This window comes from Atractosteus spatula, chromosome 2 (genome assembly GCF_055471065.1).
Source record: "Atractosteus spatula isolate fAtrSpa1 chromosome 2, fAtrSpa1.hap1, whole genome shotgun sequence".
NCBI classification, from domain to species: domain Eukaryota; kingdom Metazoa; phylum Chordata; class Actinopteri; order Semionotiformes; family Lepisosteidae; genus Atractosteus; species Atractosteus spatula.
The window spans coordinates 19,100,845-19,172,933 of record NC_142707.1 but is presented as its reverse complement, the minus strand read 5'-3'; the positions used below and the strand labels follow the sequence as shown (position 1 = coordinate 19,172,933).

Sequence of the window (72,089 nt, the reverse complement as noted above, 5' to 3'; positions counted from 1 at the left end):
CACAGCTCGAGCTTCAACTACAGTTCAGGGCTTCCTAGAGATTATCTGGACCAACCCTATGAAAACATTGCTGAAGTGAAAGAAGCTGCTTCCAGACTCATAGAGTCTGATTGCCCATCACTTAACAGAACATTAATGGAGTCACATAGCCCATCACGTTCCTCCTTCTGGGAGGAGTCAGAAGACCCAGATTACCATACTGTTGAGGATCTGAGAGAATCCAATTGCCTCCCACCTCTTCAGGATTTAAATCAGATCACTGTGAATGTGATGTCTGATATAGAACTTGAAAAATTTCCTGAAGAGGGTGGCGAGAATCTTCATGCATTATATGCCACAGTCAGCAAAAAGAGTAAGGCACTGCCCAAGCAGGAGACCTCCACTGAAGAACCAGACTGCCCTCTTCCAGAGGAAGAAGAGCCTGCCCCTCCAGTGCCAGAAAAGAGGTTTGATATTTGACCCCGGTGGTAAATGGATTTTGTTTTCAACTGGCCAAACTTCTTTTTAGGCCAATCAGATGGCTTTACAAGGATCCTGAATCTCAGGGACAAGATGAATGTGGAGACTGAATATCTGAACCCATAAAAGCAGACATACAGATCTTACTGGTAAATTAGAAAATTAGAGCAGGAAATGTTCATGATCTGTGAAGATATGCAGTCTATGCTATTGTAAACTTATGAGTTTTCACTTGCTTTAAAAATTAACCAAACACTTCTTTATGTTATAAGTACATTTTACAAAAGAGCTGTATATTCAAGGACTTATTATTCATGAACTAACACATGTTCAGGAATGATATACAATAACAGAAGTTATAATCACGAATTCATGTTGCAGTGATAGAAAGAGTTGTTAAAGCACAGTCATATTAAATGGGTGAGAAAATGAATGATACACAGTTCAATTCTGGCTGCAGCACACTGATGATGTCAAAACAGTCACTCGTCTGTTGCATTGAGATTTTTTTCCCTCTGCATTGAGAGTAAGAAGAGAAATCCCTCTCTATCCAATGTAAAACAGCACACTACATCTTGTACTAAATGCTATTTGTTTTGTGTCCAACTTTCCTATAGAACTTAAGGGTTTTTGGTAGGACAAATTGAACTTTGCCTCAGAATAAAAACACTTTGACTCAGAATAATCACAAGGGGGATGACTTCTCTATTTATGTAGAACATAAGCTAGTGGAATAAGCTACTAGCAACAGTCCCCATACTCACACAAATAACTGCCCACTAACAGCGACTCCAACTACTTGCTAAAGTAGTCCATGGCCATAGGATGTATTGATTACCAAATTTAGAGCATTGTGAGGAGTCCAACTTGTCTGCCCCCTGACATTCCAAGCAGTTCCCACCTGGAACCACTGTAGTAAGGAATAAAGGGAATATTTCAGACATTCTTTAAATATTCTTGTGACTTGTCCTTCAAAGTGCTGTGGCAGAAGACCAGACAAAACTCATCTAGAAACCACCATCTTACAGGATTCAATCTTACAATTCTTTGTGTATTTGTGATTAAGAAAATGCAGAACTCGCTCACGTGCTTTCATATTTAATGTCATTATATATCCTACAGCAATTTTCAAAATTATTTTTAGAAGAATGGACCATGTCTCCTATTCATAGAGAATTTGTGGAAAGACCATCAAATTGGTATACTGCCCTCCATATCTATCACCCTCTGTATCACTCAGTTAAGTGACTGTTTTATCGATTGTACCTCTTTCAAGTCAAAGTGCTGCTTATGCCTTGCCTATTGCTTCTTTTACACTTTTTAATTTTTTTTTTCTGAATTATATATGGTATATATTTTATCAGGGATACTCAGCAGTGTTATTGTTCTGTAGTTCCTGCATTCTATCTTATCTCATGTCTGCTTTTATGAGTATGATTCCTTTGCCGCAGCCATCCAGGATCTCATTGCCATTTATCTTTTTAATCAGTCCATCCATGGTATTATCCTCAATACCATTACTGCTCCTCCTTTCAACATCTCTGTTGTTATTCCATCTGTACAGGTGTTTTATTCCTTCTCAGCTCCTTTATCTCTTGTTCTACTTCCTCTGTCAGAATACATTCTGTAATCCGTGAGCCATTTCTGATCAGTACTTCAATAGATTTTGAACAACTTTGATTTGGCACTTGTACAGCACCTTGAAGTGATCCTTCCATTGTGATGATGTGATGTACTGCAGGTTGTTACTGTAGGTGATGAATGTGCCTGTGAGACTGCGCACCTGATTCTGTCAATAATCTACAGTATATAAGAGGGTTTCTGCAGAAATGAGTTTTCCACTTTGCTTATCAGACTACATGATAAAATATGGAGAGATCACACAGAGAATGTAGTCATAAATTTTGTTGTTTTGTCTTGTGGTCTTTTAATTTATTTTTACACATAACCCTCTTACCCTCTTACCCTTACGCTAGTTATCATGCCATTGTACTGTAATACATAAGTGGTTGAGTGACATAGTTGCATGATGCCATCTGTAACCACATTAAGTCTTGTGCCCTGGCATCCTTTTCATTACAAATAAACCTCAGCCTTAATCTAACCTAAACACAGAGAGACAGCTATTTGCCCTCATGGGTACATTTTGCACAAAGGTAAACCCATATCATAGGAACTCCTCCTTATGTTATCTCTTCTGAAGAATTTTGTCCTTGGGCTCACTTCTTCAAAATCTGATACATAAGTCAGTGGTTTTATTTGATATGTGGCTAGTTGTTTCTATTGGTCCGCTTCATTAATTTACCTAATTTCTGTGCATGACTGTTACAAGTAGTTAATGACTGTTTTAATGCATGGTTTATTAATTAAGCACATATTCAGGTGTTAAAGATGTGTTAAATTAATACAGCTGTATTTATTTAAATTATTTCTATCTTTTAGTCACTAAATATTTCATTTGATAACCTTTTGTTTACTCCCCACCATGTGACCTGAGCTCAGTTGATTCTAGTTCATTATGTTTCCACAATTTGCAATCTGTACTGTAGTTGACAGTGGCTTTTGTTGCTCCAATGCTCTGGACCATTATCCCAAAGAAATAATAGATTCAGCCACATGGGATGCTTGTCTAACTTAAAAACTTACTTTTTCCAAACAGTTCTTTTCATGATTGCTTTGTGATTTCTATTTGCTTTGTTTTCTAGGACTTGTTGTGTTATTCAACTGTATTTAATTGTTCCATGTGCATTTTTTATATTTTAAAGTACATTAATATTATTAATTTATAAGGCACTATATAATTTAAGATAGATAAGACTTTATTAATCCCGTAGGGAAAATGATGTGTTACAGCAGTCCAGCCCAAGACAAACAAAAACAGACATCAGAATAGTTATAAAAACAGAAGACAACAAAATAAATATAAAATAAATCATATGATCATATTTAAGGATTATTATTAGAGGAGAGATGGGATATAAAATAAAAGAAATGGTAAAAGCAACTTACAAGCTACATCTTAAAAAGCAAACACAGAAATGGTGGGTAGCTGCGTCAGCATGCGTAGGCTGCAAAGGAACATGTAATAGGTTTATTCCATGCTGAAAAAAACAAGAAAGAAAACACAACGTTTCAGCCATGGAGCCTTCTTCAGGTGTGATGCCGTGGAACCTTCTTCACATCACACCTGAAGTAGGCTCCACGGCCGAAACGTTGTGTTTTCTTTCTTCTATTTTTCAGCATGGAATAAACCTATTACTTGTTCCTTTGCAAACACAGAAATGGCTGTCCTGGTGAACCTCTTTACAAACTGATGAAACCTGGAATTAAACAATAAAAAAGACCTAAGCATAAAATGTATTGTACATGGTAACAATGGTAATAAAAGTGCAACTCATGGGTGTGTAATTTCATTGTTTTGTAGATTCATTTCACAAGATTCATTGATTGATGACCAGAAAGCCACACATTCCAAGTTTCCTGGACAAAATAAATTATTTACAACATTGTGAAAATATAAAATATTTTATGATACGATGGTGCTGTTTTAAAAATTATACGGTTTTTATCCATGTCAGACCCTTTTTTTTTGTAGTCTAACATAAAAAGAAGAAAAGGGAAATTCTTTGCTGTGTCAAGACAAATCTCTTGGAAGAGTATCTCTACTCCGTTTCAGCTTCTACCACAACAAAGAGCAGTCATCTATTGGTCTGTGGGAGGCAAACCACCTAAAAACATCAGACCTCTGACCCTGGGGTCAGTTTTACCATGACCATGTGAGGGCATGTGACATTTCCTATTTAAGTCTCTTCAGAATCTGCCTTTTACACTGAATGTGTGCAGCATTAACATACTTCTAGCCTATTTCCCTCTAATTGAGAAGTATTTTATAAATGTACTTTGTACTGACATATTTCTGTGAAATTGTATATGGACATTAAAACCAAATAGAATAAAAACAGAAGCCGATAGCAAACAAATGAAATTATCTGGGTAGAAAACATATTTTTATGACACTCCACTGTTAATGTGTCATCAGGTAATTATCATAAGAGGCTAACCGTGAACATGTAGTTCAGTGCAAGCCCTTCATTTCTGTACTACCAAACTGAAAATTCAAGCTTTCAAACTAAATTTGTTAATGAGGCAAACTTAGCTCCCAATAATCAGAAAAAAAACATGTTCTCATATTACTTTCCTTCATAGCTAGCAGAGCTTGAGTTGAAGGTGTCATTCTCAGTATGGTACAACACCAAAATGTACCAATACTGTACTGTATATCTTCTGTAAATGCAATTCCTATTAAGAGACAATCACAAGTCACTTTCAGGCTTTCAGGTTGAGTGAACATACTGTGATTCTTAAGAAGGGGGTTGTCAAGTCTTCTGTTTGGTTTGGGCACCTGGATGAACTAGAATCATCTGGGTTAAAAAAAACATGCCCATGAAAGCTTGAATCATTTTAATGGAGATGCTTTGAACCTGCGTCATAGCTTAGGTACAAAGCAGTGCTTGGAAAAGCAAAAAATTTCCAGACAAACCCAGTTTCAGTACTGTATGAAAGAACAATGAGTTTGGAGGCTCCAGACTTCACTGAAAACAGAGAGAGAAAATGTGATGTGTTAGGAATACACTATTTACGCTGACAACCTTTTAGGGAATCTCCAGGTCCATAATTATTATCTCAGTAGTGCATGTTCAACAGCTGAACATGAACTTATTTAAAGTTTGACCACTTTCAGATGAAGTTCGTAAAGTTCTGTAGTAATGAACAAATAAATGAACAATAGTTTAAGAAACAAAGGCTTTCACTTCTAATTTTAAAATACTTCTTTAGGACCAAATGTAGGCATGTGGTGGGTATTAATTTGCCCCATTTGCTGTGAACTGAACCTTTTCTGTTCTAGTTGTTAAACTTTGGTTGTCAGGTGGCTAAAACAGTTATGGACAAAAACAAATATCTGTATTTACCATATGTTCTGTGATCCATACATACATTGATTCTTCCATACTCATATCTTTCTTTTGGTCCACACTTTGAATACTGCTCCAACATCTTTGCTCACACATTTTTACTAACCCTTACTAATATGTGCTTTATATTAACAAACCCACTACCTTTTACCCCACATCTATACTATGTCTGCTAGAAAATCTAATATTTAGTATCTTCTGGTGAAGTTGTATTTCATAAATTGACTGTTACGTTATACTACACACTACTGCAAATATCAAGGAAACTGTTGACCTCATGAAGTGAATAAAAGATTATAGTTTCATACTTCTTTCAGACTAAGAATGTCTTGCACTCCTCATAACTCACAAAACCTACTTGAAACTTTTAGGAAAATAATGTCAAATTCATGACTGACTGTGACACACTTGAGTGACTTTGACTGTTGTATTATTAGTAAATCAGAGAGAGTTCACTGGACATATTGTAGGTGATGAAGTAGTTAGATGTGTTGAATGTCAAGCTTGATGAAAATCAAGAATAAGAAAACAAAAATGAAGCCAATACGCTCCACTAACCAAGAGAATAAAACCTTTATGCCATTGGTATATTAGAAACATGTCACTGCATAGCCATCTAGGGTGTTCATAACCAAGCCATTTCCAACCTGGCAGTGTGTTACAACCAAACAGAGCTCATCAATTATAGGTAACAGTCAAGTCATGACAACCATAAGTGTGATGGTCTGAGCAGAACTCCACTTGCCTTGATGGAAATCAATTTACTGTGTGGCAGTGAAGAAGTTCTAAATTCCCAGTGGCTGCTCTTCCTGTTCTGTGGGCTTATTCTAACATGAAAACATTCCAGCAGGATAACATACATTATGATAATGCTAGTGTAAAGAGTTGTTTTCTTGCAAACTGAGAATATGACAGTTATGATGTGGATGCCCTCCTTTCCAGACTTAAGCTCCTCTGAACATTTATAGGATGAACTGAGGCAATGTGGGACATCAAGGGCTTGGTGACCAGAGAGACTATATGCTCGTCCAGGCTTTAAGAGAGGAATGCTTCCCATAGAATCCCATTGGACAGTCTCTCTACAATCTGGTGCAAAGCCTGCATCACAGATGTGCAGCTCGTATGGCTTCTAACAGTAGCCACACATACTACCAGTTGGTGACTTTTACTCTAAACCCCTTGTAGATGACAAATGTTAATCAGCATAGTTAATTTGCCTGTGCTATGTGATGTTTGATCAAATATTACTCCACCTGCTGCAAAACAGAAAATGGTAATTGCTTTGTGAATTTGTTGTAGATTTAAATTATAAGGTTTATTTGACAATAGCACAGAAAATATATTTACGGTAATTTGTGTTTTATGCATCATCAACACACACCTGTGTATGTTTTATTATATTGTAACGCATACGGCCTCCATTGCTTGTGAGAGCTGGCTTACCAGAGCGGTGACGTCACCGCCCTTCCCTGTGAATAGCAGGGACCGCAGCCGCTGAGCTGATGGGAGATTTCCCTTTGGCTCAAGAGCCTGGGTCCCTGTTGAGTGATGCCGGAGGCCCTAGTTTGAGTCCCCGACGGTGGGGGGACGACCCCAAAACTCTAGAATTTTAAGTACGTGACAAAGGTTATAAATACAAAGAGACCATTTGGCCTGTCTTACCTACTGTATCTGGTTGCTAGCAGCTTTGTGTCCAAAGAATCTCCTCCGGCTATTTCTTAATGGATACCAGGGAAACTACTTTAAACAGCATGATAAGACAATGTATTCCAAACCCCCACTATCCTTTATATAAAGAGGTGCTTGGAAACTTGAAAATGCCAGAACCTTAACTTACGTCTTTATGATATCTCTCTAGAAATGTTTCTCTCCTAAACAATTTCCTCAGGACATTTCAAACATAGGGATAACACAAACAGAATCGCTTATAGAAACATAGAACATGCTCTTAATGTACTTAATGGCTGCTTTTCTAAGTCAATGCAAATCCACAATTCACATCATGCCACTGTCTGACTGCGTCTGCTGGCCATGCTCACGACACGGCTTGCACTTTAAACAGAGTGAAAAAGTTGAGTTCGACAAGATTCTGGCTCAGTTTCGATTACCATGAGTGTGCCACTGTGAAAAAAAAGTTTTGAAGATCCTTATGGCCATCCTAGCTCAGCAAAACATTATTTAATTACTGTAAGTTATTGTAGTCCTGCTGTTGTATAAGACGACAGCCATTATGTTTTAAAAGTTGTACCAGAAACAAAGACTGCTGTTTTTCAAAGAATTATACTAGAATGGCTCTAAATCAAAATGTTTAATTGTCTACATTTCCATTGCATTTTATGGGAATACAAACACTTAAGTGTTCTAAATATAAGGTCAAGGTTTTTAAACGACTCTAAACAACTTAAAAATGTCAGTTACGGACTCTGTACATTTCTGGTTTATTCAGAACTACGATGGTATTGTAGGATTAGCTAAATGGATTTTCTCATTAGTGAAATAGACAGACAAGCTTTCCAATGGTGGAAAATGTAGTGAAAAGCCCCTGATATGAATTTGCATATTTTAAAAAGAATCCATTTAATCCTGAAATTGGAGCTCTGGAAAACTGCCCCTACTGTGAAAAATAATTAATTCTATAGGGAAATGTGCTTATTTGCTGCATCAAATGATGAAGCTAGATGTCTCTGTACATCATGAAATCTAAATGTGCAGTTCTTGAGGTATGCACAGTATAGTTCACACAAAGCCTTGAATTATTCCGTAATTTCATCATGTTATATATGGTTTCCAGTATATGACTATGGAGAACCCATGATGGTTATTGAATTGTGAAAGAAAAGTCCCTTGGGCTAAAATTATTATACTCTGGAAGTAAGGTGCTAGCTGCAGAAATTAACACACAGGACATGTTCTGAGTCACAGTTGGTAGCAATGTAAGGTTTCACTGAGATGTAAAAATGTAATTGGGAGGTGTTGGCACTAACGTGTGAAAGCAGGAAAAGGAATTCAGCTTTACATTATTATATTTACAGTATACACAAATGCAAGGCTGCAAAGTATAATTGTGAAGATGAAGCTTCCATTAACTGATTATGAAGACAAATTAGTCTTTCTGTAGAGAAAAGTAAAGTTTAAAGTTATCCTATGCTGGGAACTTGAATAATTATGTTAAAGACATCAGGCCTGGTTTCCATGTAAATGAAAAAATGTTGTTAAAAAGTATCCATATATGTGTAAATTAATATACTTAATGTAATAATATCCTACTGTACTGTGTATGTACGGATTTAAATTCTAGCTAGTATATTGTCATTAAAAGCAATTTTACCATTCTACAATAAGAATTACTTTAAATAATCAATTTAGGGCAGTTATGACTTATAGCTATATTCATAAGTATTTGTCTGCATTGTTTAATTTAATATTTATTAGGTTATATAAATATCTGTCTGTAAAAGTGTGCATATTTCAGCATTAATAGAACTAATCTAAATAAGCAGTTAGTAGCAGTTAACAAGCCACAGCCTGCCCACAATTAAGAAGTCAGTTTACTCAGCATAAACTAGACTCAAGGTGTATATGGACATGTTAAGTATCTCTCAGAAGCTACTGAGAGAAAATTAGAATTAATATAGTTTGAATGAGCCTGTGCTGTGAATTGCTAAAACCTGTTTGTTATGGCCACATTTCATATATAGTGCTTTTTGTGCACTGTTTTGTGGACACGACTTTACTTCTTTCTGCAATAAATTTGTTTTCCACAAAAACCCTCTCCTTCATTGTCCATCCAACAACAATAATATTAATGTTTTAATACTGTTTGCAGCTCTTATTCTTTTCAATGTCAAAATGTCAATGAATATTTGCAATTTAAAACATGACCAAGATCATGTTGAGAGAATTCTAATGTCACGTACAGATGATTTATTTAATAACATTTAATATTGAGTATTATTTCATCACTCAGTAATGTTTCTGTCTTGCTTGTCTTACTATTTTTAAAATTCAAGGCAACTCTTTCTGCTTGATTGTAAACTCCTTTAGTGGGATATCTGCCTTTTCTTTCTCTATTGCTATTCCACTTATGACTGCTTCATATGAGTTTTTTTTTGCAAAATTCTGTGCTTTCCCATGGTTCTTCCTACGCACAGAATCGTTCAGGAAACTATTGGTGGTTGGCAGATATTCAATTTTTAACAAAGTGCAAAGTATGGTAATTTCTTACTCCACTAGGCGTTGTGTGAAAAACTCTTCTGTTTTAGATTTTCTTTAAAGATGAACCAAGGATTTATATTCTATTCCTGCTTTCCAACACTTAAATCTATCAACTTCAACAAGAGAAACTGACAACGGAAAGTACAGTCCCTCATTAAAGTGAAATCATGTAGATGGCCTTGATATAATTAAGAAAAGAAGGCAAGCATAATTTGGGAGATAGATCAATGGTTCCACTCTTATACAGTACTTGATCAATTATTTTTCACACATCAACAGCAAAACAGCACCCATCTCCCTTGTGTTTCCTTGTCCTGCCTCCTCCCCCTCCTCAGTTGTACAGCAAAGTTTCACCTCTGGCAAGCTCCTTGTCTTCAAGGCTCAGCCCCCTTTCATCCATACTTTTAATCTTAAAGGCACCTTCCCTGTGGGAGAGAGGGAGAAATGGCTGTTTTCTGGTCTGGTGTCAGACACTGAGCTGACGTACAGTCACGGGCACAATTCACAAGGAAACAATCCTGTCCTCAATATCGATCTCATTATGCTGTTTTGTCAAGCTAAAGATCTGTTTTCAAGAATGAAATCCTGTGAGAAGGCAGTACAATCTGGCATGCAGAACAAGTGAAAAGGCCGCCACGAAGAGACATAAAGGTATTTAGTTTCTTCCACAACTGTCTCAGAACCCAGGAATGGACATTTTACAATGTAGAAGAGGAAACCTTGATGGCTGCCTGCCATCTAACACATGCCTAATTCCTCATCCAGCTCAGCTAACCACAATGAATGCAAGATCTACTGACTGTGCCAAAACATAAGCAGAATTAGAAAAGGTATTTATTCCACACCTAACTGGGTTAAAGAACTGCATGCATCTTGTTTAGAAAATACCAAATGCAGAACTGTGGTATTTTTTCACTTACAGTAAGTTGTTGACATTTTTTTTAAATTAGTAATGGAAGTGATTTTTCAAATCTAATTTTATTCTTGCAGGTAACTGCATACTGGTTATGTTACGGAGTTACCTATGTAACTCCCTAGAGTATAAAAGCACCATTTCTTAAACTAGGAAGAAGAAAAACTAGTTTTACAGTTATTGAATGTTCCCACCCCCAAAGTCCGACTGACCTGAACCTCACTGCTGTATTTATAACATAGATGGTCAAATACAGTGCTGAAGGGCTGCACTGGTTTTCTTGTCACTCTTATCTTATTTATTTAAATTATTTGGATAAGAATCTGAATAACCTATTTTCGAGGTCTTAATAAGCTTCATACTGAAATGTACCTTTGAAACGTGCAGGGTTCCAGTCTTTCTGAACTAGAATTGTGTGTCCCTACAGAGTGGGATTGTTTTACTAATATTAACACGTTGCATTTATATAGTACTTTTTGCCCCGAAGCACCGCCCACTCCTACACACACGTTTAAGGATCCTTCCAGTTTCCGTTGCGGTTGTGACGGACATATTTTTGGAACTCATTTTAACTTATTTTAAGCAAACCTCTTGCATTAAATGAATAAAGAAAGCCAGTATGCAGCTCATGACGCGAGTTATTATTTTGATTTCGCCAGCTCAGTGACGTGAGCTACCTTCGTGGCTGTGCTTGTGAGAGACGTGCTGCACGCGTCTCTTCCCTTCTGTCAGAGCACAGTCTGCACAGTGGGCGCCCATGTGTTCCAGGGCACGTACGCAGAGGCAATCCGCAACTAGAACAAGCGCAAATCGGCCAGGGAGAGGTCACTGTTAATTGCTTTGCCACGCCTTTGTAGCACAAATAATACTGTCCTATACAAGCCCATCAACCGGTTTGACCCAGTGCAGTGCTGCTATATGGCGTAGCCAGCAGTCACCATCCAGCCCCTTCGGTACTGTTCGAGCGCTAGTTAGTTGTGAGATTCGATAAGCTATGGACCCACTGTGAATGCTGAGCGCAGAATCGTCAAAATTACAGCAAATACTTGCATGTTGGGAATTTTAAAACGTTAACATATGAAATAGAAATAACATTTGCTGCAAGGAATGATCTTTTTTTAAATAACGATGAGCTAACCTGCGCTATTTAAAAATGTGAAAATGCATACAATAGAAACGAAATACTCGGTTTATATCAATAGATTATTTATCTATTCAGTTGCTTCTGAATGATATTTTACATTTCACTTAGCTATCTTCAGTAAACTACTGGGTGTCTTAAATTATTGCAGATGCGTAACCCGCTTTTTGCTGATCCTTTGTGCTCAAAGCAATAGACCACAGCTCAAGCAAAGTGTTATAAACAACTTGAGATTGTAGGGCGTGTGTCTTGGAAAACACGAGTAGGCCAATGGAGGCTAACATCCCTACCACATGGTAAGCTTGTTTACTACAAGAGCGAAAGAGTCTGGGGAGTAGGGTTTTTATAAAATGCGGCAACTGCATCTAATCTTCGTATTAACTAGAGATAGCTATATGGGTTAGTATAATAAAATATCTAGAAATAATTTGAATCAAAGTAAATAAAAATACACACAAAATAATACTGCTTTTTATCACAGAGCAGTATAATCAGTTGCGCATCAAAACCGCGGACTTCTCAGGTGCTAATCCAATCCATTCTGAAATCCAGTCCATGTTTGCTTTTAGCGCGTACAAGAGCCCTTCTGCTGGCTTTGAAAGCATCGACTTTAAGTTGCTGCCGGTCAGAGTCGAGGTTTAACCGAGGGGGTGTGTGCGGTATAAGAGAAGCGTAAGAGAAGGTATGTAAATGTTCATTGAAACTTATTTTGCAATATACGTTTTCAGTTAACGTGTTATTTCATGTTTTGATCCCGAGTTTGGATTGCACTAGGTTTATCGAATTTGTACTGCGTCGATCGCCTTTTTGGTGGTGTTTTGTAGAATTTTTGTAGAATAAAGGGCTGTTCTTAAAAGAAGAAAATCGATGCTATTTTACTGGAAGTCTCTTTTTAAAAAACGTTAAATCTCGTTATAGCCGAATTTTACTTTTTTATTACTTTTCACGAATAGTTTTATTTTTAAGTTTGCAATTCAATGATTATTTTTCAGAGACGGTTATGATTTTATGAAGCAGGTCGATTTGGTTTAGAACGGTTGTGCATCGTAAAAAAAGCTTACAGTAAAAAAAAAACCCTGTATTGATTTTAAAAAGAAAAAAATCAACAAGCTGTTCCATAAACAGTGGAGCCCCCCTCCTCTCAACTTGCAAACTTCTGATCCAGTTACGTGGACACTGGGGGGAGAAAGTTTTTTTTTTTAAAAAGAAAATAATTTTTGTTAGGATCACGACACTGAGTGTTTTAGCGCTAGAAATGGGATGGGTTTTGCAATTGCATTGCAATATGTGCGCTTGAGCTTCAGTGCATTCGGCAATAGGACGTGTTCATATTTGGAAGCAGCTTGTGAAAGATGCCGGGTGCAAAACCATGTTCCCGGCTACGCGGGTGAGGGTCTGTAGGGGGCGTTGAGAAGTGTTTCACCGGTTCTGTTGCATTGCAGCTGCGCTTCAGCACAGTCCCTTCGGCTAATAACCATGCAGCCAGCGAAGGCCGTTTGTAATATATTTTTTCTGTTTCTTTAAAGATGAGGCATAAAGTTAAACTAGACGTTTTTCAGCAGTTGTATCTGTCATGGAACTGAAATAAGTATTCACTCACTGATGCATACCATGACTGTTTTTTCATGAAGCCCGAAACTGCCATGTGTTATTCTGGGGTGGCTTGGAAATGTTTCAGTTTGTAAAAAGACAATATGATAGTTTTGTTTTTATGTAATAGGGATTTTACAAACAGGACCAGTATTACCATTGGTCAGCATGGCATTTTCTAATGATTCAGCACATATGGAAAGACTTCCACTGTATCCCATCACCAGAGTGTAGTTTTCTATGGTTTTACATTCTAATGGAAACTGAGCAAAAAATGAGCAAAAAATACAACAGTAATTAAGCATGACAAAGTATTTTTTTTGTTGCATTCCCCAACAAAACTCGGAAAAAATTCTCAGATTGTTGTATAGCAATTTAATTCATTTGTGGACAGCATGCTCTTATACTGATTAAATTGGGTCCATGAAATGACAAATGAGCTGTATTTGCCAGGTATGGCATGGGAATATAGGCTTGATTGAACTGAGACCTATTTTCATTACTTTCATTGAACATTTTAAGTTGGTCTCAGTGGTTGGACTTTCCATCACTAGGTTGCAGTAGATTAGAATGCGTAACAAACCGTTATTATAACAGACCATGAGAGACGTGCCATGTGGTCACACTTTGCTTCATGCAAAGTTAGAATTTACGTAACCAGAGATCTGTTGCAATGAAACCAGCATCATGACTTTGAGTCATACTGACGTAAACGATGAAAAAGAAAACAAAGCCAAATATGACTTAGTCTTAGTTTAATGAGTGCTTTTTGCTTTTTTTGATCCCAAAGAATTGAGAATATCATGTGTTCGAATGCCAAAAATGAGGTATCGCTTTCCTAGCTTTCCACAACTGACCATATCGTTTTAAACTAGCTAAAAGGGGAAATTGAAATATACTAATGATGATACTTTACATTTGTAACTAAGTACTTCATGGTGATACCCATTAAACAACATCATGAAATGTCTCCTAAGGGGAGCGATTACTTGATTTACTCTTGTTGGCACATGTTGGGGGTGTATAGTCTTTAGTGTTCTTTAGAGCTTTCTCTCATCTAACCCTTGGCAAATCTTTTTACTGTATTTCCCGATTAGCTGCCAGGTTGTGTGCTCATCACTTCAAAACTTAGTCATCTTGTCTTTTATTAATACATTTATCATTTTTTTAATTAACTCAGCTAAAGCAACATAAGAATCTTGAAAAGCCAGATACACTGTTCCATCTTGACCTGCACAGCTAAGATAAGACTACATATATGTTCAGGAAGATAAAAGGTAATAATAATAAACTTTATTTTATATAGCACCTTTAAAGGTGGCTTCTCAAAGTGCTTTACAGAATGACAACAACAATAAATAAAAAGAATGCACAAGATAAAACACAATTACAATATACAGAGGAGACCGTGGATGATGGTACTAAGAAAAGCAGAAGGGTGAAGAATGGAACCAGTTAAGTAAAGGCTCTTCTGAAGAAGAAAGTTCTGAGTCTGGATTTGAAGGAGTTTAGAGAAGGTGACTCTCTGATATCTTTGGGCAGAAAGTTCCAGGGTTTGGGGCATAACAGGAGAAGGCCCTGTCACCCATACAATGTAGACAGGCTTGGGGGACGGTTAGGAGACAAGAATTAGAAGAGCGAAGGTTGCGAGGTGGGGAGTAGGGCAATAATAGTTCAGACAGGTACTGAGGTGCCAAGCCATGCAGGGCCTTATAGGTGAGCATGAGGATTTTAAAGTCCACATGGAATTTGACAGGAAGCCAGTGCAAAGACTCCAGGATAGGAGTAATGTGATCACTTGCACTAGACCTGGTCAGGATTCTGGCTGCTGAATTTTGGACATACTGCAGTTTGTTCAAAGTAGATTTAGATACCCCAGTGAGTAGAGCATTACAGTAGTCAATTCGAGAGAACACAAATGTGTTGATCAGCTTTTCGGCCGCAGTTAGTGATAGCATAGGGCGTAGTCTAGCGATTATTTCTGAGGTGAAAAAAAGATTTTCACCCCAGAAATCTCAGAAAAACCTCAGAACCTCACAAAAAGTAATGCAAAAAGTTCAGTGGTACAAATTTAAAAGAGGTCTGGATAAAAACAAAACTTTCCCAACTGTTGGTCTCCAGTAAGAATCTGGAATTTGATGGCGGCTGTTAGTTATTCAGATGCTTCTTGCTTCTACTGTACAGAAAACCTGCCATTTGCAGTATGATGTTTTTGAGTGATTTGAACATTCACTTTAGTTCTGGATCCAACTAAGCTTTCCATTTCTTATTTTATTTATTTGAAATTAAAAATTAACACTTATCCCTTAAGGCTTCCCAGGATGGACATGATGTTGCTTCAATCACGTGCATGCTTTAAAATATCAGATGTGCAGTATCTTGAAAAGAATCTAAATTCTAAATTATTTCGAAATGAGCAGGTAGTAAAAATAAAAGGACTTAAATCCTCAAGCAGAAAGGTGAAAAAGGCACAAGTGCACATGAACTTGTTAAATTAAAGTTTGAATCCCAAAAGTTAAATCAAGTGTTTGTGTGTTGTCATCTTTCTCCTGGTAGAAGCTGACAGTACGTTATACCTTTGCTGTGGTTCGTCGATGGCGACGGTTGTGCCCAAACGCTTGGGGAAACGCTCCTTGCTGGGGACCTTGGTGTGCGCCCCATGTCCCTCTGGAGATGGCCTGCTTGTCCCAGGGCAGATTGAAGCTGTGCATTCGGAGCCTGGCGGAGCAGTGAGGTCGTGCACTGTAGCCCTGGAAGATGGGCAGCTGCAGGAATACTCTCAAGACAGCATTGTGGGGCCAGGTTTCCAAAGCCTCAGTCGCTTCAAGCTGTACCCAGGACAGAAGGTAAAGGCCGGTGTTCTTCAGAGGTACTTTAAGGAAATCCAAATCACAGCAGATTACTTTCAACAACTGCTTATCCAATTCAGGGTCATGGTGCCCTGGAGCCTATACCTGGAAGGACAAGACAGGATACACCCTGGAAGGGACACCAGTCCATTGCAGGGCACACACTGACACAGACACAAATGCACACACTCACTCCAGGACGAATTTTCCCAGAAGCCAACTAACATACCAGTATGTTTTTGTAATGTGGGAAGAAACTGGAGCACCTGAAAGAAACCCACACGAATGCGAGGAGAACCTACAGATAGACCCTAATAATTGAATCCAGGGCTTCAGTATTGCAAGGCAGCAATGCTAACCACTGCCTCACCAAGCTTCCCTTCAATGAAAGCAATGAAATCAAATGAATGAAATGAAATCAAATTCAAATTCAAAGGGTTTTATTGACATGATCGACGATTTCCATTGTTGACAAAGCAGATACAATTAACACAATATTTACAGTAAAACATATTATTAAGCATTTTGCATACATATATAATTGCATCTATTGTGAGATGGGTTTACTGTCTGTTCCTCAGAGTGTGACAGGAGATCACATACTGGGCTTCCAGCTCGACTGAGTTTCCATTCCATCCTCCCAGTTATAAGGGAGGCTTTTTTCATTCTGGCATTTGTGGAAATTCAGTTTTTTTTTATTTTAGGGAGGAATGTTATAGTAATTCCAGAGTATTTCTTGTCAGTGCGTTTTGCTTCTTCTTTCTGACTGGTTCTCTGGGTATCGTCTTTGAGATTAACCACTTCATAGTTCTGATTAGCATATCACTTGGGCTGGTGTCTCTTAGTTTGCAGCATTGCCAGAAATCACTCTTAAAAAGCAGCTTGCACCATAATAGTTTGACCTTCACTTAATTGCTTCATGGGAATTCATTAAAGCATGGTCATATATCAGCCATATTTATTACATTTCTTGTTGCATTTCGTATTCTGAAAACCCTGCGCAGATCTTCATTGAGAGGAAATGCTTTAGGCATTTATCAGTGTTGCAAGCACATGTGCTTACACAGTTCCTAAAAAATGTCACAGTACCCTGAGTTATAGTTCTGTTTCATTTCTCATTCAGAGACCGCCTCCAAACTCCTTAACTTGCAAGCATCAAGTTTGTTGACCTTATCTGTGGTCTTCACATAGACTCAAGCAGCTTCATCTCAGGAAAGAGTAGTTTAAATGAGATATCGGATCTTGGAGACATTTTGTGAGTGTAGGTTTGTGATATTGTAGCACTGGGTTATTCTATTTCTGTTTAAGAAACTGGATTGAGCACATTGTGTCAGGAAAATGTTTTGTGAATACAGTTTATTGTGGCCGTAGCACAAGCATGAAATACAACAGGTGATTTAAGTTCCTTTTTTACATACATGATCTAAAAAAGGTGCAGCACTTAAATCTGTTTGGATACTGCGCTCTGTGAACACTGGTCTGCATACAGTATCTGTTTTCATGAGTGAAAGCTGATATTTGTTCATCGGTTTTGGCTCTAAACCCACTTTGTAAGCTTGGGTCAAATCCAGCCCTCAACTATTAAAAAGAGTGAAAATGGAGGTAAGAAAACAGGGCTGCAACAAGACTTGCACATTGTCTTCCTCTGCTTTTTTTCCCAAGCATTCTGAACGTATGTGTTTCTTAGTTAATTTGTTACAATGGCTTAAAATGAGCTTCCTGGAAAAAGAGTGATGGTTTTTGTTAACCAAAGTTCACCTACTGTAATCTGCAGTGCAGTGTACACTGGAAGAACCCTAAAAAGTATGCGATGTGACATATCCAGCATTATTTTTAGCAGATCATTTAACTGGTATAATTTGAACTAGCAAGGTAACAAGGTTGGAATAGCCTCTGAGCAGTAGAATCCTGGATTTGATTCTGCCTTTGTTGTCTGTGTGCCTTTTACATGTCTACTGTGTATGTGGAATTTTAAGTGAACCCAGTTTTCCACTCACCTGCCAAAGACATACTGTGTAGGTTTAATTGACTATTCTATATTGTGCCTTTTTTGTAGTCCTGAGATGGAGTGACATCCCATCTGGGAATTAACAGTTTTGTATCTTCAGGTACCAAAGAATAGGATACCAGCTTGCTGCAAGTCTGATTAAGAAATAGCAGCTTTTTAATAATGTTAACATCCCATTTGCTTTTTATTTATGATGCTGTAATTACGTCACTAACCAGTATGATACGTAGTTCACTGGAATTTCTTACCGTTGGGGCAATGGGATAAAATCACAAAGATAAGTGGTTAATTGCAGAACAGTAAGATTAAGTGAAACATTATGCATTCTTATAGTTCTATATTACCAAAGTGGAAGGGAAGTTATGATGTAGGGAGTGAGGTTTGCAAACTCTCCAGCTGAGCTTCTCCCTCCTGTGTAACTGTTTGTAGGTGTTTGTGAACTGCTGTGGGCAAGAGTATGCTGGGGTGGTGGAACAGCACAATCATGTGGACAATGAGGTGTCTGTGTTCCTGCCTGAGCTGAACCAGCATACCCTCCGCAAGATCGAGGACGTGTGGCTAAGGCGCTCCATGGGAGAGACGCCCCTGCCCCACCCTGTTTCCTCCAGCATCGATGTGCCAAGAAGGTGAGTGATTTGACCAGTATGTGCTAAAACAAGCCAGGCATTGCTTTTTTTCTCTGTTCAGGGAAGCAGTGTAAAGATAGGTTAATGAGTTTGAAATATTCCCTATCTGTGACTCATAAAAATCTGAATTGGGCAAGATTTCTATTATGTTTATAAAAATATTAAGATGTTTTCTAAGTATGACAAGGTTTCTTGAGTTTTGACTGTATAGCTTCACCAAAATTTAAAAGTAAATCTCCTTGCCTGAACAATTTCTCATAATATATCATTCAGTTTAAGTAGTAAACGTATTTCCTTCATAAGTATATTGCCACATGTATTTAACTAGGTATAAATTCCATACTTTTCTGTCCTTATTCAAGTGTATACGTTATGTGTTAACAAGAAAGCATTAACAGTAAATGACTGGTGGTCATTTATTTTGGAGGTGGTTTCTTAATTCAGGTATTTGTGGATTCCTGACATTTTTCGTAAAAGGTGTCTGACACTTTTGTTTAATATTTATTGAGATGAAAGTGTGCTGCTATTTTTGAGTTTTTGGTTTATTTTTTTGTCATGATCCAGCTACAAAAGTCCTGAGTCTGTGGATATGGATGAAATCATGGCTGCCATGGTTCTCACAAGCCTGTCCTGCAGTCCAGCGGTACAGAGTCCTCCTAAGAAAGAAACTGTGTCTGGTGAGTAGCTATTGCTCGTTAGAATACTGTTATTGCTCATTAGAAAACTGTTTGGAATACTCTATGCATGTTATAAATGCTCATGTATTCATGACACATCTTGCATGTTGGTGATTGGTTCTTGGATCATTTTTGAAACCCTGTCAATGTGAGCTCTTACAATGGCAAAAACATGAGTTAAAATGTTTTTTATGTGTTTTTTATGAAAGCTTAGCATGTGTAAAACCTGAAGTTAATGGAAAAAAGTATATGGAGTATGAGCCTTCCTTCTTACCTTAGGATAGGGCAACCTGGCACACAGTCTGGGTCTCTTCCTGAATCAACTACAGTATTTCATGATAAAGTCAACCATGATTTCTGATTACAAATGAACAAGGATAGCTGTAAAGTTTCTAAAACTTTTGTTTTAAACATTGCACATGTGACAAGACTCCTGTAAACATTGTACATATTTGTAAATTACAGTGTATTTTTATTACATCTCTATAGGTTAATATTATATTCTCAAATATTAGTATTTGTTCGTTGTGGCAATATCTATAATTAGTTTAAATGATTGTTTTTTTTTAAACGTTTTGAGTTGAGAAATTAAATATTTTTGTGTACCAGTATATTACCAAATTCATGGTAAAGTCAAATAAAATCTGCCCTAAGAACATAAGAAAAATTACAAACAAGAGGAGGCCATTCAGCACATATAAACAGTTTGGTAGCTGGTAACTAATTCAGCTGAGGATTTCATCCAGTTGTTTTGTAAAAGATATTGGGATATCAGCTTCAATAACATGGCTGGGTAACTTATTCCATACTGTTGCATCTCTTGGTGTAGGGGTTTGTATTAAGAAATACCTCCTATTATCAGTTTTTAATGATCTTCCATGTAGTTTCAACTTTTGGCCTCTGTATTGTGTTTCTCCACCGATTCTGAACAAGCCTACCACGTTGACTTTTTCAGTGGTTTTAAGGATTCAGAATACTTGAATCAGGTTTTCTTATACTCTTCCACCTTCTGCTTTATTTCCTAAAGCAGGGTGCTTTATGGGTGCTAAGCCATGTCTGCTCTCTTTGTCTTGTGCAGGGGACTGTGGCATAGCTGTTGCTGGGGTGACGGAGTGTGGTGAGCTGTCTGATAGTGGCAGTAGTGGGTACTGGAGCTGGGACCTTGGAAACACAAGCCCCACCCCTTCACCTCCAATGGCTGAGGACGGCCCTCAGACCACACCCATTGACGAGGGACTGGACATGGAGCTAGACCATGTCCTGTTTGATGAGCCCACTCCAAGGAAACGAAAGGTAGCCAACTATTTCCAACTTACTCGCATAAATTGACTAAATCAATAAGGCTCCAAAATCTAAACATCATCAATCAGAATTGAATTAACCTTTAGTTTTTATTGGTGTGACTCAACATTTACAGTATAACAAATGAGTAAACATTTACATATGTGTATAATTGCATATATTATGAGACAGGCTTGCTGTCTGGTCCTCAGGGTGAGACAGGAGATCACATACTGGGCAGTCGGCTCTACTGAAATTCCTCTCCATTCCCCCAGTTGGATGAGATGCTGTTCTGATTCTGGCAGTTGTGGGAATTCTGGGTTTAATTGTGTTATTTTAGGGTAGAATGTTTGTATAATCCCAGAGTGCTTCTTACAGTGTAGCTGAATGTTTGAAGACAGTTTGAAGTTGTCATTAAAGGGGTTGAAGACATGTTGACACACTTTATAGCATGAAATAGGTATGAACAATGAACTGCAATTTAAGCGTTTTAACCTTTAGAACTAGGTACTGGTCACTTTGATATGATTTTCCAGTTATTCTATTTTTTGTGTTGGTTGATCTATAGAGTCTTTCTTTTCTTCACAGAACTCCATGAAAGTGGCTTACAAATGTCTCTGGCCAACCTGCGGCAAAATTCTAACTTCTGTGGTCGGTATCAAGCGGCACATTCGAACGCAGCATCTAGGGTAAGCACAAATTTGTTTATCCTCTTTTAAATGTGGGAAGAAATGTGAACTACGTATTTACCAATAGAATGATTCAACTTAGTATTGTTTGTAATTGACTTCACAGCTCTCAATTCAGATAGAAAAATTCAAAAAGAACGGAGTTATAAAGGGTTACTGTTGATCCAGGAGGTTCACACAGTTTAGATTCCTTTCGAATCTTTCAATATCCACCTTTTATTTTTTCCCATTTTAAACCCCTTGGACATGACAGTGAGCTGTCTTCTTTTAGGAATTCGGACCTTGGAATCTGGAATCTGGAAAATTATTAATGAGATAATTCCTAAATTGTCAAGTTTGCTAAAGTTTGTGTTAGTAAAATTATGTACAAATAGTGTTCAGAATTTTTGGTGCTTATTTTGTAATTGTATATCTCCATTTAAAATGCAATTAGCAATCATTGTATGTTCATTAGTTCCAATTTAGAAAAAATATATTCATTGCTCCTCTGGACCATGTAAATACCATGTCCTTATTAACAGTAACTATTTAAAATGTAGTTGGGATTTTTGTTGAAAAAATGTCAGATTCTCATTTAGTAAATAGTAAACGGTAAAAAGCAGGACTGAAATTATGTTGAATAGTCTCTGGTATTAATAATCAGCATCATCTTTAAACTCTCCTTGAGAGACTGATGAGGCAAAATTAGTGGCTGGGATATAGAAATTCAGTTTATCTTGTTCTGTAATCAGGAGAGTTTTGTGGTTTGTAACTGGAAATACACATAAGCCAAAGTAATTTAAAGGGATATCACATGATAAAGTTTTCAAGAATGTTTTTTGATGACAGATTTTTTTCTGCTGATTAGATGCAAAAAACAAATTTGAAGGTAATAATGTCTACTGTCTTCACGTAGTCTGAGCTGTTGTGCGCCAGTGCCTTCGTAATGGATAGATTGTGCAATTTGATCTCGTTTTCTGTTTAGACAAAGCAGTGACCTGGAGCGCTCCCGGAGAGAGGAGGATTTTTACTATACTGAGATCCGCAGAGAACAGGAGGCAGCCCCTCCCTGCTCCCCTCAGCTTTCCTGCGCTTCTCCTCCCCGCCCCACCCAGCAGGGCCCCATGGGGCCTGGGGCCTGCCTATCAGAGCAGCCAACCTCAGGGGCCCAGCAGCCCAGTCCCCTCAGCCAGTCAGCCCCCAGTGCCTTCTGGCAGGTGCGCTCCGAACATTCCTACCAGGTGAGAAAATACACTACAGACTGGCTTCAACTGTTGTTTGCAAGACTGGCAATGCCAGTGTGTCTATACTGTCAATTACTTATTCAGAAATTCCTTGCAGTAGTTTTTTTTTTCTCTGAGTGGTTTAAAAAAATATTTTTATTATTTATAGTTGTCATTGTTATCAGTGCTTCATAACAGGTTTTACTATATGGCCATTTCTATTTGGCCTGGTATTCCCCCAATTGAGATCTTTTTTTTTCACAGGCCAACCCTCCCGTCCGAGTAACTCTGTCTCCCGTGTCCCCCAGCACATTCTCCTGGACACCCTCTCCTCCAGTCCTTCAGAGCCAACAGGTAAGAGGGCAGAGAGTGGGTTTACAAGAGTCTCCCACACCCTAGCAGATTTCAAGCTCTGCAAAAAAGCATAATTGTTTTTTCGAATCATTGCCAAGTTAACTATTGGGTTAAGATTGGGAAATTGGCAATGACTCAAACAGAGATATCCTTTTCTCCCTTAGTTAACTTTGATAAAACCAGGTTAAAGCATAGCAAAGTGTCATAAAGCATTGTAAATCACAGAGGTAAGTTTTGGCATTTCATTTAGCCTCTTTATCCCATAGGACCTCAAAGTGCTATACATGGAGGAAGTGAGCACCTTTATTCACTGCTGAAGTGCAGCAGCCAACTTGGTGAAGAAGCAGATCAGGTGGAAAAGTGAAAAGAGATTTCAAATTATTAGAGCAATTTAGGCAAGACAGATTATTGAAGCAGAAAGTAGAATTTAGCCAGGATATAATACACCTACTCTTGTGATCAGTGCCGAGGTATCTTAAATGACCAAGTGTTCAGGACCTTGAATCAACACCTCATCCTAAGGGTGCCACCTTTCAGATCACAGTGGCCACAGTTACTGTAGTAGAACATAGGTTTGAAAGCTCTGGTTCAAAGGGTAGAGCCTCCCTCCTACTATTCCATCAACACTACTTGATTGCAACAACCTGATTTTTATTTGAGGTCTCCAATCCCAGTGCGAACCTGGACCATGCTGCTTAGTTTCTTTGTCAAGTACGATATACAAGACGAGGCCGCCAAAGAACGCGGTGGCTCGACGCCATCAAAACGGACGCTGGCTTAGGCATAGAACAGCTGAAAGGGAAAGTCCAAGACTGGAAAGCGTGGCGAGAGATGGCCTATAGAAATGCCGAGAGTCAGATCCGACTGACCGGATAACATCATCATCATGATATACAATGTAGAAAATCATGATCGTAATGCATAGTGTTGCCATGGAGAGTAAATAAGTGTAAGCTTCAGAATCAGAGTTTCCAGTGTACTGTGATAATTGTTTTACTCGCTCTCTTACATGACCATACTTAGCCTGTCCTGAATCTTGTAGCTTGGCACTACATGAAAGCAGAGTGATAACACATCAGTTAAGTTGGTTTAGTCAGTTAAAACCCTTTTCAGTCCAGCTAAAGGTACTGTAGTATCCAAAACTAATACTTGTACACAAAATATGCATTTGTTTCTGTCTTAATCTTAATTGTTACACAGTACTCAATATAGTCACATTGAAAGACTGTTGAAAACTGAATTTCTAAACAGTGATGGGTCGTTAGTACATTTTATTCTAATTCTTTGGTACAGTAGTTATATTCTTTCTCATGTTTATATATAAAACTTTTTTTTTTCATGTAATTGGAATATAATATAATCTGTAACAAAATATCTTGACCAGTTTGTCCTTTTTTTACACAACATTGCCATCCAATGGTCACTCTATGTAATTGCCCGTTTCTTTCAACCTAGAGGGAAGAAAAAATCCACACTAGTCTTTTCTCAGCAACTGCTTTTGTCTATTTTTATATACAGTGCCTTGCAGAACCATTCACTCCCTTCCAGTGAGGTCTCATTTTATTGAATTACAAATGATGCATATTATTTTTTAAAGTGAATACATTTAATCAAAACATGAATGCTCAAATAGAACACTTTTATGGATGACAGAACATAAATGCCAGTAAAAACTGTAAAAAAATCCTAAACTAAAATATGCTGAGCTAAAAATATATACATATCTGTAATTCCACAAAATTGGGTATCATTGGAAGGGGGTGAATATGTTAACAAGGCCCTTTGTAATGCACCAAGAGATTTGTGTTTCAGCTTTACCGTGCTTTTCCATTAGTGTAAGTATGCATGGATTGGACAAGTTTCGACACCTTTTGGTGCTTAATGTCAAAGTGCTCTTTATCTCCACAGGTGGTGTCCTTTCGTAGCCGTTCGGTCAGCGTGGGGGAGCAGTGGCTGCAGCAGCACAGTGTTCCTCCCAGGCCGCACGCTGCCAGTGGCTCGCCACCTCGGGGACACAGTAGTTCCAGGTCAGCATCTCTCAGCAGGCTGGATGTTTTTGTTTTTTTCTGAAAAGCCCCTCCGTTCGGTGGCATTGGATGTAGTATGAGGAGAGAGTGAACAGTTGATGGCAACAAGCCAGGCGAACAGTTTACACTTGACTATTATGTAGCTTTTGCCATTTACTGACATTTAGGTTGTCATGTACACACATCCTTAAATCAAGTGTTTTTTTTGTAAAATAGTAACAGTTACAATCAAACTTGTGAATTTATACAACATCTTTGCACTTTCAGTGGCATTCCATAACGTAAAGAGCTGCTTTGTATGGGAACACTCGGTAATGGTATAACTTCAATGCGTAGAGAGAGGTAGAAATCTCTGTACCTCCATTTTTTACATTCACAATTAGTTAATAGTAATAAAATTGTCCTTACTTGCAAATGGAATACAGGTTTTGGAATTCTCTTTCCCGAATTATAGAAAGAGAAAATAAGCAAAGAAGGGAGGGAAAACCAAATTTCGATGAAGGTTGTCAGCAGGGGTATAAACTTGCTGTTATTAATCCTTTACAGAAAGACCAGAGGAGAGGCAAAGAAGTGCCGCAAGGTTTATGGGATTGAGCATCGGGACCAGTGGTGTACAGCCTGTCGCTGGAAGAAGGCCTGTCAACGGTTTCTTGACTAAAACCCTTCAGGGAAGAGGACAGAGACTCTGACTGATCAAGGGGGCATTAAGAAACTTGTGCAGCTCAGTACAACCGTTTGTGCACATTTGACTTCCCAATCTGGACCTGCACCTTTTTAACTGTATGCTTCCTGGGAACTCCAGATGGGATTCTAGTCAAGGTTGTTACTGCACCTCCCCCACACACTCTGCTCTTCCTCTGTGTCATTGATCTCTTACTCATCTTCTTTTTCTCCAAAAACAAGTTGGCCTATTCTCGAACGAAGAGGACCCAGCTGCCTGTCATTAATCAGTCTTCCTCCAAACTGTTCCCAGGCACTAATTTTGTCTCAATGGGGCAGTCAGTTTCCCAAGGTGTGGCAGTATTACCAGTTTGACAGCCTGTCTACAGATGTGTTGGAACCTGTGTCGGAAGCAGACTTGTTTTCTCATTCAGCCGTCATGACTCCTCTCGTATTTCTGCTAACCAGTCAGCTGCTGCAAATTCGTGAAGCCCAATTGATACCGTCCATAAATAAAAGGCTGATGTCGGTGTGCATAGGTTTAAGGAGAGTGTGGTTTGTTAATCTGAGCTGGGAGACACTAGAGGCTTTGTCCTGGAGACTTGACCTTCTGATGTACTGACTGACTAAAGACACAGTATGAAGCGGCACAGTAAAACAAGATTCTGTACATTTTCCTGAGACCTGTGAAATGGATTACACTGTGTCTCAAGATGATGAGAAAGAGGAGGAGCATGCTCCCACAGTCAGTCAGCAAGGCCATCCTTCTCTCCATTGAGATCTCTTTGATATTACCTTAGTATTGCAGAGTGAAAGCTCCCTCTTCTCCCTTACTTCAGAATCCTCAGGACTGCAACTGTCTGGGAATTTTTTTGGTAGACTTCTTACTACCTTTTTTGACAGTGAATTTGTAAAGCTTAATGTTGCCTGTGAAAATATAAATGAGCTGTTTTGTACTAATTTTATGCTCTGCCAGACAAAACTAATCATGTTTTGCCAGTTTTTTTTATTAATACTTTGCAATAATAGAAGTACATATTACAGTATTTCAAGTAAGCTTCTTAAAGGTTTATCTGTGATCACAGCTTTAACTTTTCTTTCTATTCAGGAAAGCTTTTCTTTAAATGTTTTCTTTTTTTTCTTATAAGCCGAAGAACCTCTTTATAAGCATCCAACATCAGCTTTAAAGATTTTGTGAAGTGCTAAATGTTTTTATAAGAGCCCTAATGTCCACTTCAGGGCCTTTGCAAAAACGTGTTATCTCTCTGAATGGCGATTTTTAAATATTTCTATTTTATGGGGTTAAGAAGGAGGTGCTGTGGCAGTCTTAAGAGATGGGGACCCTACATTTGTAGGCAGAGTATTTTCTTTTTCTAAAGAAACTGTGCAATATGACTAACATTGTGTACGTTAATTTCGGTTTTTGTTTTTTTTTCTGCCAGGAACTTTTCAAAGCTATATTAATGTAGTTTATACATCTGCCAGTGGTGTAGTTCTCCTTTGCATGTGTAAGTTGCACACACTGTAAAATCTGAGTCTGCCCCAGGCTATAACCAGACAAGTACATCTCTTTTGACTGCCTCAGTATTCTGATAGATGTTCATTGATGATTACTAAAACTCTAATTCTTTGTTGTGCCATCCAGTTATCAACCCAGTCCCGTTTTTTTCTACTTTGTAATGTACAGTTTTTTGTGAACATTATCATTGGAGCCAGCACCTGTTTCAGCCAAGTGGCCTGAAAATGTGTGGCTTATTGGTATGGTATTCAATTTAACATGTTATTTTAGTCATTATTAAGGCTGCACCCATTATTCTTGATTCTGAAGTATTCAGTTAAGTGGTTATGCACTTTCTCAGTATTAGTGCATGTAAATGTTTGTTGATTTGAAATAACTTTTTGGACTTACTTTCACCTTCTTTCCTTTTTCATACTTTATACCTGGATTTCTAGGGTAATCCCTTATCAGCATATTCCAATTTACTTGCCATTCTTAAATAATAGACTATAGCTCATAAAGATATCAATATACTTTTCTTTGGAGACTGATGCCATCTTCCAGGCATTTTTGAAGTATTTACTTCCTAGGGTTCTTCTTTTGACGATCGAATCAAGTATTTGTACTGGGAAAGGTAATACCCCATGTTAACTACAAAAACCAACATGTTATGCATTTTTTTCTGGTTGGCACCAAGTTTTTATTGATCTGCCTGCATTTTAAGCTTTTCATAAAAATTATTGGTGCTAGACACAAAACACTTACAGTAGGTGCTTGACTTCCCCATTGCTTCCTATGGGGGTTTAGTATAGGGTCCTAAATTTTGAAAAAACCTTCTGTATGCAAAATGCTGTAGGTAATGCAAGTGCTACACACAGTGAAGCTACAATGAAGCTTGTGAGCAATGTACAGTATGTGCTGAAAAATTGAGAGGAGAGAGAAGAAACAACATCTTTTTCTCCTAATGAAACCTCAGAGGTTTATCAGTGCCTGACTGTCATTTTTGCTGAAACACTTAAGCAATAAATTACTGGGTTGATAACCTCTGTGTTCTAATGAATGAATGCAAATGGCAGATTCATTTGCTTGGCAGGCTTAGATTCTGAATTTGGATCGGTGTTAATGGCTTACAATTGTTTGTAATTATCTTTACAACATTTATGAAACACTATTAGTAAAAACTATCTAATGAATCTTCAGTTCAAGCTGAATTTTCCAAAGGTTGCCATGCAGTGTCCATTTTTAAAAAAAAAACATTTGTGTATGTGTGTATATATCTGCTATATGCAGCTACATTTTTTATATGCGAGTTTTTTAAAAACTTTTTGTATCTTTACCTGTAAAGTAATTTGTCTCTGGTGGCTGAAATATGTTTTATATGAAAGACTTAAAATGTCTTCCTTTTTTTTGTCTGTACCTTCAGGTATAGAAACTATACGCTAGTATTTCAACCAGCTATTGTTCACTTTAGTGCCGAATATGGCAGGTAAGTAAGGTTTCGATGTTCAATATCTCCCAACTCATATCCATAAAAAGCTTGCGTGAGGTTTAGTAAAACAGCTTTTCCCTTCCTTTCAGTTGTTGTATTTTCTATATTTCCAATTCCTAACAGCTCACAAGGTTTAGGTTTGGTGGTGGCGGTGATGTTTAACTGTTTTTTCTACATGTAATCTGTCAACAGACCCATTCTTTTCAAAAGAATAATACATTCTGAAGCCAACGCGGTAGCACCATTTAAACTCCTTCTAGGACATGTTGAGGTTATTCGATACCAGATGGGCAGAGCTTTGGAATTTAATGGTAAAACTAGAGTACAAAGGCCTTAGAACAGGGATCCCTGTTTATGGAGATTCTGCACATTTAACAAGTCGTTTTAGGTATTTTCTTGTCTTAAGACAATGCATTCTACAGTATGTACTTGTCTTCATAGTGAAATCTTTGCAGCAGTTCATAACTTTGAATCTTTGTAATTAAAAATCTGTACAATAATGAAACAAAGTAAAAGAGTTGGATTGAAATTCAGAAAATGGTGAAAATGCATAATAAAAACAAGCTTTTGTCTTAAACACCCTAGCAAGCCAAGTTCTGGAGACATCTACAGTTTACAGTGGATGTTTAGTTTGCTGTTGGTGAATTATTGTTTGTTGAGGTCCATGTATTATTCCTAACCTTGCAAATTCCCAACATTCTGCTAAGGAGTGTTTTCAGAAGTAATGTTGGAATTACAGATAATCTTAGAAGATGTAAACAGAGATTCAACACACAATAGGGCATGGAAATAAGAAATGAATATAAGCAAGTCAGTACTCTTGCCATTTTAATTTTTTTTTTTGTGAGTGTAGTTCTTTCCTGAAGCCCTGTTAAGACAGAGGGTTATGTCAGGATTGAAGTACAAAGTAAATTATGTTTGCAACACTGCCGTACTATGACTAAAATGCTAGCAAACTTGGCAGCAGTCAAGAATGGTGTTTTTTACGAGTACAAATTTTACAAATACAAATTTAAACTGACAGCCCATCTATTCATCTAGTTTCTAATACCTATATCCAGTCAAGGGTTGTGGGTGAGCCACAGCCTATTCTGGCAAGCAAAGGGCACGATGAAGGGTACACCCTGGATGTGATGCCAGTCTGTTGCAGGGCACACACAGACACAAACTTGCACATATTCACACCAGGGCCAGTTTTCCTAGAAGCTAATTAATCTACTGTCTTTGGACTGTGGGAGGAAACGGGAGTACCCAGATGAAACCCACACAAACACAGGGAGAACATACAAACTCCACACAGATAGCACCCCAGGAATTGAACTCAGGGTCTCAGTGCTGCAGGGCAGAAAGGCTAATCACTGTGACACCATGCCACCAAACAGAGTCATTTACTGCAGTCAAACCGTGAGCCCCAAGAGAACTCATTTTTGAAAGTTTAGGTAATCAATGTGTAATTGGTTGTTGATTTTAAATAGCTCATTTTTATTTTGTCCGTATGGGAACACTAATGAGGATTTAGATTTTACCATGGGGTGGGGCATTACTTTCTTTGCTGAAGAAACCCCACACATGTGCTGTGATGTCTCAGCGCTGTGGGCTGGTATCAGTAAACAAATAACAAGAACCAATGTCCAATGTGCCTATTGATCTTGATCCTAATAGATCTTGCCTATTGTAATTAGGTGGAAGTGTGCAAAATCTATAACCTTGTGGAAAGCATAACATAGTCTTGGTATTCTGAAAGGTACACATAATTATAGAAAAATTATTTTCCCAACCAATATTCTCACTTTATATGAAATTTTAAAATGAATTTAAACTCATTTAGACAAAAGCATTACATGTATGAAACAAATGGATAAAAGCAGAATGTTGTGTAAATACTGTTTAAGGTAAGAGTGAGAGTAAAACTCATTAATGGAAAAATTCCATGTGCAAGTTAAGTCCTTTAATAAGCCTATTCCAGAATGTATGCATCATGTTTTCTTTATTTGTATACCAGTAGATTTTCTCTGATTAAATTTTAGAACATTTCCCTTATGGTGTTCTTAAAAAAAACATTGGTGTTTGGTCTTGGATTAAACATTTCAGAAATTTATGGAAATACACAGAACTGTGTAGATTTATATTGTAGCATAATATCCAAAGGATCCAATATTTTCGATCATGCACAAATTTAATATAATGTATAAAAACAATTGATTAGGACAGGTTAAACTTGGCTATAATAAAATGTAATATTAAAATTAGAATTGTAAAATCTAATAAGCTAAAAAAATGACAAATGTAAATATTTAATCCTTTTAAATGCAAATTGTTGGATGACATCCATATATCCATTTTATAACTGCTTCATCCAGTTCTGGGTCACAGGGAAGTCAGAGCCTATCCTACCAAACGGGCTCAAGACAAGGATTCACCCTGGACAGGGAACACACAGACACACACCCATACCAAATACAAGTTTTCCAGAAGCCAATTCACATAGCAGTATGTCTTTAGACTGTGTGAGAGGAAACTCCCAAGAACATGGGGAGAACATACAAACTCATGGAGATAGCACCCCAGGTCCAGAATTGAACCCAGAGCCCAGCTTTGCAAGGCTTTAATAAGCCTTCTCATTTATTTGTCATTATTATCAGCAGCAGCAGCAGCTTAGAACAGGGTCAGAATGTTGTTTAAATATATCTACTGAACTAAAATAGTATGCAATTTTATTAAAGGTGAAAGATTTTTCATTTTTGATCTGCACAGAATACAAAAATATAATTTATAATAATTATAAGCCATATGAGTTACTAACTACTTTTATGGTTGATTTAACATTAACAGTTAGGTACACATTTTTGGAAATATGTTCTGGAACTTTTTAGAAAAAAATTGTTTTTTTACTTGTGTGATTTTCATGATATACTGTATATACAGTGTATTGGCTGTGTGAGTATGGAGATCTTAACAAAGGCTTGTAGAGGAGGTCAAACCCTGATCTCTCCCACTTCCACCTTTTCTATTTATAAATATCACCTTTCTTGCTTACCTACTTGTATGTTCTGATTTGCATCCCTCCCTCCATCCCATCGTCACCCCTGCAGGATCTCCCTGGCCCGTTCCTCATAAGGAGTAGGGGTTCCGACAATAACGTCCTCAAGGCCAGATTGTTCTCTCAGCCAGGCAAGTTAAGACAATAAAGCAAACTCATTCACTCTTCATATTATTGTGTTTGCAACCAAACTACAGCACTGAAAACTAACTTATCTTCCTCATTTTCTGTATCTACATATGCTATGTTAGGCTCTTCAAGAACTGGAAGTAGCTACCAGCTTTGTCCCACAATGGTGGACTACCACTAATGGGTCGTCTTGATCCTTTTTGTTTTGTGGTTGAAATTTACTTTTCATAGAACTGCTTCCCTGACCAATTACTTGAGAACATACGTATCTGCAGGACAATCCATGAAAGAGTGAACTAATTTATTCTTTTGTTTCAGTTTATGTACAGTTTTTCATGAACAAAGTTAAAACTTAAAGCAGAAAAGAAAAAACAACACTCAAAAACAAGACATTGGTGATACAGAATGTTGCCTGGGCAACAACACTGTGAATGGTGATTGGTACTGTATGATGACAGCTGGCGAAGAGGTAATGTGATAATTGATGAAACCAGAGCTACTAAATCCTATGTCTTATTTTTATTGTATTTCTCAATTTTCTCTTCTCAATAAATGTAATTATAAAAACAAAACATATGCTGCACCTTCAAGAAAATGTGCCACCAGGTTTAAGTCAACCTTAAGTTCAGCTATTAGGTTCAGCTATTCAATATTTTTTAATAGCAAAGCACAATATTGCTGATATAATATGCTATATAACATATTTCCAGTAATCCAGTTCCAAAAGGAAATATGATTAAAACTTCTGACTTCTTATCAATTACAAAAATATACATACAGTTGATTGAAACATTCAACCAATTCCTACAAGATCAGAATGTATGCCTGCTGCATATAGGATACATTTCTAAATGAACACTAGAGGGTAGCATTATCAAGAAAATAACCTTTGTATGTATGAGGCCTACAGTGAGACAGCTTGTAAAAGAGTGGGAGAAGATTTATCTCGTAACCTGGCCTTTATGTACTTAGGTACACCATTAGCATTCAAATGACTGCACATTAGTTGCTGAAAAAATATGAAGTTGTCTATATATTTAGTTGTGGTAATTGCCCGGTTTTACTTCTGGAGATTGACCAAGTGAAAACACTTCCATTGAAGCTGATTCTTTTACTCACATCACCATTTCTAGATACATAAGTGGATAAACTGCACCTTTTGTGGTGTATATATGAGATATTTGACTCATTTAAGCATTTTTAAAACAGACTCCTTATACCAGCTGCTATTCAAATATGGGATTGATACAGAAAAACAAAACTAACATTTGCAGGCTGTCCTTGTTTTGCCCACCATGGGCTAACACTGTTAAATGTAACTTCTATTCTATATATACATTTTTTAAAAGTGATTTTATTTTTACTTTTGCAATTACAAAACAAAACTAGAACAACATTCCATAGGTTGTTAATTTTTTCAGTGTTTTTTTAATTATCTTTGCAGCAAAACTTTGGTTCCTAGGCCAGCGGATTAGATTTCATTCTGCTCAGTGATATCAGCCGAGATGCTGTCGTACTCGCTGGAACGTGTAGACATGCCCAGGTACTGCTTCAGAAACTCGCTAAACCTCTTCTGGTTGTTCCATTTGCGAGCTGATTTCCGAACACCGATGAAACCTCCATACCGCTTCTGTAAGGACCTGCCTGGGTCCATCAGCTTCCTGTAGCCGTATTTTCCCTTCAGGAAGCCTCCAAAGCGCTTTGTTAGGTCAATGGCACCCTCAGGTGGTGCGTACTCCTCCCCTGGCACATTATCACCCCCTAGGGGGCGCTCTTCTGACTCTTCCTCAGTGTGATATGCCCGCCGTATTTTGGAAACCCGATTCTCTTCCTCTAATTTGTTGACATCGAAGCCTCGGATAAGATCGGCAAATTGCTTAAGGGCCCCAGTGTAAAGCAGCCCCGCGTCATCCAGGTCCAAGGGAAGCTGGGCTATCTCCTCCCCTCTCTTCAGTGCATTAGCCCCCAGAGTCGAAGAGGACTTCCCTGTGGCTTTGCGGCAGATATCCCAAGTCACAGATGTTGAAACTTTATCCTCACACTCCATGATGCATACCTACAACAAGATGGGAACTGTTAGTGACACCACAGAACTCCAAGCAAGTAGTATAAATCAAAGGCTAATCATTATATAATTAAATTTTAATTAAGCTTAAATTAGAAATTTTAATACATTAATTTTAAATGATTATTTTTATACTTTAAATATAAAGTAAATTTAAAATATATTTTACATTTAAATTAAATATATTTAGGCCAGATGTAGTATGAGACAAAACCACAGTATCTGCCTCATTCAATCATTTTTATTTTTCAATTTGCTATAGTGCCCTTCACTACAGTTTGTCCCACAGCACTTATCAGACTTAGATAACAGTTAACAATTTTGTAGAGCAGCAATTAACCATGTGGGCATGACGGAGGGGGGAAAAAAAACTTCCAGTCAGAGACAATAAACTTCTGGAGAACCTAGGCCCAGTGGACGCCTACCTCTCCAGGCAATGAATGAGTGGTACATTAATCATACTAGCTCTAGATAGAATCTCTGAAAAGCTAGGGGACACTATCTCTTTATACATGCTATCAGGTCCAGTTGGGTATCTGAAAGGTTCACCACCAGGTATCCCCGTCTCCCAAAGTCTTCTATTTTTAGTAAGTTTGTGGTGTTTTTGAGGTAGAAGGTGTCAAACATGACATCTGCAATTGTGACAGACTCAAATGTTGAGACACTATATTTGTTGTGACCAAACTCACAGCACAGATAAACTACAGTGCTTTTTTGTTATTTTAACTACACGCAGAAGAGCTGAACTAGAGACCTGCCATTAATATATTAGACTGCTAGGGCTGCTCAGCACTAAGAGTGATTAAATCTAATTTGTGAAGGCCAGAATTCTGGATTTCATTTGCCTTTTTGTAAATCTTCAGACTGATGAAGACCAAGGGAAGATGTTCATTTTGAACTGTTCATTTGGAGTAGAATCCAGAAGACATTGTGCACATGAAGGAATGGATTAATTTCTGAACACTGGGCAATTTGCAATCGTAAATTGGAATTAATGTAGATGTCCCCTTACAGTTCTAACACATCTAACCCTTTCAATGAGAACAATCCAGCCTGGTTAAAGTCAATTTCTTTCAACAACATAAACTAACTTGCTTGTTATATTTACAGTAACTTACTTGCATGCTATTACATTAAACCTACTTTCATACAGTACTTTTGAACAAGTAGATTGAAGCATATCTATTCCAAAACAATGATAATGCCTGCCTTGGTTTGTGTTATTCTGTTGCAAAAATAGTTATGGCTCATGTAAAACGTACCTCTGGAAGGCTTTGCAATGCTTTGTAACTTAACAGTCTTTGGCCTTTAAATTTCTTGGCAGTATATGAAAGACATGATTTAATAAAAATGTTTGAAGGAGAGGAAAGCTGATTTATCTCTGTGAATTAATTAGCAAAGGCAAACAGGAGATACCACCTGAGGTTGTCTGACTAAGCAGGGCTTAGGGGAAAATACAATAAAAGCAAGTGTGCCCTGACTGTTCATCTTAATTCCAAAACAGTGAATACCCAAAGGAGAACCAACCACACACAAAATAACCTTCTGTGATCTGTCAGTTTCAACAAAGCGCCCATTGGCAGAACTACAGATAATGTGCAGTAGCCTAATTAAACACAGTGATAATGAAATCATTTCAGCTGCCTGAATGGGTTGATCTTTAAGTAAATTAATATGATTCCACAATGCTCAGTGGGAAAATGCAGCCCAGGACTATCCTGTCTTATGCAAACACTGACTTCTGCTTTATTGATTCCTATATTGTTCAGTGAAGTGGCAAGACCTGTAGAGCAAAACATTATTTGAAATATGAATTGAAACAAATGCAAGACAAGCTAAATGCAGAAACAAAAGATGAAATCACCTATTTGTAAGCTGGTTCATGATGATGTTTTTTTCTAATGTACCCATGTTCTGGTATTTGATTTTTAAGTTACAAAATCTTCAAAAAGCACACATAATTTTTTTTTAAAGTAAACCAATGCAGGTAAAACATTACATTATTTATTTTCATGTATAAAAGTTACTGTGTCTTGCATTGTTATTCTTACAGATGTCTTCCAGTTCTTAGTCATTTTACTGGTCTGCTTCTTATGTTTTTTAATGTTTTTTTAACTGATCACTGCAACATTACCACTAATATCACATCTTCACCATGATTTTTTTTTACCAAATGTTTTCTTGGAGCAAACCGTCTAAGTTGTCTTTCATTGGCAACTTTGATGATCTAGTTCTTGAAAGCTACATAGGCAGTATTTAAATTAAAACATACAGTAACAAACATAGTGTTTGTCCATTGTATACACATTATAATGTAGTGTCCTCGGCCTTCAAACATGTCTAGTTGTGCTGATGAAAATTGACCCTTAGCCAGTAATATGATGGGTGTATATACTGTACACTATACAAAATCCTGTAGAAAAGCTTACTTTGGACATATTATGTGCTAGTTCTACATTAGTAGTTGTAAGAGAAAACATGAAAGCAAGTAAAAATGTTTCCATTTCCAGTAATCCCAATATGAAAATATTGTTCTAGTTTAAAGTCCAGCTTTTTGTATCAGAAAATTCTAATAAGTAATTTTTTTTTCAAAATTTTGAAAATATAGATAACAGTTAGAATGTGAAAGCACCAAATGTGAAATGTCTGGTTAATTATTTAAGGAATAATTTAAAACTCTTTATTTAATCAGACAAGTCAATTGAGAACAAAACCTCATTTGCATCTGCTTATACAGAAAAATATTAACTAGAATTATTTAAATTAAATACCAGACTCAAGGGTACAAAATCAGATTCACACTCCAGATTTTCACACAATACCCTCCACTGAGGAACCCAGAGCCCTATGCACTCCATCACACTGATTCCAATGATTTTGTGAAAATCCCAGTTTTGTTTTTGCATTCTACCATACACACAAATATATTCAAAGTGTCATGAATCATTTACTAAATTAATTGCTTTCTGATCAAAATGTAAATCAGATTTCAACCCTAAAGATCCTACTGCAGGATTCTTCATTCTCTGCAAAAGCTTTTAATTTATTATCTTCAGTATTTTTAGTAGCGTATATACAATAGAATTGTAGCATTATATTGTAGATAACATTTATTCCTTATGTTTCAATAGTGTGAATGCATTTACATTAGCAGGCTATAACAATATTAACCAAATTAAACATGAATGCATTATTTTATAAATATTTAATCAAAATACAGTAATTGATTTCATTTTGAATTAAGTGCAATATGAAATCAATGTTTTTGAATAGCTAGCACAATATATAAATTGATAGCTTATATCTCTTAGTACTACAGAATATTGCCTAACTCTAGCCCGCTAAAGTTCCCCCACAACCCTTTCCTTTTCATAGTGTTGGCAGCAGCAATCATACCTGGGTCAATAGATAGGAAGCTATCCTGATTACAATATCACCTATATGTACACTTTCTCTCCAATTTGTACAACAATATGTTGTACTCATGGCACAAGAACAGATTATTGGGTGGACAGATAAGACATAAGAACTGTTTAATATTTATGATCTAAATACCCAAAGATGGGACTTAAAACTTGGGTCTCAGCGTTTGCATTTTTTTCTCTGATCTTAAAACTTCTCTTTTTACTGCTGCTTTCTTCTCAATCTATTCTACTTGGTCTAACATTTCTTTAACCATTGTGTACAACCCACCAATTCCTTCTAACCCCTGCGAACATACCAACACTCCTGATCATACATTATAAACTAGGACAGCTAACCATGTTTCTTCCCTTTGACCTCTCTTCAAATGACTCATTCTCTCATAATTCTCTCATAATTCACTCATAATCTTTGGCAAAGTACGATCAGTCCTAACAATGATGCATTCCATGGGAGAGCGAGCCTGAATCTATGTGAATAATAAATATTATTATTTATTATAACTAGTGGATAAATATAACTAGTGGAGAGACGGCTCTTAACCACAATCTAGCCAGCAGATTCCTTAAACTGAATGATTAACCTAACCAAGTTCCTCATCTATTCTAACTGGTAAACTTGAGTTCTTCCCCAGTTATAGAGAAAACACATTGACATGAAGTAGTAATACACCCTTGTGTGAATGCCTGCATTAAACTCGTATGCAAATTCCTACAAATCCATTCATCCATTTTCTAGATGCTGCACCCAATTCAGGGTTGCAGTGGAGCCAGAGCCTATCCTTGCAATCAACAGTTGCAAGGCAGGGTACACAATGGATGGGATGCCCGCTCATTGCAGACACAAACACGCACACACTTACATCAGGGCCTATTTTCCCTGAAGCCAATTAACCTACTTGTATGCGTTTGGACAGTGGGCAGAAGTCGGAGCACCCAGTGAAATTCCACAAGACATGTTGAATGTACAAACTCTACACAGAGGGCACCCCAGGTCTGGGACCCCAGAGCTTTGAGTCAGCATTATTAACCACTGCACCTCTGTACTGCACATGCCTGCATCTGTTTCTCTTTAAATCAATCTTATTGGCTCTTTCCAGATAGCTTAACTGAGATGGACCACTCAGAGTGGCAGCTCCTATATTACCGTCACATACTTCACAGACAAATTCAGAAAAACAGACACATACAAATAAAAGAGAATTTACCAGCGTGTTGAAGCTGTCTTGCTGGAAGAGGCGCTGGCTGCAGGAGAGACAATCTCTCTGGCAGTCGCAGCGTCCTGGTACACACAAGCCCAGTAGGAGAAGGGTCAGCAATGGGGTCTTCATGGCTCAGAGTGACACTGAGGGAACAAGACAGGCACATACTGTATGCAGTGAAGTATTTAGTGTTCCATTGGTTTAGTTTTAAAATTATTGCAGAAATAAAGATTAGGGTAGGTTTATAATTAGGGATTAGGTAATGCTTGAAAGAAATCATTTTACTTAGTTCCATCTGATTATAAGATGTACCAGAAGTGCATATTATAGAATAGAATGAGACAGGCCTTGTTAAGCATGTGCCAAATACACGTTCTTTGAACAGACCATTCAATCACTTTTATCAAAAGCATTTTGTATTATGCCATCAATACAGGTACTGTATATGACAGACGTTTATAAGACAACCAAACAGATGATAGTGAGGCACATTTAGTGATCTGAAGGGAGGGAAGGTTTTTTTCCAAAAACCCTAAAAGAGGTTACTGACCAATTTAATCAGAATAACATGATCCCCTGCAACTGAGAAAATGGAAGCGAATGTACAGTATGTTCCACATATCATGTCTCTTTGAATGGAACATGTTCTTCAAATCAATGCTTTTCCCATAAAAAGGGAAGGGTCTTACTTTTTTATGTGTAAAAGTATAAAATAAAGAATAAGAAAGCTGTACCCAGATACAGAATCTCTCATTTAGTTCCTCAGAAATAATCCTGGGAACTATGTACCTCCAGCAAAAACTTTTAAAAAATTGTTTTTAAAAACAAGACATTTTGTTGAAATGATTGTTATCCAATATAAGAAAATAAAAGACTGAAGAAACTGAATGTTTAAGTAAAAAAGCAGACTTGCAAGATATCACAAAATTATGCTCTAATGATACTAAAAAACAAAACATTTTAATGCAGGTTTTAATGCATAGAGTAAATTGCTAAATTTTGTTCTCGATATCAATACACCACGATCTTTCACGTGTAAGCTCAATAATTTGATTAAATCCTTATAGACAACATCATCTTGTGTTGGTCTGAATGATATGTATTATCACAAAATGTCCTTTTGTTATTGTTATTAGGGCAGTTTGGAGAAAATCTCAAACTTATCTTAGCCTTCTTGAGAGTACTGGTTTCCTCATCTATTGATGTACAAACTGATTGAGAATATAAACAGCTCCTGTAGCTGCTTTTCTGTCAAGCCAAGGAATGTAATACATTTCCTCAGTATTTTTTATTTTTTTAATGAGATTGGCATTAAGTGTGATTTTCTGAGTAGTGGTCAAAAAGTATGTGACAAGATTTCCTAAAGTAAAACATGGAAAAAGAAGATTTGGGGCTGTGTACTTGATGGATTCTTTTCTTTTCAATGTGTGTTGTTGCATTTAAATTATTTCTTTCATGTATCAAGTTTGTACTAATTTTTCTTTTAGTAAATTTAATTTAACAGAAATTTCTTAGAGACCTCATCATTTTAAAGGAGTAATTTATTTGCAAACTGAGCAAATAACAAAATGAATAATTTATATACTTTCAAGCAAAATAGCATTTGGCACCTTATGTTAGAGTCAATTTGAACTTAAAAAATCACAGGTATATTTAATGTCTGGTGTAAAACAACTGTTTTAAGCCACTGACATATACTGCAGTTTTAAAATGAAGACACGTAAAGCTGTAGTTCACTAATTAAATCACTATGAACACGTACATAAGAAGCCAAAAATTGCTGTTTCAATTAGTGCAGTTTGAAAAAATATCACTTACTGCCTTGCAAAACAACATTATTTATATATAAGTTCTTCTTGTCAAACATGTACTGTACTTTGACTAAATTCACTAAAGTTACATAATCTCTGATGTATAATCATTACTAAGTAGTTCATGCATGCCAAATGTATACAGAATTCTAGTGTTGCACAGAATAATTATATTTAACCATCTTTGTCCAATCTCCAGCAAACTACTTTCATGCATTTATTGTGTGTAAGTTCATCCTTGTCTGGGCAGAATTGAAAACTCATCAATACTACCCCATGAATGAAAATATACTGCTTTGCATTGCACTTTGTAAAAACCTATGAAGGAGTGGTGTCCCATGCAGGGTATATCCTGCCTTGCATCTGTTGCTTGCTGGAATAGGCTCCTGCTACCCTGCAATGCTGTATTTGACAAAGCAGTTAGAAGATGAGTGAATGGATTCCAATGTGCCACATTAAAAATGTGGCAGTGGCTAATAGGAGCCTTCTCATTTAGTAGCTGGTGCTAGGTTTGAGGGGGAAGGTTTAAAAGTCTTTTTCAAAACAAACCTTGTAAAGCGGATCATGTTCTTTACACCTGAAGAAGAGGTGAGCTGTATTGCCCTTGGTTCCAATAACATAAACTAGATGACACACTTAATGTAATTTTAGGTATGTATTTTAGGTAGTAAGGTTAATGTGGGTCCTGGTTAAGGTTAATGGGAATATGAGTCCTTTACATCAGCTAAATAAGGTAATATTCCATATAATTGTTTAAGAGAATTTATACTGTTCTAGCTGATAATTTTCAAAATGAATGTATACATACATGTCTGTACAAATTTCGTCCAGCAGAACTTCACTGTGTAAATCCTTTATAAAGAGATCAATCGGGTATGTTACTGAGAATTAAATTTACAGTTCTGTTGCTTTGTCAGTCAGCTAAGTTACTATTTTTATAATTTTATTAAAATTTACAAATGTAATGCCCCATAATGCTTTGTCATGTTGACAATGTGCCTAAACATGCACCTTAAATATCTTAAACGGGCATTGAAAATGTTCTGTTCTGAAATTATTTTCCAAAATAGGCAAAGATGTGTTGAATTATTGGCCCCATAAAAAAATATATTGCCAATCTATAGCTGGAATACTTTGCAAAGCTAAAATAAGCACATTCAGATGAGAAAAAAAAAAACATTGACACAATGATTGGATTCCAAAAATGAATGTACTGGTGTCTAAAATGCTGGTAAAAAGCAATGAAACTGACTGACTACCAACATGGATCAAAAAACCTCCTGCTGCCCAGACTAACAGCATATGGGCAGACACTCTTACTGTAAATAAGCAAACTTTTGAGAACAATTATACATTTTGTGCTTGGAATTACTTAAAAAGACTGGGAAATTAAAAAGAAGCAAAATGCTTGTTTTTTCACACACATAGCCTGGATTGGTAGTTGATAATGCAACCCTGTCACATGCATTTCCACCTGCATCATCTCTAAATCAAAATGAATGGTCATCCTTATTTTGTACAATTAAAGACAATATGTTACCTGTTTTCATTGAAATTCATTGTGACATCTAACATTTATGAGGTAATTGAAGGTAATTAGGAAGAGAGAAATCCTCACTCTCCATGCTTATTCTGTTCCACACCTGGTAAAGAATCTATTCTGATGATTAATGTATTATTCTTTAAATTTCACAGTATATTGTTTGCTCTTTTCTTGACAAGACAGACATTTTTGGTATCACAAAGCATTCATTATATTGTCCACCCACACACACAGTTTAGCAAGGAATTGAAGAGGTTAAGGGTGTAACATATACTGTATTTCTTCTACCTTGTTTCACAAGTTTCATTTGAAAACATTGGGGAATATTCATAAGCTGAAGACTTTATTCACATTAGAGTGATTTAAGGAAGAATGTCTAGAAAAAACACTGAAATGAAGATTGTTTAGAATTGTAAGTACTGCATTAAAAAACTCAAAGAAATCTAAAAAAATCTCAAAAAGAGATTTTCTAGTGCAACATAGATATTATTTTGAAATGTGAGTATATAAAACATTCAGAACTTGAATCCAAAAAATGAAACAGATCAATGAAATCTGAGAAAAAAGAATTTAGAAAACAAATCTATAACGACCCAGGTTTTTGTTACCAGGATCAGAACTCTAATTCATGTGAAGCTATGAATCTGGGATAGTACTGTATCAAAGCTGGTCAGCAGTGACACAACTCTGGATGTCAGTGAGCCTATTGCTATTTTGGTGGAGTAAATTATTATGGGCATGTGTAACTGGATCACTTGACAAGTAGCCACCTATGTTTTGACTTATAGCTGATAATATATTTTTTTTGCTTTCACTTCAACATTTGATTCAAACTAGAAAATGAGCCAAACATCTACAGGAAAATGCTGAAATGTCTCCTTTTATTGTTATTGGTTATTGTCATTTGGGTTGATGATTGAATCCAGGTGAAGTATCTTCAATAATCACATCTTCCAAAATATTTTTAAGAGGTCTTCAGAAGCAGAATTTTATTGGATGCTAAGCAAGAGTTCTATTATCATAAACAAGAATTTAAATTTCTAATTCAGTAACTCCAATTAAGAAGTGTCACTTCTTCAAGGTTATCGTACCTTCATACTGTGTAATTGCCTTCATGATCCTAAACTGAATCTGCTTGTTCAAACTGTAGTGTGAAAATCCTTAGTTCTCATTTATAACAAGTGGTCACAGTTCTCCCCTTGACCAGGTGTTCCATTTTCCTCCCACCTTCTAGAGGTATGTGGCTTAGGTTTGATGGGCACTCTACATTGTCCCCATTAGTGGACTGAATACATCATGGTATGCTATCTCTTTGTCACAGGAAGCATATACAGTACATAAAGAACGAAAGTAGAATATGATAAATTAACTAAATAAACATAGATGCATGCTGATTTATGAACTATATCTGATAATATGAAAACACCTGTAAAAGAGGTTTAAAATATAGACTTTTCATATTTATAGGATCATAGTGCCAAGAGGGTATCTAGTTTTGAATATGAGTTTAGATTTGAAGACCAAACACATTGTATTGGAGATTACATAACCTGAGCAGATTTGACAGTAAATTAATAAAGAACATTCTGGCAGACACAGTTGACGGAGAGACAGCAATGACAGCAGACTTACCACTAGTGGCCACCAAATTAAGATGACATTTGCCACTAGAGGTTGTTCAATTATTGGTGCATTTGTGTATAAAAATGACTTTCATGGTGATAGGGGTTGTTGGCAAGCAGTCAAGGGTGTTTGTTCATAGTTTTAGTTAATGAGGTAGAGAGAAGGTTGGTTTCTTAATAAACACTTGGTTTATACCTGTTGTAGAATGAAGTGAGTGTTTTGAGTAACTATTAGAAAAGTTACCTTAAGTAACGCTCTGTGTAAGTCTAAGAAATAAATTAGGCTAATTATTTAATTGACTTCTGGGGTTGAAATAAAACCAGAAGGGTCTCCAGGACATAAGTCTGACATCCCTACTCTGTAGATAAGCACACAGTTTTTTATATTTACTGTATCTGCAGAGCCACTTGATCTCAAAGTGGAGTCTGGAAGAAAAATTGTCTTATATAAACCACCTTATCATGCCAAGAAATTTCAAGGAAAATTACTGTGTAAATATGATAAATAACATCCTTAAGCCTGAAAAATCTCTGAAGAAAAAAAATCAATTTTGAAAATAAGGGCTGTTTCACAGAGTTCTGTGTTCTGAAATGTAATCTGAAGTATTAGAATTGATTCCAGACACATCAGATCCGACATCAAATTATTGATTTAATGGGGCTGTCAAGATGTTCAGGACCTATTTTCATATCATATCAACAACACAGACAGCCAGCTGGCCAAGAGACAAGAAATCTCTTAGCTCTTTTCAGTCTAATAGCATTTCTTCCACAACAGTAACCAAGGTATTGAAGAGAAGGCAGCAGCAATTCTAACTTTTGTAGACTGCCAATTATCACTTGAACAAAGAGGTATCCCAGTCCAAAACAGGCTGATGAAGGTCTGTGCTTTTATGTTTAAATCTACATTTGGTTTTCAGAACAAATCAGTCATAATCCAAAAAGAGTGTTTCAGAAATTCTGAAATACAGAAAGTTTAAATCATTCAGTACTCTCATGTAGAATAAAATACCCTCCATACTGTATCAATTTTTCAAATCAAAGTGATTCTGTCGTGTCATTTGCTGAGTGTGATTGTTTAGTATGGAAACATGAATACAATAAATTTGTGGAGATTAAGGAGTCACATGTAACAGGAATCAGTTTAATTCTGTGGCTGTTATTTCATTGTATTATATTGGATAGTGTCATGTTTTTAATTTTATAGTATGTACTCATATTTTTTCTTGTGGTTATTATTATTGTTGGTTTTGTGGTTATATATTTTTTTATTAGCATGATTTTTTTCCTAGTGTTTTTGTCATTAGGGAAGGGGGATATCACAGGTTTGACAGAGAGTGTGACAGAGGTTTGTAAGTGTTTGGTTTGACAAGGGAAAGGGATTTTCTCTTTACCACTGGTGAGATACTTCCAATATCTTGGTATGGAGGTTTACGTTTCTTTACATTCCATCAGAGTAAACAAGCTAAGAACAATTGTAAAGAGTTAAACGGACTTGAACAAATGAACTAACTTTATAATTATTTGAGTTCATGTGTCCAATATAAAAATGAATGTGCCTTTATTTTTTAAAAGTGTTTGTCACGAACAGTTCTTTCCGGGCCCTATGCAGACGACACGATCCGGTTGGTGAGGACACAGTAGGGAGAAAATCATGCAGGAGAAGGGTATGGAGACAAGGGGCGTGTCTAAGGAGTGCAGGTGTCCAGGGGAAGTGAGTCCGGGGCAAACAATCCATATAGAAAATCCAAATGGGTAATCAAAGACAGAGGCAAAAGTCCATGGCCAGGCGATCCATCTGGGGGGATAAGGAACAGGAACCGGGTCGGAACCGGCGGGGGGAATCAGGAACAGAAAGTTAAAACCATAATGGAGCCAGATGCAGCAGGACCCCGGGCTCTCACGAAGCGGAATTCAATGAGGAACCTCGGGTGACGTCTACGTCTGGCTTTTAAGGTGGAACTAAAGAGGGGCTGGAATAAGGAACAGGTGTGGAGAATGAGGTAGAACAAGGAAGGGCTGGAGCGCCCTTAAGAGGAGGAGTAGTGATCGTGACAGTGTTATCTCTATTGTTCCTCTCCCTCCATCTTAAATGTATCGGGACAGTGCATAGTAGAATTTAATTTCCTTTGTTTGGAAGACATTATATGCCTGGTTTAATCATACAATCTTTTATTTTAGAATCCACTGATAGAAACAGTGGCCTCTTCATACTGTATACTGTATATTTAAATTATAAATATATATCAATTATATATATTAATTTATACCAGTTTCCCATTATACAGTATGCTGTGTGTTCTTTAAAATACAGCTTCTTTCTTTTACATTATTATTTCTATGACTACCACTCCATGAACTGGCATTGTTGAAACTTCTGTAAAAAGTAAAATAACGCAGGCGTCTGTGTAAAGATTGTCCCAAGGGTACATACTGTATGCACCACATTTTGTAGTGCAATTTGCAATGTTCCACTACATGAATTTAATAGATGAAGAGAACTGTGCAAAGATTACATCCCAAGAGTAGTGTAACAGTATTGACAAAAACGTATTGTCAAGGAACAAACCAAAACAGCTGGTATAATTAAAAAAGAACCAAAAATAGACAATATACCCTCAACCTTAAATAAAATGAAGGTCTCACACTAGCATTTTTTTTTGCTTAACGTTTTCAACCCAAAGGAAAAAGTTTGGTTTGATAAATTTCAAAAAACTGTTTTGTGGACAGTTCATCATTTTTTATGATGTTATGATGATATCTGATATTATTAATACAATTATATTTAATAATGACAGAGAAGATGAAATGCATAATTTCTGCGCTTTTTATACATGCCAAGCAAGTTACTGCGAAGCAGCTACTGTAGCTAGCACAAAGTCATTAGAATATTGTTCTGTCAGTTTGGTTATTACCAAACTGTATTTTCCATCTAAAAATCAGATGTCTCCTAATTTCTTTCTTTGTGGTTACATGTATGTAAAGTAGTGGTTAATGATACAATTCATATGTATATATTTAGCATTAAAAAGTAGAAATCCATCTAAATGTGACAAGAGATAAAATTGTTGTCTTTCCCAGAGCTGTAAATATGAAACTTCTACACCTGTAACTATGTACTGTATATTTCATACGCAAAATTTACACAGGACTAGGATACAAATAAGTGCGAAAAAGATTTGGAAGTCATAATTTTCTTAATTGTCATTCACTGCCGTTACTTATTACTCAATTGATTTAATAATACATATAAAACCACTGTCAATATAAATAAGTCCCTTTTACTGTATATGTGAATCTGATCTGCAAATGCCTACAATAAAAACCATACTGTTTTCCATAATTCCTTGAATCAGAGAAAATGTTAGTGTATCTTGCTTTTAAACTGTCAGCCCACACATACCTGAGATTACTGATCATTTTTGAGAGTATCATTTTTGATTGCAGGCAATAGTGTTCATATTTCTTGTGGAATTGGAGAAAACATTCTAAATTTTAGAAAAGCCTTAAGCAATTTTAGAGTACTTATTTGTCTACAACTACAGCAGAGTACAACAGAATTGTCCAGCCTGGTTTGCACCTTTTATTTGAGTATAACTACATGTTGTACTTTAACACGACTTATTTCACAAAGCTTTTTATAAATTGCTCTGATGGGATTGCTCCAAGTATTTGAAACATACTAATATATTTAGTATATTAAGTATATCTGAATAGAGAGAAATAGAGAGTATAGATCTCTGTTTACTGTTTTAGTCACTGTTTCATTGAAAAATAAGTCTCAGATTATGAAAATGTGTTTTAGATATTAGCAATGTGAAATCTCCTGATAAAGAAAAATATTTTAATTTTGTGGCAACAAATTTAGAAGTCATTTATAAATATTGAATACATCTTCCTAATTTGTGGTTGCAAAAAATTGTCAGAAATCTTAAAATTTCTGATTGGTCCTTATCTATAAGAAAACAAGTAAGAGCACAGGAAAATGTCTTCTGCCACTCTTTTACATAACAAGGAATAAGGAAAAGGCTGGCTTCAAAACTGACAGATCATTGGAAATGGACTACTGTAACTACCCTTCTGAGAGCTTACAAGAGCCAATGTGAATTAAAAGGTTTTGTTTTTTTTTTAAATTGCATTGCTATTATTTCTACAGTTCTTTAATGTACCATGAAGTATACCACAGTATACCTTCATAAAGGCAGATTCTCATGTTAAACAGTGGAATATTTATTTCCAACAGGAAGAAATGAGAAGTGGCTGTAATGCCATTCCAGGACTGCAAAGCTAACTTTTTAGTGCTTTATTAGTAGGTCCCAACTAAAACGATTTATGAACATTTGCTCTTTTATTAATACTTCAATAAAAACAGATAATTTAATTAATAGCATCTTTAGAAATGATTTAAATCTTCTAATTTCACTCTACTGGAAAATCAATGTAGATGTCTAATGATTTTGCATGGCATTCATTACAGTTACACTATTATATTTTGACTCATGTTGTCATTTATAAGTAAACCAGGCTTGAAATGAAGGAATCAGAGATGTTAAATATCTCAAATTAAATATACACTGTATATATATTAAGCTGTTTTGATTTTTACCTTGCTAATGCCGAGTTTCAGTGCTAAATGGACAGTATTTTCTTGTAATGCAAAAATAATTCAAGCTGTTAGAGGACAGACAAAATATACAGTTTGTCTTCTAATCAGTGATGTGAATAAGAATGTTCCTTTTAGACTGGAATCCAGTTACTTTTTGTAGGCAGTCCAAAAATAGTGCATGTTGCAAGCAAAAATGTAATACCTGAAAAAAAGCCTAAGGACAAATCTGAAATTAAATTTACTGTAGGTCTTCCTCTAAAATAGTTTATGTTTGATTCTGACAAAACATAATTCAAATAAATTTATTTTAATCTCACCTGGAAAATGAGGACAAATTAATTTCTCCCCTTGTCAGTGAAAGATAAGTTTTATTTTTACTCTATGCTTCTATGCTTAATTAGACCAGGTTAACAATCATAACTGATCAGTATTAATGTTTGTATTAATCTGCACTTTAGTTTGTCCTGCTGCTCTGTTGTTTGAATTCTTGGCAACACCTTGCTTACATATAGGGCATAGGTTTTTCAGTCTATCTCTGCATTTATCACCTGTTGTTACATGTTGTCTCAAAACGTACTGATTAGTAAAAAAACTAATTTTTATCATAGGTGGTCAGGTGTCATTATTTTGAGCTGTTGGTGTGGTAATTTTGGCAACACATCTTTTGTAATGACGGCCTGTATTTTCATATACTGTACAGTTAAGTATCTACATTGAATTATTTCATTTAACATGAAGCAGAATTATTGTTTAAACCAAAAATTCCAAGTAATATATTGTTTGTCAAGTGAAACAGTTTAGATGGTCTTTTAAAAAAATATTGTTCTACTCTAAGAAAGGTTAAATACATAGTATATATATCTACAGGAAAACCAATCACTATTAATGGCTAAAATCTCATTCCATATTAGGTATCAAATCATGAAGTCCTCTATGAAATGCCTTCACCATGTTCAGCTACAAAGACTACAGGCAGCACTTCTGGATAAAAAGAATATAAAAACAAGAGTCCAAAGTTATATTTTTTTCAATAAATAATGTGCTTCATGTAAACTGTGCAGTAATTAGGAAAGTTTAATACACTTCCATGACAATACTATGAAGAGCATTTCATTTAGAAATACCAAAACCCCCACTCATTTCAACACCGTTACTGAGGATAGGGTTAGGGAACCATGAATTAGCTACCCACTAATGTAATTGAAGCGCATACCATCATTTCTTTTAAGAAACAGTTGGAATAGATCAATTGCTCAGATCTCTCAGATCATTTAGCTACTAGTAATCAAAGAAGCCAGTGGGCAAGGTGATCTCTTCTTACTTGTAAACTTCATGTTCAGTTCTTTGTGTGTCCTTCTCAAAAATCTTTTCCACACTAAAACAAATCATTACTGTTATATGCTTTCCTAAATGTGGTCAGGTATAGAAATGGATATACATAATACTAAATTGAAGTTTGCCAATCAATTTGGTTTATGGAAGAGTTTTTATTAGACATTAATTTTCCTATGTGCATTGTTTACTGCTAGATTTGCTTCTAACTTCTTATACTCCATTTGCTGCTGTATATTGTGAAATTGTACTGAAATGGTGAAAAAATTGTTTCACAACTACTCTGTAAAATATTTCATAAACTGGACACAGTTATATTAGCACACAGTTATGTTATGTTAGCAGTTTTAAAAAAATGAATAAAGTCTCTCTAGGCAGAGAAAAGTAAAAAGCATGAGTAATGGAAAATTAAGTGTGACGCCTGTTAGTTTATGTAATCATATGGAAATTGACATACTGATTAAGGCACTTTAGTCACAACCGTGAGCCTCTTTTTCTCATGCCTTTGCTTTTATTAACTTTAAATGGCTTAAAAACAACCTTGAAGTTCTAAATGATTTTTCTTAGCTGAGTGCTTCTATCTAATCATTAAAAGACCATGCAGTCTGAAATCTAATACTTGCTATGAGTCTTTAAGGCAGCAGTGAGCTAAAGAAAACTAAAGCAAACATTTAGAAAACAGCTTCATTTTATACTGTTTTCACCATTGCAGGAAAAAGAGGACTTCTTACAACAGTATTTGAGTGGTGTTGTTTGAACAATGAAAAGGCAAGTTGTTCTAAAATTCAACATTTACTGTTTAATGAGATAAACGTGATAAAAATACTGTATATTATAAAACAAAAGGTTGTTGCAGTTGAGAAAAGTAATGTACCCAGATGGTTTGTGTATTGTCACTTTGAACTCATACAGTATAGGCTTGTACTGCATATTTTTGTTCTAGAAAAAACATATGTAACTTTGACAAATTTCTTTTTGGCCTCCATCAATAAAATATGTAACTTCATTTATGTTTGAATAAACTGCAAATCAAAACCTGATTTCCTGACTCTAAAAAAAAATCTGCTTTCTAACATATTTACATTTTTTCAGTTTGCAAAAGGGACCATTAATAACCTGGTTTTCCTTCAAGGTCTTCAATACCATCACTGACCAGTACTGGTCCAACCTTTCTTAGCATCAGAGTTCAAAAAGCACACACATTTGGACATTCTCTGTTCTGTGAACGTTTGGACTTTCACTGTTCTGTGTTGTGCTACAGTATACTGTATTCTCCTCACCCTGCTTCTCTTCTGTATTCTCTGCTGTTTGAAATACCTTAACCAAGCAAGGACCCTGAAGGAAGCCAGCCACAAAGTATGCAATCTTAATATTAAAGATTATTTTTGTATCTTATTTCTGCTATGAAAAAAAGTTGTAACTGTACATGTAGGATGGGAAATGCAGGAATCATACCAGAAATGTAAATTTATTTCACAGTGAAAGACTAAATGAACAACCTAATCCAAAGCAAATTCAATTAAACCTACCAGAAAAGCAGGAAAGCTGAGACTGTGTGATTTTAAAAGGACAAAAATATTAAATCATATTAAGTCTCTTACAATAGACATTGAAGCAAAATATGGTTATGACATGAACAGTTTCTTACTGTAGTATGTAATGTAAATGAGGAACTCATATGAAATCTGGTACACGTACTTCACTTACAGAACAATGCACAATAGACTGGGATGGTCATTAGTTGTTATCGGATGAAGATAATTTTTTTGTCAGATGCATGATAACACAGAAGAACACAGAATATTTTTCAGCAAACCCTTCAGTTTGGTTTAATCCAGTGAAAAATGCGCATAGTTGTGGCCACCACTGGAAGCCTCACAAGCTGTATGTCTCATCGCACTAGTTTGCTCTCTGTCCTGGCTAAGTGCTTTTCACTGGTCCCTGCACCCTATATGATACATGCCAACCCAAGTCAAGTGAGCTGGGCATCCATAGCACAACTGTCACACTCGCAAGAAAGCCATTGTTAGGTGAACTTCATAGGAATTAATGTGTTGTCCTGCTGGAAAGCTGTTACATGAGCCTGCAGGAGAGGCAGCAAATGAGCTCCAAAGACTTGATCAAGATAGCGCTGTGCAGCCAGGTTGAGATCTATTATTATTGGCGAGCTGGCTGCATAGCAACACTGGACACTCCCTCCCAGACCTCAAACAGTTGGACCCTGCTGATATGGGCAAGGTGTTATGAATCATGGTCTCCCAGATCATGAACTACCATTGATGGACTGTGTTTGACTATGACATCTAGCCAGGTTAGGAAGTACTACTGTAGCTGTAAACACCCCACATGGTCAGCAACAGTGAGCTAAGTTAATCCAGCCTTCAACATATAGACGCCACAAGATATTATTCTGATAATAAGCGGGGCATATTGATTCCTTACTGTGTTTTTCCTTCTTGTTTTACACGGGATTTAACATTCATAAGGTTAAATCACTTTATAACATCACTTTATTAACCCTTTCTTGCATTAGGAATTGTCTTTTCGCATACCCCAGCTTGCTCTCCATGAGACACACAGACAGGGAGAGAGCCTGGGGTCAGAGCGCAGGGTCTGCCATTGTACGGCGCCCCAGGAGCAGTTGGGGTTAAGGGCTCACTAATGACGTGATTTACGTCAAAGTCTCTGATGATTAGTCAGAATATCAAAGACACCAAAAATTAATCTATATCCAAATATAGTAAACTTATTTTTATAAAATACATACACTTGTTATGTTATATATGATTTGTTATATGATTATAGTCATCAGTTTCATGAGGTTGCACACCCCTTATAGACATACTGTAGTGATAAGGAAATGCTTTGGATGTTCAGATCCTTTTTATATATTTTTGCATTTTGTGTAACTCAGACTTTCAATGGTTCAGCACATCTCTCCAGTACGCCACAATAGAAATGTACAGTATACAACATGCGTGCATCTTCAGATGTGCACTGTGACCATCCAGTTCTATGTCATACCGAAGTCTCTCAAACAGCACCACAAAATAAATCAATGGAAAGTACGTGTACATATTGGGACTTATTTTAAAATCCTGCAAATGTTTTCCATTATGCCCTGATTCCTTTATTTGGTGGAAATTAGAATATAGTCACTCCATCTTCTTTTATTTTTCCTTAGTCACTGACACAGCACATACTATTCCTGACTAAAGTGTTAAAGGACACCCTTTCCTCTCCCTTTTCTTTTCTATTTAGTGCTTACAAAGTCGAAGATTTAGATTAATCTCTGTTTCACTAGAGACACCTTAACAAAAAGAATAATTTCAAGGAAATCAATAACCCTGATTGTGACGTGCAGGAGAGAATTTCATACTACCCAGTAGCATGAGATAAACATAACATGTTGAAAGATCATAATATGGTATTAGATGCATTATTTTTAAATATACCAAATTACCTCTTTATTGATGAATTACCAGACACCTGTATAGATAGAGGCTTATAGAAGCTAGGCAAGCTTTGTGTCACAAATTACTTGCTCCAGAGGCTTTTACAATATGACTTTGGTTTTAACTTTCATCCAAAGGAACAATACATAATGATCCTAAGTACATGTAACTTCATGTATAGTACTTTATCAAGTAACAAGTAACTTGAAATATCTCATAACCAGACCCTTAATCTTAATTACTTAACTAGCAAACCCTTGTCATTATCCCATTTTGGGTTCCAGTGCAAAGAGACCATTAGGTTTATTTTTAAATTTTAAGTTAAGTGTCTTTTCTGAGTTGTGCATGAGACAGTATAATCTCAACATTGAAGCTTGCGAAAATTTTGCAGAATTAGGAAGTTTCTGTGAACATTTACTATAAGACATCTCATTAATGAACCACTTATTTATGTTTAGTGTGGTTTGTGCTCATTTCTAAAAAAAGAAATCAGCATGATGACTATAACCAGTTACTTTTGGGTGTTCTGGCGATGGAAGCATGATGACACCTTGTGTCAACTGTCCATCATCAGGCAGAGACTCTCCGAAAAGCTGTTTGTTAATGAAGGACAATTGCTATAAAAATCAATGTGCTAGACTGAAAAAGCAATGTGAGATTCTCATGTGGTGATCGGGCTCAGTAGGATTTTAAAGCATGAAACATTGTGCACAAAGTCAGATATTAATCTCCCTGCCCCAGTCGCCTGCTTTATCTTGGCACAGACTGTTTCTTTGAAAAGAGCACACAACAGTGTTCCCCTTCCCTGCGGCCAGTGCCTTTCATTACTGGAGATTGTTAATGGTGTCAGAAGTCTATGAAGATAATCTGTGATGGCAGAATAAATCCACAGAAAAAAATAATAGCAAAAGCCAGACACCTATTTATCTTATTTACTACCTTTCTTGACAAGTCCCTATTTTTCAAAGGTGCAATTATCATCAATATATAACCAATAAAATATATGCAGACAGTAAAAAATTCTAAGTAGCTTGGAATTATGTGTACTACCTTGAGTTTTCTCCATGTGGAAAAAGCTGTAGTATTTCCAAATCAGATTATATGTTAACAAAAAAATGATGTGGGGGGTCCTCACAGAAACAGACACAAAGCATGTAAGATAATGTTATATACTGTATAGAGCTCAGAAATTCATCAATGAAAATGTAGTTCATACATTTTCTTTGTCAAATTAACCCCGAGACAAAAAAAAAAGACTTTTTTAGATGGAATACACCAGAATTATGTTTTAAATTAGGAAAAGGAGCATATTAAAAAAGGTTTGTAAAGACTTCCATATGGCATTTGAGATTTCTGTTCTTCATGCTAATTTGCATTAATCCATTTTGCAAACCAAAAATAATTGTAATATGATGATGGTAATCATGCTTCTTACAATAGTCTCTTAAATGTGACAGGTTGTGATAGGCTGAATATTTCCATCTCCATGACTGAAGTTCTAAAAGTTAAAAACTTCAATTATTTTAGATGGATTCAACTTTATTTAATATATACAGTACAATATACTGTATATGCTGGAAAATGTTAAAAAGTTTAATACTTATCTGTTGGACTTTCAATGCCTCTCAGTGCATAAATTGCCTCTCAGAAGTTAAATTTAAGGATATACAGTATAGCCCCCTTTTGTCTATGAAATGCAAAAGAATATTAGCAGATATCAAAGATATTAAATTAATTAAGTGCAGGAGAGAAAATCGTTTTGTGATTTTTTTTAAAAAGATTTTTTTTAAAGAATGTGTAAATCATTTAAAAGTTACCGAGTAATGAAAATGAACTAATTGAAGAATGCAGAGTACAGTCATTTTAATTTCCAAATTGTGATTATATAAAAAATAAAAAGAATAAGAGTTGCAAAGACACTACATTTTGAAGAAACTAACATTTTGGACAACATAAACTTTTAACTTGACTGTTTCAAAGAACGTGAACTAAGCCATGCAGATTTTTTTAAAATTTAACAACAGAAAACAAATTACATAAGGAATAAATGAAACATTAAGAAATTATATGAACAAGTGACCTGTAAAACCTACAGTCCAAGACAGGGAATGGCAAGACAATAGAAAAAGAACACAAACATGAAAAAAATCTATTTATGATCTAGGAAAAATGCAAAGAAACAAAAATCCACAAAATCATAAAATCATGCCCCTTTGAGAATGAGAGACAAAAATGTTTGAATGGAAGACAAGAAAACTTCCACAGACTGAAAAGCACAGAGAGCAAGAGATCACTTCCAGGGGAAAATAAGAGAACCTGTCTCTTCAAAAGCAATTGATGCTAGCCCTCACCCCCAATCTGAAACAATCCCCAGAGCTGAAGCTGATGAAAATCTGCCAATCCCTACCTCTCTGTGTTGAAATCTGATGAGTCCTTTGCTTTGGGAATCAGGATGTTGCAGTACTGTCCTGTCTTCTGCTCCTGAAGTAACTGGAGTGCTCCTGTCATGCTGCTCTCTTATATTGACACACCCCTCCCCTTAGTCCATCCTCTCTCATAGACTCCCTCCCTCCTGCTCTCTTAGAGAAAGAGACAGCTTCCTGCGCAGGAGGCAAGAGAGACAGACAGATGGACACATTAAGTGACTCAAAGACAGCATACTACCAACCTGCGTCACTTGCCTCTCATTTCTGGGAATGGACGAGGTGCAAAAAAATAAAATAAATTCCCAGCATTGCCGCACCCATCCCCCATCTCTGTAACAGTCATTGTGGGTCTCTGTGTTTCTCTCAACACTAAAGTCAAAACCTACTCTCCTGCATAGTTGTCTTTTTTAAAAGGATCATGTCTTATGGGTAACTGGGCTCTTCCGTTCGGTAAAGAAGGTTTGGGGGACTCCTCCAGTCTCAACTGCAATTCCTTTAAAACATTCTGTGCAGATGATGCAGAAGGACTTAATTATCAAATATACTTTGTATTTGTTGCAGGTATCTAATTCGGAAATAATAACATTTAAATCTTGAAATTACCTCACAATCTTTTGGGTTCATTTTAATTATTTCTGCCTCAATATGTATTTATTCATTTGCTGAGCTCATGTTAATTAGAGACACAGATGTGGTTTCTTCAGCATCATTCCTAACTTTAGCAAAGAATGAGAAATTAAACTAGGGGCTGAATATTAATGTATTTATATGCTTAGAAAACATTCAATAGCAACACTTGTGCAATCTGCTATACATACCAGTACACAGAACCTGCTCATCTCCAGCGTCAGTGTATCCCAGATTTGCCAGACTGATTTCACAGCACTGGGATCCTGAAGTACTAAATACAGTACATGGATTTTGCATCCTAATGTCCATGTGGATGTCCTCCAGGTGCTCCAGTTTCCTCCCACAGTCCAGAGACATACTAGCATTTTAGTTGGTTTCTGGGAAAGCTGGGCCTAGGTACTGTATGTATGTGTCTGCCCTGAAATGGACTGGCATTCTGTCCAGTGGTGTATCCTGTCTTGTGCCCATTGCTTGCTGAGATAGATAAGAGATCTTATGAGATCACTTTATTGGCCATATACAATTTCTTGTATTAAGAGCTTGTCTTTTCACATACCTGAACTTGCTCTCTATGAGACACACACAGACAGGGAGAGAAGCTTGGGGTCAGAGCGCAGGTCAGCCATTTATATGGTGCCCCTGGAGCAGTTGGGGTTAATGGCCTTGCTCAGGGGTCCAATGGAGTAGGATTCCTCTGCCAGCCGCGGGATACAAACTGGCAGCCTTCCAGCCACAGGCGCAGATCCTTAGCCACAGAGCTACTGCACCGCTCCCTCAGGCTCTAGCTCATCATCAAGCCTGTAGTAGATAAAGCGATTAGAAAATGGAAATATTCTGTGCCCATTCTATGTACAGAAAATGTTGCTTGGCTTACACCCAGTTCTGTTCCCTTTTTTTTAGGAGTGCTGTAATCTACGGACAAGCTCTGGCACTCAGTAATCAGGCAACCAGTCAGTACTCATCAGTAATCAGTTGAAGACCTCAGATACAGGTGAGCCAGAAAGCAGGTTCAGTTGCTTGTCTTTTAATTCTTTATCAGCTCCATACAGACTTGGCAGGAGCATTGCAATTCAGTGTCTGCTTAAGAACTTGAAAAGTTCTTTAGGATCTGGACTTGATGAAAGATTCTGTACATAGATACACATTTTATTCATTCACCCAAAGCTAATGTCATCCCAAATTCCTTTCCTGTTCACCCAAAAATAAATAGCCAGGAAATGACAAGGCACTATAGTATCTTATGCATAAAGAAAATATGTCATTTTGGTTTTTTGCATCTTACGTTTAAAGTGGCATGGTTTTATGTTAACTCAATCCTGAACTTAAATAGTTGCATGAAACTGGAGTTATTAAATCACAAATAGAACCAGACTGGATTTCATAACCATTTTGCTACATTGTCATTCAAAAATATAATAGTGAATGTTTTTTTGTAATATAATCATTGATTTAGAGGATGATGGTTTTCTTCTGAATTTGTACTGGAGAAAACGGCATTAAAAAATGTCTGAATCTGTCTACCAATAAAGTATTTCAGGCCTGAATTAAATAAAAAATTAAGTTTACCCTCCAAGGCAAAAATTACACATCCAGTATATAATGACAACATTTTTGGCATGCTTTCTGGAAGCTTCTGTATTATTTTCTATGGAAAACCATGGCCAGGTACAGAAATTGCTATCTGAAAATGATAGGTAGATTTAAATTTTGTTTATTTACATTAGATTTTAATTTAAGTATAGTATGTCAGCAAACCATATTTTTCAGATTTGGCTTTATATAATAGATATATTTGCAAAGAGGGATTCATAAGGTTGGTGTATTTTGTGTTGCCTTTATATTTGATATTATATGACAAATGTAATCCAGGTAAATTTCATTCCACCATAACCTACAGGATCACTAAAGCCAATGTGACCCTCACTGTTTGGGTTTAGTCAATATGAACAACAGTTCCTTCAGCCAGTGCTGTTGATGTAAAGTACATCTGCTTGTGAGCCAGCATTCATAACAGGGTTCAAATAGCATTCAGGTCAATATCTAGCCTAGTAACCAGTTTAAAAAAAAACAAAAGCAAGCAAAATAAGTTGACTCTAAATACATTTTCACCTGTCAAAACTGGAAAATCCCTACATATCCCAAACAAATAAGTAAGAAATATTTTTTCTCATTAAAAGGATGCTTCCAGAAATATAAGTTTAAGCAATGATAATACCTCACTTGTTAGGAGAGATGCAATTTCACGGAGAGGTGCAGTTTGATTGATGGCTTCAGCTACTGGAACAGACCTGTGGGAGTTATAGCAGTGGGTAGGGGAAGCGTGGTTCCATGGAACACTGATTTAAGCGAGCAAACTATTGGACAAGCTAGCTGGTACATTTTGTGTCAGTCTCTCATTTACTTATTTCATGTAAAATATTTCTTGTCTTCCGGTAATTCAATATCACACCTTGAGGTCACAGGATCCTCTAGTTTTAATTCCATCTGAGCTCAAATTGACTTAATTGCTGTAATTTCGCAACCTCCTCCTCTTCAACCAATAACCTTCAAACAATGCATCCCAACCCATAATATATTCCTCCACAAAATATAACACATAAAAAAATAAAATAATTATACAGTACCTCCAACAATGCATTAAAGGGCAATGGAATTGCGACCTTCCCCACCCAAATCTAGAAAATCCACTGTCCTTTTTGACAAAATAAAAATACTGTACCGCCTACACACATTTCTTAAATATATAAAGCAGAAGCTCACTACTTACCTGTTAGAAAATAATTACTCTTAGGAGAACAGAAAAAATAATAAATCCTTTGGTTCGAAAGGTAAAATATGTGCAATTGAAAATCTATCTGCAAATCATTCAAGCCTAAGGGAAAAAAGCAATGCAGTTCCCTCATATTTAGTAAATATGAACTCCTCCACACTCAAGAGCTCAAAGTAATTCAGCCCTTCAGGATAATAAAGCTGTATGTCAATGGTCAGTACAAAAATCATATCTAAACATCGAGCTGCCTTTGCTTAACTATGTCAAATTTCCATTAAATGCCTTGTGAGTTATAATTAGTATTCTGAAACAAAAATATTATTTATTGTTCTTTTATCAGTATTCTTTTCATTTTCTATACAAGTCACAGTAAAAAAACAAAGTTTCTTAGCATGTCTTTTAACATAAGCTAATATGTATGACCTCCTCAAAATTATTATACACATTATATTTTATCGCTGTATTGTCCAAATTAATTTTTCAAGGGCAATGCTCCATTATGAGGCTCTGAATGAGCAACTTTCAAAACTATGTTAACGGTTTTTAAATTCTATCATTTTATTTAGAGTACCAGTGGAATAAAACTAATGTACTGTACTGGAGGTAGAAGAAATAATGTCTTGACTTTCTGAAAAGTGAGAGAATTTCTTTTTGACTGAACTAGCAAAATTGTACTGAGTTATGTCTTATAGCAGAGATACTCCATACAGAATAGAATAATGAGGAAAGGATCTTTCTCTCATACTCTTAATATTGCCAATTAGCTATATTAAATGACAACAGAATGTAATTTAAGAGAAGAAATCCAAGTACCCATATGAATTGAGGCAAACTCTGCCACATTTTTAAGGACCCTATGCAGACAGCACAATCCGGAAGGGAGGGAGAAAACACAGGGAAAAAGACTAGGTTAGGGGCTGGAAGAAGAACAGAGGGCATGTCCAATGTGTGCAGGTGTTCGGGGGGGAGGGTGTTGTGTCCAGGGCAAACAAGTCCAAAGGAGTCCATAAGATAAACCAGGGAAAGTCAATGTCCAAATCCAGGTTATCCATCCTGACACAGACAAATGGAGTTAAAAACTGGAGCGGGATCTGTGAAGGGTCGGGGGAATAAAAGGGGGGTAACGGGGCCAGACGCTCCCAGTCCCGGACCCAGATGGTCAGGACGCCGTTCTGAAGCCTAACCCGTCGAGTCGCTCCTAGACTCACTGGTAGGCGGGCATCCGGGCATCCTTCTTCCAAAGCTGAGCCCAGATTGGCAGGAACGTCTGGCTTTTATAACACGGGGACAGGAACCGAAGGCAGGTGCAGGAGATTACGAATAAAACAAGGAAGGGCTGGAGCGTCCTTAAGAGGAGGGGTTACAATTGTGACAAAAACTAAATTGTAGTAATACAATATTTCTGATTTTTATAAGTTACAATCCTGTAACTCTGAAAAATTATGCATACATAGTCAATCTTTGACCCAGTCCAAAGGAGGACTTGACAAATGAGGGGATTTAGTTTTCTAATGTCCTTTAATTCTCCCCTAGTTTGACCATTTCTGTCCATATATAACTAAGAAGGTCCAAGAACTGAAAATAATGCACTCTGAAAACTGTAAATCTCAAACAAAAGAATAGTTCGATTTAGCTGTTGTACCCTGAGTTGAGTCAGTAATGAAACCATACTAATACACAAGTGCAAGTCACTTAATACTGTTGTGTTTATATTCTATCCATTTTGTGCCCAGTGTTTGCCCATATGTATACAATAAGGCTACTTTTTAAAATTGACGTAGTTCTGCATTAATAATAACTTATAATTGCTGAATTGTATTTCTAACTGTTGAAATGTAGAGATTAGAAATGTAAATAATAAAGAGATTGCAACTGTAATTAAGAATTAACTCCTTACATTTTAGATGCTGTTGTCTTGCTCAGTTTAAAACACTGGGAATTTCAGTATTTTCAGTACTTTTACAGTTGTCAGTTGGTCAGAGACCTCTAAGGACTCAGCAATCCAGCTATTCTACACAAATTAGTGTGAATAATGCCTTTCATACAACTTGCTCTGTAAATTAAAGCTTGTGAATGTTGTTGTTTAAAAGCTTAAAGTAAAGCCATGTCATATTAGTTTTAATGGTGAAAACAAAAATGAGGAGCACAATTCATTAAGCAAGGCAAACATAATGGAAAAAATATGGTTATAATATTAAATTTAGAAATATAATAAGCAAGTAACTAAAATGATGAAGTGAAACAATTTAACAGTGAGTATAATTATCTAGCTTCAATCTGAAAACTAGCTCTAGGGTACTCCTGGACGGGTGAACTGGTAAATTCTGGAACTGAATATAATGCAGAGCTCTGCCATTTTGAAAAATGAACTGCAGTTCAGATGTAGGCCCTAAAATGCACACATCACTGTTCTGAATGTTGGCTCTTTCATCACCTTAAAGTGATTGATTTTACTTGCTAGTTGTGCACAAAGCTGGATTGTGGTTAAGAGCATTCAAACTAAATTTGCCATAATTTTGTGAATTCTACAGCCTGTACTCAGCTACTACGTTGGTAGCTAGTCAGACATGACCCTGCGCTGTATCTTTGCCCTCCATCAGCCTGCTATTATTGCATTGGATATGTACAGTAGAAAGAGAGCAAAAACCTGGAGGCAGTGTGTATTTTGTGGGAGATATAAATGCTGTCTAAATTTCCCCCCTGCCAGTTCAAAGGAAGCTGTAACATAAGATTATTAACAATTGGTAAATGAAAATCAGATGATGTATAAACAGGGTCCTGCTTTTAAAAATGAAATGGCCCATTCATAAAAAGAAAATTTTTAGATATGATATATTTTAGGCTAGATTTGTTGCAGATTTCATCATTTCAAGTCATATGCATCACATCTGGTTCTTTTTTAATCTTTGTTATTTAATTAATTTTTCATTACAAGTAATTCAAATTGACACATGGGCTCCTCTTGAATTTTTTTTTCAGTGTCTAATTAGGGTTTTATAATTTCTCTCTAATGGCTTCAATTCAAAATCATCTGTTCTTAGTCACAGTAATTATGTGTCTATATTGCAGGGGGTCAAACAAATTGATGAATATTGCAATTACCTAAAAATAATGTTTTATTTATTTTTACTTCAAATTATTATTTTAATCATTTCAGTTTGTGTTGATTTCACTTTAACGCATTTGTTTGAATTTTCTTAATTACATGCATTGCTCTTTTTAATTTGGTTTGTTATGAATTCACTAGATTATGTAGTCACTAATTTGAAAAATATAGAATACCTGTCCCTATTTGACTCTTTCTTCTCAGGTGAAAACACTCCCTGTTAAACTGACAGTTTCCTACAAAGCTCTATAACACAGCACAGGCAAGCCCTTTATAATGTACAGTATCTTTTTATAATCTATTAACCATAAGCTAGCTAATAAAAATATAGCTTGTTACATTATCTGTTATATTTTGTGATATGCATTACTGTTGCAGCATTAAAGTTCACACAGGTCAGCACAGTGGTGTGGCTGTTCGCACTGCTACCATATACTGTAGTTCCAGGGTCCTCGCCAGGCGTCAGCTACTTGTCCGTACAGTGACTCACTTGTCTAAAGCAGTAGCTGTCATTTTCTATGATGGATGATGGGAGTGTGGGAATGTTTTTTTTTTTGCTGCTCTAGGTTGATGGAAGAAAAAACATTGAAATAATATGTACTTTTTTACCAAGTGTTTAGTTCTCGTCAATATGAAAGCCACAAAGACACCCCTTTGCAACCTTAGCCAGGACAAACAGATTATGCTGAATGGATAGATGATGTTTATAGAGCACACTATGACCAATTTGTTGTTTAAACAAAATCATAGGTGGGAATGTAAATGTTAAAAGTTACATTACTGTTACAGGAACATAATGTATGTCGTCACCTTTCAATGACAGACTACATTTATTTATCAGTAAAATAGAATTCTTTTTAAAACTTAATTTTGTTATGTCTGGGGGGAGGACATACACTAATAAACCTGTGTTATAGCCCATGTACTCAGTTCACTGTCACCTGAACAAACCTGTCATTATAAACAGGGGGGAAGTGTGAATCAGGGTGGAGGCTGGACCAACCCTGATGTAAATAACCTTTCCATCCTGATCTGGTCTGTAACCTGTTTTGCCTCACTATAAGGAATAGAGAACCATGTTTTTCCTTTTGCAACAGGAGAACAAACTTATTTTTCCTTTCAACAAGAAATCTAACCTTTTTTCCCCCTTGTCTTACCATAACCATAAAATAGTCATATTCCAAAACTGGTCGATTAGACACTTTCTGCTGTGTTGTGCACCATTTTACAGACAGAACTTATCGAACACAGCCACAGCAGATTTTACTCTCCCTCCTTCTGCAAACAATTGAATTTTTTTTTACTCTATAAGGGCAAACCATCACAGACGGCTCAGAGACTCACCTGCTCCATTACAGGGAGGGTAGAGATACAACCATATTTTTAAACACTATAACTTTCCATATTTAGCATCAAAATGCTTGAGGAGATTCAGTCTTGATGTTAGAGATGGCACGAAGCTAGTGTATCCCCTATAGTTCAGGGGGTAAAATTGCCCCATGTACTGCCAACAGCTTTGGTTACATTTAAATTTTATTGCATATAATTTTACCACAACAAAGATGTGAAGAATGCAAATACAATATTAATGTGAAATTCATTTGAAAATGTATTTTTCATCTATTGTATTTGTTCAGACTGAGCACTGACAGTCCTTTTCAGGAAAGTGTCAATTTTTGCTTATTAGATGCATTTCTACACTTCAGTTCAAGCGTGTCCTACAACCTTTTTTCCTGGGCATCTTTCACTGTTTTTTTTTACATCTGTAGCAATGGAGGTCATTTATAAAAGGCATACATTTATTAGGATAACATTATTACCATGTTTCTGCAATGTTTTTTTCATATAAAATATTATTTGGTTAACTAAACTAAATGGTTACTCGGTTTCCTTCTCAAATGGCAAAAAATGATTAGGTGCTGATTTTTGGGTATTTTACGTGGCTTTCATACAAGTTTAATTCTGAGGGCAAGAAAATAATAATGCTCCATCATAGTGAACACATATGGTATGTAAGACTTGATTGTTTGGTAATCTTTTTATATAAAATTGTCACTTAAACACGCATCTGTTCCCTATTGATCAAGCTTGGCTTATAGTCACAGACTGGTTATGTTTATTTTTGAATGAAATCTCATCACCATCATCATAAGAAGTGCTACATAAACAGCTTTAAGAATGTTCTTGTAGCTATAAGAACCTCTGACTGTTCCATATCTTCTTCAACATCTATGTCCCTGGGGGCAAAATGAGGTGGTATTGTGAATCTCAGCTGAGCAATCTGGGTGACCTCATTTTGTGGATGTATTTTGTGATGAGCTTACCTTGTTGTGTTTGCAGAAAAGGTAATGGTATCACTAAAGGAGCTCACACTGGGAGAAGTGTATTGCTTTTCATATAGTTAGCAGGATCAACTCCAGGACATGGGATAGAGAGGCTAACAGCATAGGACTTTTAAGAAGTCATTTCTACGGCTCATTGCTAATACATCGTAAAGGCAATCAAATACAGAAATAAGTAATAAATCAACAGTTCATGTTTCTCACCCCTTAATTTTATTCCTAGCAGGCCTGCCACCATAAAGGGAATCAAATTATAAAAACCAGGATGCTAAAGACAACATGCTGAGCCTGGCCGAAGCCAAAGGCTGCAAGCCATCTTAACAAACAAGTAATTAACTCTCTGGAAGGAATTTCAGTCGCTTGCACATCTTTTCACTTTTCTTTTTAATTTCATTGTTCTTGTTTCTATTGTTTTATTACATTCATTACATCTATTAATTTGCTTAAACCAGATGTGAAGAAGGCACACAGTTGATTATATGATAATGATGCCAAGACCCGCAAACAAAAGAGAATGCATTCATATGAAGTGATGACTATCGATAATCTAATGGGGCATGGAGCAATTTATTAAAGGTTTCCCTTGGCAGTATCCTCAGCAGTTTTTATTCATATGATCTAAAGATGGAATGAAACAACAACCAAATGTTGAATATTCAACTTTATCTTCAATTCTGTTCTCAAACAACCTGCTTAGTTTACTGATAAGAACTTCAAATAAAGGTGGGACACACCCTTAACACCCTTAACAGCCTCCCATGAGTTTGTGTCTGTGATAAAATAAAAACAAATATAAAAAAATAATTATTTACTAGAAAGACCTCTACACTTTCCATGTATAAAAATGTGAACAGGGCAAATCTGGTCAATAATTTGTAAAATATTTGTGCACTGCAAAAAACGTTCTCTCAATCAATCAAGATTCCAATTTCATGTGTTACCTCAGCTGCTGTATGAGAACACCTGCTCTAAAGGAAGAATATTGAATTGAAGTAAGCCACAAACGGAATATCAACATGGGGATGAAATATATTGTATATAACCTATACAGGTCTTGGATTCAATTCATGAAAGTAATAAATGTGAGTCAGACTGTGGTTGTGCTAAAGAAGCAATCCAGAAAAGTGGGTTTGTAGTTTTATATGTAAACACACTTGTTAAAAGCTTTTATTGGCAGCAAGAGTAATCATTACAACAGTTTAACCCTCAAGGGACAGGGCTTTAATGAACTCCCTACAATGTCAATAATATTCCATTATGTTTGTGGCTTGGATTATTTTATTTTTAACTACTCAGACAACACATCTACCTTGAAGTCATACAATCCCTATTCAATCCATATTCACTGCTAGGGGCACTAGTGTGCCATTTATCTTCTTGACACACATAGCTCACATTCATATCATAAACCTAAGCCTACAGAGAGGTTTCTCATTTAGATTATCAGTTCTTTCTTGAAGAAATGTAGACAATTCATTAATTGTAACAGATCATTTGTGCACAACTGGTTGTTGAACTGCTTGTTCACATACAGTATCAATATAATGTTATATGCATCTACAGTACAAAATATACAAAATATCTGGTAAATATGATAGAGTCTTCTTAGACAAATATTAAACACTAGCTACAGAAGACATTACAGTTACTTACAGTCCATGCTAAGTATATTCAACATCAAGTTAAAACATTCAGAGGGCATTTCTGCATTGTATACTAAACTAAAGGCAACTGATTTATACTATAACTTTGTAGAAACAACCTCATATTGTGCAGTCACATCAGTTCATCATTTGCAAACACAAAGTATTTAACATATTCAAAATTAAAAAAAAGGTATTTTTGGTATTGGGTGAGAACTGACTTACTATATAATATATGTAACTAGCAATGCATCACAAGTACTTCTACTGGTTCAAGATCTAGCAATGTAGCCTGGGACTGCATATACTGTAGGTTCCAGATTTAAAGCAGAAAGTCTGAAAAGATTACACCAAGATATACAGTAACATAAAACCATTCAGTGAGATTAGAATTTACAGGTATCACCATGATTGGTATAGGTAGAAAGAAGACACATCATGAAAGTCTTCATGCTCACCGATGACCAAATGAAAACTGAGGAACTTGTACAAAAGATATGGAGAGCCAAGAAATATTGCTTCTGTTCTTGCACAGCTGAATGATTGGAAATTCTGTAGCATCTGCAATCTAATAACAGGCAGACAATGTGAAAACACAAAAAAAGCTAAATCAATTGTAGGATTAAACTTGAAATCAATATTAATATTAATCAGTATAACAGTGAAAACAACCATAATATCATTATCCTGTCATGTGGAAGTACAAGTGCTATCACATACAGCATGCTTTGAGACCTCAAACCACAGCCTAAACTCCATACAGAACTCACCAGTCAATGCAAAACAATATTGTAATTACTGGTGTCAGAGACAGCAATAAGATTCAGATGAGTTAAAATCAATAATGAACAAGAAACAACTCAACATCATTCACAGCAAATGCATAAAGCTGTTTCAAGCCTTACTGAAAAAAATTATAAAGCTCATTAGTCATTAATGATTATAATACCGTTACACTAACAGATTCCAAAAATATAGCTAAAATGGTAAATTCTTAATAGGACAATAACTACAAAGCAATGCAGAAAGTGAATTGCATTATAAGCCTGCATATAAAGGCTTTGAGCTGTTATTGATACCCCTACAGAATTTAAAGGGTCTGGATATTGGTTGGGTAATTGTGTGTTAAAGATGGACAGGCTCAAGTGAGAATTTAAACTTGTGCCAAGGACCTAAATGAGATAGAGTTGCACAATGACTGAACAGACTTTTTTTTTTTTGCTACCATTTTTACAGGAGTAGATCATGTCTTAGGTTTTTACAGAAGAAACAATACTGCAATTTTTTAAGTGAAATTTGAAAAGAATGAGGTTCAGGGCAGAAGCTGATTCTCTCTTTATCATTTAGTTTTACTTTTGCCATAGCCATGTTTCTTTGAATAATATCTTCTTTTCAGCGGAATATGCCTTTCCTACCCTAATTTCATCACTGCTTACACAGCAGAACAAATGTAATGTATACACTAGTGCGTAAAATTGTTTTTTAATGAGCTATTTAATACAAAGCCTCCACATCAACTCTATTGTGACAGACCTACTTCTCCTCAGGAGGCTCTTGAGGCCTGAGCACACGGACAAGCCACAGTGGGAAAAAAAAATACTGTCAAAAAAGAGGTTTAATTGAGTAAAATTCTTCAAGATACTCACAAAAAGAACTCTAACAACCCACAACCAAATGTGACACCTTTTAGCACCATGAAACCATTTATATACCAAATTAGTCTAGATTAATCTCAGATGAGAAAATGACTCCCAGCCCTTCAATTATCCAATTATTGCAACGCAGGTGAATCTAATGTATCAACACAATAGAGGCCTAAACAACGTCTAGAGGCAGGTCAAATGAAACTAACATGCTAATTACTGCTGACCTGCCACAACAATTTATAACATTCTACAAAGTACACGCTGTACTGTATATTGAAGAGAAATTCAAGGATTACTCAAACTGTGTGTTTACTATGTTCCAACCATTCCATTTAAATATATTTCACAAGGTTTAATGGATCATGCTTATTTTTTTGTTTTTACAAGAATAGTAATTTTATTCATAAAGAAAGAAAAAAAAATATTTGGAAAACTCAGTTTTGTAAGCAAAAAATAATTTGTTTAAAATGAATTACTGTAAATTATTTGTAATTTTTTTTTCATCTTTCTTTTTAGGTGTTTATTTCTTGGTACAGTGTGTCAATGCGTGACACTTACTGTAACAGCACAATTTTCTGATTGCAGAAGTTGTAACTTGAAGCTTTTTATTGTAATAATACAGCTGTACAAACTGGAGGAACTCATGTGCTGTGCAGATTGCTTTCAGCATGATTGTTCAAGGCCCTAGTGCTGATTTTGTCTGCATTTACTGAACATTGTAGTCATGTTGATAAAATTATTGATATTAATTTATAGTAAAAGATATACATGGGTAATTAAAGATATCAAATTGGGTGTGGTGTGGCAGCCATTCTTTTGCAACAGATCACTGTACAAGAAAGGAACTACTTTACCAATAAGACAACATAAATTTTAATTTTCACTCCAAAGAGCATTCTTCAGAAACTATACATACAGTATTTGAGCCCAAGAGGCTAAATTAATTAGGCGTGTGTACTGTATGTACCACAGTATATCAAGTCACAACAACAAGAAGAAAACTTTAGATACTAATATTCTGCATACTAAATATGTCCCCCATTAGAAACCCTTTTAACTGATATCAGATTCCATAATATTAGATTTAATTGAGCCATTTTGAGGGGAGTAAAAACTGTAAATAGGCCAAAGAGTTATAGTTAATTTGTATGATTATTGGTGGTGAAGCCTACATTTTCTCAAGGGGTGTAATTAGTGCAATGAATAGAATGCTCTTATATATTCTTATGTTTGGTATATAAAAGGACTTGCATTGTTAGTTGGAGGTTGGTATTTTTAGTAGCACTTCAGGGTACTACTACAGAAGGAGTATTAAGAAGGACTGGCAATTCTGGCAAAGCAATAAAGTACTTCACATTTAAGTTTATCTCTCCATCCAACATAGTTAAGAGTATGATGTGTCACAGTGTTTCTGTTTTAATATGATCAAATATTTGTATGAAATTATGCAAAAATAAAATGCATATAATATTGCACTTATCATTTATAATAATGTCATGATCACATGTATTGTACAAATTGCTTGATAGTAAAGCTACTTTGCTTTGTTTGTAAAGTACTGTATTTTTGTTATGCACAGCTGATTTGGTATAGCTGATATATCTCGGCTTGTAGTTACAGTATGAACACTGTGACCGCACATTGGATTATGAGAAAGTGTAGGCAGACTCATCCAATCCACCCACCTTCGAGCCAATTGTCTTTAATGGGTTACAGGTAACACGCCGTGAGCGCTCTGATACTGCTCTACCCTCACTAGCCGAAGTGGTGGTCACAGTCTACTACTGGCGTGACCAAGCCCAGAAAACTGTGATCACAGAGCCCAACCTGCACACAGACTTGTCTTTATCTACCACTTCTTGACCCTGTACCCCAAATAAAATTGGTACTATTTTTAGACCTAATTACTTATTTTGATATTAGAAGTATATAAAATGTGGAATAGTTATACAGACTTAAAAAGGAGCCTTTATCTGAGACACCTTTGACTAAAGGACCCATATATCATGCTGCCCACTACAGCTTCAGATCTAAATTCTAGCCTAATGTCTGCAGTATTAAAGATAGTGGGATCAAAACAGGGTCCCAATCTATAAAACACAAATATAGTCTACCATATGGGGAGAAAGTTTCTTGAAGACATGGTCCTAATAGATCTGTGTTAGACACAGAGAATTATGCTTAAACTAAATTATTTTTGGATTATTCAAAAAAAATATTTTTAATAACATGATTCTTTTCTTTTATATAGAAGCTATCTAGTAGTTTTTACCACCTCTGTAAAACCTGATCTATATCAAACAGTAAGGAAATTCAACAGAAGTTAGCAGGAATAAATATGCGAAATATTCTAAAACCTCTTCAATATACAAATGGTTTCAGAAATAGGCCTCTACATTACAAGTGAAAATTGTTTCACAATATTTAATAACTGGATAACTGGATATATATATATTAAATCACATACAGATATTAATTTAATCAACATCTAATTAACATCAATATTTTCAGTTAGATTTCTTTACATTGATCTTTTATTTAAGGATCTTGAATATATTGTGGGAAGTAAAAGAGCTGCATTTACAAATTACAAACATTTGAATAGTTGCATACCAACCCAGTTGTGTAAGAGTACTAATGTAAAAAATGTGCTTTATCATTATAATGGATATAAAAGTTATACTGTAATAGACAAACTACAATGTGTTAAGCTCCAGTTCTACATTATAATATTGGTGCTTTTGAAGAAAATTTTGTCTTTGTGAATGCTTAGGACATCAAAGTAATTTATTTGGTCTTGCTTTAGGCTGTTCAAAAAGATTATGTTTAATGTTTAAGGAAATCGTGCTCACAGTTTTACCATTTCAATTAGTAGTTGAAACTATATACTGGCAGTGGTGCTAAAATTCAACAGCAATTTTGCAGGGTCTTATGAATTAATGTAATGGAGTTGTAAACCTCAGATTAGGGCCTGGTTATAAGGGGGTTACAGAATCTTAAATGTGCTTATGGAACTAAACACATGAAAGAAAAAAATCAATTTATTTAGAAACATGACATCACATTTGATCATTTCTGTTTAATTGAATTTTTCATGATTAATTTTTTCCCTTTTCAATTTTGTAGCTAGCAGGTATGCTTTATACACTTAAAATAATCATCGACCAAGGTTATAGGGCCTGTAGGGTGTAGGAGCTTATGTTTAAGATTTAAAGTTTATAAATTTATGCAATGAATTACATACTGAAGTCTCTCAAACTGCTTTGCTAATTAAAGTATGCATGCCAAAGTATAACAAAATTAGAAGCTAATCTTGTAACCAAACATTCTCATCACATATGATCTATTTGTATAATGACTGCTCACAAATTACTTTATCCAACAATATTTTATATGTTAACACAGAGTAAGTTTCTAAATATAGTATATACTATTGCAGGTATACAGTATTTATTAGCACACTGCATCTCCAATAATTTATTAATGTTACAGTTGGGTGGGTCTGACCTCTCAGCCCTGGTATCCTTGGAGACCCACCATGCCCTGCGCTACACGAACCAGATTCAGCAGACTCTCCTCGGCTAACGATTTGTCTGATCATTAATGTTCACGGTATTTAAGCACCACAGCACCATTGTTCGGGGCTCAGTTATTGAACTGCTCTCAGCCTTGCTGTGCCCTGATCTGTGACTTCTGTGTTTCAGTCACATCCTGCTTTCTGTCAATTCTGTGCAGTCCCGCTTCTGTCCCTGGTCTAGTTCCTGCTCACCTGAAACAGTGCAGTCCTGTTCCTATTCCCAGTCTTGTCCTTTCTCCTGATTATCCTGTCCAGTCCTGCATCTTTGTGCAGTCTTGCCTTTGTCCCTGTTCTAGTTCCTGCTTACATGGTAGTCCATCTCTCTCTCAATAAAACCAGCCTGTATCATGCTCATAGATCATGAAACTGCTGCAAGCTCCTTTCCATTTGGTTTCAGAGTAACAAATAAATGTAATAAATAGTTTGTTATTGTTAATGAAACTTGACATATCTGGTAATAATATTGTATATTTGTATATGTTTATTGAACATATCTTATTCATAGTGGATTTGGTCAGGTTAGCCCTAGCTGCTGCTTAGCACCAGTTGCCATGGACACCAACTGACAGGAGATCCAGATCACCTGAAGGCAATTATGATCTTGCCACTCCAGGTGATTCAGGGATATTTACGGACAGCTATTTAGGGCTCTGGTATAAAGGTCAGCTCTGACTTTGTTTCTTAGCTTTGTTCATGTGTTCTCACTTGGGTTTTTCCCCTAGCTTCTCCTTGAACTTGTCTCAGATTTGTGTCCTGGGCCTGTGTGGTTTCCATGCCTGTTTGTTCTGCTGTGTAACCAGTGATGAACTATGATTCTGCATTCGTCCCTCTGCTGTGTCTCTCCAGCTTTGACTTACGCTTGCTTCTGACCTTGTGTCTACACCGTGCTCTGCCTATTCCTCCAGCCTGCAGTTCATCTCCCAGTGTGCGAGCAGCATAATTCTGCCTGTTCACACGCTGCCTGCAGTTTCCCTGGGTCGACTGTCTTTCTCTCGCCAAGCATGAGTTCATCTTACACGCAAATTGAGTAACTTAAGAGCCTGAATGTGAAAATGTAATTCTGTACCAAGG

The 72,089-nt window shown here is 36.2% G+C and overlaps 3 protein-coding genes across 4 annotated transcripts in view; 2 read left to right on the top strand and 1 right to left on the bottom strand.

Annotated features, from left to right (window-relative positions):
• The window catches only part of LOC148839394 (uncharacterized), a 21,955-nt gene extending 18,099 nt beyond the window's left edge, over window positions 1-3,856 (top strand). For both annotated transcript variants that reach the window (XM_088905350.1, XM_088905359.1), the window contains exon 5: window positions 1-3,856. This exon is cut by the window's left edge and continues 419 nt beyond it. In XM_088905350.1, the coding sequence (XP_088761476.1) occupies window positions 1-459 (459 nt within the window). In that variant the 3' untranslated portion in view covers window positions 460-3,856.
• An 8,472-nt stretch (window positions 3,857-12,328) lies between these two features.
• On the top strand, window positions 12,329-28,733 carry znf395b (zinc finger protein 395b). Its single transcript, XM_088908717.1, has 10 exons — window positions 12,329-12,383; window positions 15,848-16,137; window positions 18,578-18,774; window positions 19,339-19,451; window positions 20,530-20,744; window positions 21,321-21,421; window positions 22,386-22,641; window positions 22,888-22,977; window positions 24,886-25,004; window positions 25,551-28,733. The coding sequence occupies exons 2-10, from the start codon at window positions 15,886-15,888 to the stop codon at window positions 25,660-25,662; spliced, it is 1,455 nt and encodes a 484-aa protein (XP_088764843.1). The 5' UTR covers window positions 12,329-12,383; window positions 15,848-15,885; the 3' UTR covers window positions 25,663-28,733.
• A 3,372-nt stretch (window positions 28,734-32,105) lies between these two features.
• On the bottom strand, window positions 32,106-55,371 carry LOC148839392 (prepronociceptin-like). The gene is made up of 3 exons (XM_088908656.1): window positions 55,286-55,371; window positions 38,516-38,652; window positions 32,106-33,876 (listed from the first exon to the last, which is right to left on the bottom strand). The coding sequence occupies exons 2-3, from the start codon at window positions 38,636-38,638 to the stop codon at window positions 33,292-33,294; spliced, it is 708 nt and encodes a 235-aa protein (XP_088764782.1). The 5' UTR covers window positions 38,639-38,652; window positions 55,286-55,371; the 3' UTR covers window positions 32,106-33,291.
• Window positions 55,372-72,089: the final 16,718 nt, after the last annotated feature.

Excerpts from the sequence above, each read along its gene's own strand:
- znf395b (XM_088908717.1), top strand. The coding sequence starts at position 15,886 with ATGGCGACGGTTGTGCCCAAACGCTTGGGGAAACGCTCCTTGCTGGGG. Across the intron at positions 22,642-22,887 it reads GCTCCGAACATTCCTACCAG|GCCAACCCTCCCGTCCGAGT; the intron begins GTGAGAAAATAC and ends TTTTTTTCACAG. Across the intron at positions 22,978-24,885 it reads CAGTCCTTCAGAGCCAACAG|GTGGTGTCCTTTCGTAGCCG; the intron begins GTAAGAGGGCAG and ends TTATCTCCACAG.
- LOC148839392 (XM_088908656.1), bottom strand. The coding sequence starts at position 38,638 with ATGAAGACCCCATTGCTGACCCTTCTCCTACTGGGCTTGTGTGTACCA. Across the intron at positions 33,877-38,515 it reads AAGACAGCTTCAACACGCTG|GTATGCATCATGGAGTGTGA; the intron begins GTAAATTCTCTT and ends ATCTTGTTGTAG.